The sequence below is a fragment of the Lycium barbarum genome, chromosome 8 (assembly GCF_019175385.1).
Source record: "Lycium barbarum isolate Lr01 chromosome 8, ASM1917538v2, whole genome shotgun sequence".
NCBI lineage: Eukaryota > Viridiplantae > Streptophyta > Magnoliopsida > Solanales > Solanaceae > Lycium > Lycium barbarum.
The window spans coordinates 120753270-120814243 of NC_083344.1; the positions used below are offsets into that span (position 1 = coordinate 120753270).

A 60974-nucleotide genomic window follows, 5' to 3' on the forward strand; every position below is an offset into this window, starting at 1 on the left:
TTACCTAATCAATTTTATGTTTCGTTTAAGGAGTTAATGGTAAAAAACACACAAACTATCACTTTTTTTGCGAGTTTTGATACTCCAACTTTCAGATATTCCTTTTCCTGCCTACCTGAACTATCACCATCTATGTATTAAAACGCACTTTGAAGCTAATTAGGTCCGCTATTAATTGCTTCCTTTTCCTACCTAGACTATTCAAATAGGTCTGTTTTAATACATAGATGTTTTCAGGTAGTAAAAGGGAATAACGGATAGTTGGGGGTGTGAAACTCAAAAAAAAAAGTGACAGTTCATGTGTGTTTTTTATCATTATATCTTCTTTAAATGGATGAACTGAAGAAACCATTTAAGACTGTTGATTTAACAATGCCTTAGCTTTGACCTGAAAAAGTATAAAGTCAAGTTCTTTGAAAGAAGGCGGAGGTTCTGTGTTGGTACAACATGGAAGAAAAATATTCCTAGCTGTATTTGCCTAAAACTGTTGGTGCCCTGCTTCATTTTCGTAGAAAAATAATCATATTATTCCAAGTTACACGAGAGTATGTAAGGATTATATTAATTACCATTTTAAAAAATTACATTAATTACCAACTTTGTTAATTTTAGTGGTACACTTGAATAGTACTCCCTCCGTTTCATTTGGTGTGTTTTAATTTGATCGGGCACGGAGTTTAAGAAAATGAGATAGACTTTTGAAATCTTGTGGCCTTAAACTACAAAAAGTGTTTAATGTACCAAATGCCCTTTGAATTTTGTGGTCTTAAACAGGTCACGTGGGATGTTAGAATTATAGAGTTACTAAATATATAAAGTGACATTGCTTTTTAAACCGACTAAAAAGAAAAGTAAGACATATAAATTGAGCCAAAATCTACAATGGCTCTCTATTCTGCAGAGAGCTAATGAATTCTATCATTTTGACCTCTTCATTTACATCATTTAAATGAGTTTTGCACTTCATCATTTAAATGAGTTTTGCACTTCATTTCAGATGGATGATTTAGTTGACTAGTTGAGGGTAACTTGGCTGCCATAAGTTACATATTAGAAAATGTAATCTTGTACTCCATTCCCTGCTGCTGGTTTTTGCTAAGGAATAGGATACTATTATGTTTTACTAATGCGATGATAGTTGATTGCTCTGTGTGTAGTATCTGTACTATGGAAGAATATTTGTTCTTTCAATTTGTGATTTACACTTTCCAGTGCTTGAGCAGGGGGACGATTTGCATGTTAGCTGCTATTACATTGATAGCAACCTCAATGCCTTTGCCATATCTACTGCCCAGGTCTGCAGACTAAACCTTGTCTAAACATGCACCATTTAACCCTTTTCTGTTACTTTTGCTATAAGTTACTGTAATAATTGATCACCTATATTAAGGGGAAATAGCAAGTAGAAACAGCCTCTCTACCTCCCATGGTAGGGGGTAAGGTCTGCGTACACTCTGCCCTTCCCAGACCCCACTTTTGGGATTACACTGGGTATGTTGTTGTTGTTAACAAGCAGCGTAACAAAACTCTTCAACTAGATCTTCTGTAAGCTAATCGTTCCTTTTCTCCTTTCCCATTCAATTTAAGCCGAGCCTCATGAACCATAAGCCTGAATTGGGCCTAAACCCCAGAGGATATTCAATTTCTGCTTTCTCATTCTGCAAAGTGAATCTTGGCCATTGGCTAGGGCCAATATGCATTTGGGAAGGACCCAGTTCCCAGACTGAATATACTCACTTATTGATGGTTTATCACTTGTGCTTTTTCTAGGCACTAGGCATCTTCTTCAACTTTTGTATTTTTGGTTCTTGATAATTTGGTTCTTATAGGTATACTCAAACACTCCTGCAGACTTTGATTTCAAACTTGAGAGGTTAGTTGTCACACCTAAACATCCGTGTTTGTTATAGTTTAAAATCTTCCCTGCTTGTTATCGTTGAAAATTTTCTCATATTGTATTTGCAGCCTTGCCCAAGGCTTCCGGTCATTATCTGACTTCACAGAGCACCTTGCTTCCTCTGTGGACATAGTTTTTCCTGTTATACACGGTCGTTTTGGTGAAGATGGTGGCATTCAGGTTTTTTTGTACTGCAACACTTGAGAAATTTAACACATACTAATTGCCTTCTGAGTTTGAAAGCTTAGATCGATTTCCTTTTCTTCTGTTTTCACCTGTGTCGTGTTGCATTTTTCAGGAGCTATTGGAACGATCAAATATTCCATTTGTTGGAACAGGGTCCACGCAATGTCAAAAAGCATTTGATAAAGTAAAATGCCTGTTGCACCTACTTTATTTTTGTTTTTCTAATCTGGCATGGATTAATTATATCAATCGAGACCAACTAGAATATATGTATTGGTACTAGACATGCTGTTTGTTTGAAGAATGAAACCTTTAGTCTCGAGAATAACTTTTATTTCATTTAAATTGTTCGATTGTATTTCAACTCTAGTAATCCTTAGTTTGAACCGTAATCCTTTGATCTTCATATTATTCCCTCTAGTTCAAAATAAGTGTCCACTTAGCCTTTTGCAAATCCCTTAAGAAAATGCTAACTCCTAGGAAAAGAAATAGGTATTTTGACTAAACTATCCTTCATTAAATACTACCTAATTAATATTGTTATTTGACTAAATAAATACTCACTTATCTAGCTAGGGGTAAATTTGGAAGAAAATAATTAATTCTCTTGATTATGTAAGCGGACACTGCCCACTGGATTGATACTAGATTGATCATGTCGGCAAGAAATTTCCTAGGATCTTCCAGGACGCAACAGGCTGCTTTCTGTAATGCATTATGCATTCAAACTGCTCTTTGATTAATAGATGATATTGATGTTTCTTCCAAATTTTCAACAGTATGATGCATCCGTCGAGCTTGACAGACAAGGTTTCGTGACTGTACCTAATTTTCTCATACAGGTCTGGCCTGTGTTTATTTGTGTTTCATAAAGTTCTTTAATTCTGCTTTTGACTTTCTCTATTCACATGCTTTCTTCTGCTTGAAGTTCCTTATGCAGGCATGTTACTACTGTTAGAATTTATTTGTTTTTTTTTTCTTTTCTTATTTCCCTCTTCAAACTGTTTCTGCTAAGTTGACTTCCATATCATGTTTCTTAGAAAAAGGCTTGAACTTGCTTATCTGATCTAGCTGAGCTTGAATATTCACAGCTCAACTTGATTCAGCTTGTTTCCAACTCCCCCTGACAATGATTATATAGTCTTATCTTTATTTTATGTTGAGACTGGTCAAATGTTCCTTTAGCTTCTCTAATTTACCCAAAAGAGAGATGAAGTACCTTTTGCTTCTCTATTCATTTGTTCTTGGTTGGTTCACTTCCTACTCAACTGTTCATGTTTGTTGCATCTACTTTCTGTGTTATAGTATTTCTTTTCCTGGATTTTCCCTTGTAGATTCTAGCCAATGTAACCTATCAAGAAAGCTGTTTTCTTAAAATATCATGCTGGACATTCTGTTTTTCTTATACACCCAAGAAGCAGAATTGTATGACTTCACAAAATTAACTGTGGTCTGGTCCTGCTCTTAGGGAAGTGAAATTGATGAATCTGGACTGTCAAAGTGGTTTGAGCAAAATCTACTAGATATTAAGTCGGGAAAAGTTGTGGTAAGCATTAAATGGAGCATTCATTTTGGTTTTCTGCAGCACTTCTGATCTATTATTTACATATAGGACCCATACAAAATTGCAGGTAAAACCAACAAGAGCAGGATCAAGCATTGGAGTTAGTGTTGCATATGGTGTCGCTGATTCTCTGGCAAAAGCTAACAGCATTATTTCTGAGGTAATCGTTCCATCGCCGTGCCATTCTTCTTTAGTTTTACTTTATTATACTATACTTCTTGGAAAGCATTGGTTTTGATAGTCTATTTGATGAAATTGGAAGTTCAATTCCTTTATATACTAGGTAGCAGTTTGTATTCAGTTATATATTCAATCAATGAACCATTTTTCATTACTTGGCAGGGGATTGATGACAAAGTCCTTATTGAGATTTTCCTTGAAGGAGGTAGTGAATTTACAGCAATTGTCCTTGATGTAGGTTCTGGTTTTGATTGCCAGCCTGTTGCATTATTGCCAACAGAGGTATATAGATACTTTATTCTCTTTCAATATGAAGTTTATTAAGAGATTTATAATTCTCAAAGATAACACCGAAAGGAAATTGTGCCTCGGTTTGAACTTGCACGAGTTCAGCGACTGTAGATTTTCGTTGTACTGGGGTGTTAAAATTACAGAGATATCAGATAAATAAATCCATGTGTTAGGAGCTTCTAAAATTGCTGCCAGTTTAAAGTGCTATTGTCTGTTGACATTGATATTTGAAATGCTAGAAATGATGGGCACCAGTTTAATCTTTTATACAAGCATTGCTAGGAAGATACTTTTTAGCTGCTTTCTATATAAGTAGGTTTATCATGCCTTTTCACATAGTTCCCGAGTTCAGGCAGAAGTTGACACAAAATCTTGCATTGGTACCAAATTTCCGTCCAACAATTTTTTTGAGGGTGATAATTGTCATTAACAAAAGCGATATTCTTTGGTTTCTCAAAAAAAAGAAAAAAAAAAGAAAGAGAGAAGAAAGAAAGAAAAAAAAAAAAAAAAGAAAAGTGGTACTCTTTGGTGGTCCATTATTGATTTTATAGAGTTGAATTTTGATACCGCTCTTTTTTTTTTTTTTTTTTGGAGCTTTACAAGTGCACTCTACATGTGCAGAACTAGTACTTATCTATAGTGGTTCATCATGTATTTAGTGCGGAACAATTAGTAGTGTACATTTAGGCATTTTTAGTGCAGAAGTTACTGACATTTTTCCACAGCTTATTTTTGTGGGTCTATGCTAGTACATGGAGAACTTGAACTTCATTAATTTTTTTTTGGAGCATAGAGGATGTAACTTTTTTTTGGCAGTTTCCTAATTACTTGTTAAAGTTTCTCATGTACAAAGGATCCGGTACTGAAAAGTTTAATCATGCAAAATGTGATTATTGGGAATAAATTTGTTGAAACTGCTGTTCTGCTATTAAATCAAGGAACAACCATGCTATCTACTGTCATTATGGTTGATGTTTTACTTCATGTCACACCAATTATAGAGCACTGCTAAATGAGGGTTCTGTAGGTCAGTGAGAAGATCTTTATGTTTGATTATCATTAATGAATAGTTCAAAGAGAGTGTTTTCTGTCTGCCTTTTTGCTTTCAAGATTTCCGATCAAATGGACTCAATAGCTAGAGCAATGAATTTTTTAACTTTCTTTATGCTCTATGTGTTTAATGTCAACCACGTTCAGGTGGAGCTTCAATCACATGGCACTGTTGATGTTAGGGAGAAAGACGCAATATTTAACTACCGACGGAAGTATCTCCCTACTCGACAGGTAATCTAAATTTTATGGTTGGTAGAATGTGCATAAAACTCTAGGAACATGTTTTCTAATTTTTTTCTTTTATCTTTTTCATTTTAAGCATAAGACATCCTCAATCTGATAGATAATAGCATAGCATTGAAGACATAGTTAAGTAATTACGCCTCATGTTCATTCATTTAATGTTCCATCATTAAAGGTTGTTTATACCCTATACAAACCCAACTTAAACTAAGTTTTGACAAATATGGAATGATTGATGATACATAGGTCCTATGCTGTTGTTTAATTTGCTGGCATGCTTTTCTGATTTAAACCTCTCTCATGTCCTAATCTCAAAAGCTTAAAGTGTACTTATTGATTTTTTCTTGCTTATATTAAGCTAAACAGCCAGGCAAATATTGCAGGTTGCTTATCACACTCCACCTAGATTCTCTATGGATGTGATTTCAAAGATTCGTGAAGGAGCGTCATTACTATTTCAGCGACTTGGCTTGCGTGATTTTGCTAGAATTGATGGTTGGGTTTTGCCACCTTCTACAAAAGCTTCCTCTTCTGCAGGAAACAAATTTGGAAGGACTGATTCTGGCACAGTAATATTCACTGATATCAACTTGGTGAGATAGCTGACTGACCCTTCATGTATTTTCTCATCAGTATTTTTGCTTGAACTGTATTGTACATTCTTCTCCCCAGATCAGTGGAATGGAGCAAACAAGTTTCTTATTTCAGCAAGCATCAAAGGTACTCCTGATACTGGTCCTTGGTTTATTGCAGAATAACACTAAGTCCATTTGGCAGGAATTGTGTGTGGTCAAAATCATAGCTCGAACAAAAAGAAAGTAATGTGTAGTTATTAGGTGTCATCTCCTGTCCTTCCTCCCTGATCAGACATGCAAACACTTAAAAGTACCCTAAAAAAAAAGCATGTGATGTAGCATTCCATGCATAAGAGAATGGGTGGATTTATACGGTCAATTTCAGTAACTTGATATTTACCAATATCGCAACTTCTAATGGAGATATTTTACATGTGTATTCTATAAATTAGCTAGTTCCACTCTTCAATCTGATGAATTTCTGCACCTTTCCATGTCAGGTTGGATTTTCACATACAAATATTCTCCGGACCATCATCCAACATGCTTGCTTGCGGTTTCCAGCTCTTCTTTCACATAATATTATATCAAGTCCGTCGAGAAGGAGATCAAAATCTTCATCAGTAACGGAAGCATTTGTTAAACAATGTAAGAAAGTGTACGTCATCTTTGGTGGTGACACCTCTGAACGCCAAGTATCTCTTATGAGCGGAACCAATGTTTGGCTGAATCTAAGAGCATCTGATGATGTAAGTTTTCATGTATACCAGACTAATGAATCTTCTATTCTGAACGTAAATATTGTGACTCAGGCACTGATTCCTTTCTTGTTTTGATTTTGATTTTGGTAATCTATAAAAGACGATTATTGACTTTGGGAATGAAATGGATCTAAATAGTGTGGAACGGATGTAGACGATTCATACAGCCGACCCCAACTGGTTTTGGGATTAAGGCATATTTAATATATACTTTAATCCGGTAACCTTTTCTACTACCCCACCCTCCAAAACTCCCCTCTTTTGAAGGGAAATTTGTGGTTTCCCACTTTTCTCTTTTAGTGACTAAAGGCTCCAACCATTCTGGCGGATTTACAACTAGAGCAACCCTCACTTGTTGCCTCAGGGACTGATTCTTCAATTTGTCTAGTATTATTGATTGCTGAATGGCTCATTTTATGGAGGCAAATGACATTACCAGAAGCCTTGGAAATTATCGTATTTCAAGTGATGAATTATGAGTTGATCATTTCCATTAGTCCTCATTCATGGCTTCCTTTAGTAAATTTAGGTCAGTCCTCTTGCTCCAATGTTGAATGTTCCCATCTTGATTTAATTTGTAGACTTGGGGTAAACTAAATGCTAGAAATTTACATTCAACATCATGCCCGAATGTGATTATGTCTTACAGCACTCAAAACCGTCTTTACATTGGATGGTTTGGTGTTCTGATGATCCCTGCCTTTTTCAAGCAGTGTTCAATCGATTACGTATTAAAATTATTCAATTTTGGTCTCTGAGGTTTTCGACAAAACAGATGTGTCTAAGGCACTTCGTTTCTTTTTATCGAAGTCATTTCTTGTTTTTTGGTCCACAGCTAGTGCGTTATGTAGGCATGGGAAAGTACATATTCTTAGTTATTAGTTCAGGTATATGTGTCAGCAGATAGTGACATAACAATCAGTTTACTTATAAAATTCTGTTAATGTTTCATCTGTCCGTGGTTCTTGTCTATGGCGGAACTTTAATCTGTTCCTTTCAGAGGAAATCCACATGTTAAGTTGGTTGCCATCATTTTATACATGGTAGTATATCAATGATCAGATGTGTCAAGTTAGAAGGAATTGATGGAGAAGATCTCTTGCCTTCAGTAATAGTTCTTACAAGAATACAACTTCCTAGGTTTCTTGTTCGTCAAATGTTGCTTTCTCTCATTTCTCTTGCATTTTAGATTTTGATCTTTCTTCAGACGGTCACAAATTTATCCTTCAATATTATGATGCTGCAATTTTGCTGTCTGCAGCTTGAAGTGACACCATGCTTGCTTGCACCTGCAACGAGTTATTCTGATGTTTCAGACCTTGCTAAGCATGAAGTAGATAAGAGGTCTAAGAAAGTATGGACATTGCCGTAAGTGTATTGCTACTGCAGTAGACTACAAGTAGACTGTGTATCTTATGTTCTACTTTACTCATCCTTTTTACTTTTCTGGTCGCAACTGCAAGCTAAACTTCTTTTAACTAGAAAATCCAACTTAGTTCGTGCTATGGCCATTTAATAGCCCTTCTGTCCTTCTGTACACATTTCAAAGCACTTCTATAATTCTTAAGTGTGTGTTTCTCAAAATAGAGCGCCGTAGCTCTATGCGATATTCGTCGCACACAAGGAAAGAACACCCTGGCATATGAGAAGTATACAATTAGAAAGAAGCTCTACAAAAGTATTGCTTTCTGCAGAAAAATCCACCCCTCTATATAGTTGGGGTACTTTGAGTGTTCTGCAAATTCTATGAAAGCGCTTGATATTATGAATTTGAAAGAAGAAAATTCGTGTCCATCTAAACCTGTTCTATCCTGTCTTTCCAAATTGTCCTCATCACTGCATGAGGAATGATTCTTGGTTTTTCTTCTAGCTTGATGCCATTTCATCAGTTTCTTGGCATTACCCAGCTAAATCCTTCTTATGTTTGCATCACATACTAAAGTTCTGCAACTTGAAACAGGCCATCCACTTCTTCTGCTGCGTATTTACACATGAAACACTAGCTGTATGGAAATGCTTCCTTATTCTTACATTTCTGCCATAATAATTACTCTCCATGCTGCAACCAAACCAAAAAGAGTAAATTATGGTTCCAGTTTGGGATTTTATGGCACCCAGATAGCCCCACCTGAAGTTCCTTCCTCTTTTGAGAAATAAATCATAATGGACTTGACGGAGAATTTCCATGATATTTATCTTCTTTAGATGCTTCTTCCCGCGTACACTGTTGAAGCTTGACAGATTTAGTCCATGAGCTACAAACAAGGGGATAAGCATGATTAGACATGAAAGTATTGCTTCATGTGCAGATTAATGAGTCTTGCTGTAGCATAAACTGGAGGAAATATTTGAGATAGTTTGGATGTAAAGTTGTCATCCTCCTAGTCGGTCATCCTCCTAGTCGTGAATATTATCTTCGTGCATGTCAAACCCCTTTTCTTGGTGTACAGTTATTCCCTTTTGCTGAGACATACAACGGAAGAAGTCCTTGATGCGTGTATAGAGGCAATTGAACCGAATCGGGCAGCTTTGACATCTCACTTGCGGAACCAGGTTATGGATGATCTCACGAGAGGTCTGAAAAAGGACAGTTGGTTCAATGGGTTTGATATATCCGACGAATTAGCGAAGAAATTTTCCCTGGACCAGTGGGTCAAGCTAGCTAAGGAATCTCAGGCGACTGTTTTCATTGCAGGTCAGCAGATGTATGCATGATTATACCTTTTCGGCAACTTTTAAAACCGCCTTAGCATGTGCTATTTCTTTTACATATTTATTTTTGCTTCAGTAATCTGCTACAAAGTAAGTAGATAAAATAAAGTGGCGTATAAATTCAGCTATATATTTATCCTCGTGAAAAAATAGTAGTTTATTTTCCATTCATTAACACTATCAACTTTCGTTAGTTGTTATCATTTAATTTCTGAAAGAATGATGACAATAGTGTTCCTATTGCCATTGACAGTGCATGGAGGCATTGGAGAAGATGGCACACTTCAATCTTTGCTAGAGGCTGAAGGGGTTCCCTATACAGGTCTGTATTGAATGATACATTTGAAAGAAAGGTGTGCAAGCCAACTAATAATCACTAAACTGTAGATGCTTTCTTTCCCTTCTTATAATGAAAGGTCCTGGCGTCATGGCTTCAAAAACATGTATGGACAAAGTTGCAACCTCTCTTGCTCTACAACATGTGAGTTGAATAATCAATGTTCACATTTTAACCGAGAAAGAATCCTTTCTTTCTTCACCCCTTGTATTATTCCCAGTGTGAATGGAATCAAACATCAGTCAATCTATTGTGATTAGAAGAGTTCAGTTAATGTTGCATTTAGCTGCAAAACAAGCATGTCATTGGCCACAGTCAATATAAATTTAAGCACAGCACATCTTATGCATAGGCACATCAATAGTACTCTCCCTTTTATTACTCTGAACAAGTATTTCAATTACGTTTTTCTTGAGCCGAAGGTCTATCAGAAATAGATTCTCTACCCCACAATGGTGGGGATAATGTCTGCATACATCCCACCCTCCCCAGACCCCACTTGTGGGATCACACTGGGTATGTTGCTGTTGCACAAGTATTTCAAGATAGCTATTATTTCTAAAGATGAACATTGCTGTTCTTATAAAAGTTTGTTTTGGTTATGACGTAGTTAAAGCAATTGAACTTACATGAGAGCACTTCAGCCTCAACCATGTATTGATTAGTTTAGAAAGATTCAGAGACTGGTGCTTAGACAACGGCCAAAAAACCTGGACTATGATGATTTTTGTTTAATTCATGGATCATTGACTTGAGTTGCTACTCATTCTCAGTATGTCCTGTATTTTAGTGAAATAATGAGCTTCTATAATTGAGATATGCACAACTGAACTATTGTAAAGTAGTAAATAAATGCCAGTTTACCACTATTAGGTCCCAACTGCAACATACATAAAAAAGTTACCCGCACTTCGTGGGGCAGTTGTAACCAAGACTTTTAAACCAAGGGCCTAGCCACTTTGGCTACGGTTCATGCTTAAGTTATTTCTAATTAATTTGAAACTTCTTTTGCATTGGCTTCATCTGCAAGTTACCAATGTAGTCAACAAACTGATTTTGCACGAACACCTAAGAATGTCCATCCCTTGACAAGCATAGAAACTTTCTCTGACAGCTGACAGATTTTGGAGTCCTTACAATAAATAAAGATGTGAGGACGAAAGAGGATCTGCTGAAAATGTCCATATCTGATCTCTGGCATGATTTGAAGTTAAAACTTCACTCTGACACTTTATGTGTTAAACCAGCTAGAGATGGTTGCTCAACTGGTGTGGCCAGATTGTGGTAGGCTTTTGTTCCTCTTCAATTCTGTTCTACTTAAACAATATTGGATGCAAATCTAAGAAAATGCTTCTTGTTAACTTGACACTCTGCATTATGCAGCTGCGAGGGGGACCTTGCCTTCTACGTAAATGCACTGCAGGACTGCCTACCTCGTATTCCTCCTAACAGCCTGTCAAAGGTATATGTAGACTTCTCTGTTATTGCTGCTCATCTGCAAAGCTTTTCCTCCAAACTCATGGGCAGTATTTTATTTTATCCAAAGCATAGTAATCATAGTCCGTTTGTTCATCAGTGTGTTCAATAGGACCGTGATTGCTTTCATTATTTTGTAGCTGTTAGCCCACATGCCATGTGCTTTTCCCTTTATTCTGCATCATTTGCTATATTAGTTCTTTCCCGATATATCATATCAGCAGCTGTAAGTATCATAAAAAGAGAACATGCTTAAGAGATTGGTATCGAGGTCGGTAAACAAAAAATGTAGTCAGTATAAGCCTGTAGTAGCAACATTAATCATACTTACATGGCTCCACAAAAAATTAATATCTTCACGTATTGTGTAAGGATGTAGACGGTTTGCCATTTCAGACATTTAGAATAACATCGGATTTGTAGCTGAACCACCTTTTAGAGGCACAAACATAAGATAAAGTAATCCAAGCAGTATGCTGCCGTGATTATAAATTCTACGCTTGCCAAGCCGAAGGAAGGCACGAAGTTTAACTCTATCCATCAAGACTATGAAGACAAGAAGATGGGTTTCGTGCCTAGCGGAGTATGTTACATGTTGGAAATAAACCATGTCATCCTGGTGTTGAAGATTCAGAAAAAGAATCAGGTGTATTTGCAGGATCAAAATCACAAGGTTTTTGCTTATTAAAATGGATAAGAATTGCAACTTTTGACCATAAGTATGAGATACTCAAAAAGTTGATTATAGACAACTTGGAGCAGTTACATGCTTGTTGCCCAATGTATAATGAGATTTTAGATTTGACACATATTCATGGCTCTAAATTTTCTACTGTCATCTAGGAGACTCAAAACAGCACAAAAGTTTCTTAATCAAGTTATCAAGAAATTAGTCCTCTCGGCTTTAGCTGCCAATTTTGTTACCATATTTGTGTCTTTTTGTTTTCCAGTTGTTTTGCGAACTTCTCCTACTACCGGTTATTCTACTCTCGTGACAGATCTTTATTGCTTGATTGGCTCTATTTTTTCCATCTTGATGTAATTTATTTCAGTCAATTACCAACCCGTAAACCTTTAGCTTTGAATACCGAATAGTGTGATTCTCAGGATCCCCTAAGACTAAATTGTATCATATGCTTTTCTTGGTATTTTATGCAGGCACATGGAATGATTGAGATGCCAAACCCTCCTCCGGAGCTCTTAATATTCGAACCTTTTGTTGAGACTGATGAGATAGTTGTTGCATCCAAATCCAGAAATGAGAATGCACACAATTTGCTCTGGAAAGGGGACAGTAGATGGGTAGAGGTCACTGTTGGTGTTATAGGAAAACGTGGATCTATGCGTTCATTGACCCCTAGTGTAACCGTGAAAGAATCTGGAGATATATTATCACTGGAGGAGAAATTCCAAGGTATCTCTTCATTGATAAGACATTTTGCAGTGTAGTACATTCTACCGCTTCTAGTGAGTTGGACTTTCTCATTATCCCGTTTATGCTTGTTGCGATATGTAACCACAGTTCTATGCTTGTAGTAAAGATAAAAGAAAAGACAAGCGGGTAAATGGTTTTGTCCCTATCATCTAGTTATATCGTTTACATAGCCATAGGTTCATTGACTAGAGCTTATTGATTTTAGTTGAAACCATTAAATAATAAGCTTTTTGGGGGGATACCGTGGATTCTTTCCTGTCAAATGATGACTAAGACATTACATGGTTCTGCCTGTATAAGTTTTAGGGCACACCTTGTACCTTATCAAATTGATGTGTCTGCAGGTGGAACTGGCATCAATCTGACTCCACCACCACCATCTATTATGAGGTTTGTCATGAAGATTCATCTTGTGGAAACTGTATATTGGGTATTATGACCAGATTTATGTAAATATACATTTCTACGTATAAGTAGTTCTTTACCAAGCCAGGAATTTTTCTTTACAAACTGTACTTTTCTGTGTCTCAAAATTACCTACACATTTCTCGCAATTACTTTTATTTCTTTTCCTTCTCATTTAGTAGTGCGGCCTTGGAAAGGTGTAAAAGGCACATTGAACTTATTGCAAACACTCTACAATTAGAAGGATTTTCACGTATAGATGCATTTGTTCATGCTGACACTGGTGAGGTATGTTATTTCTGAGATTCTTTCAATTGATTGAACAGTAATGGAAGTGAATTTAATACTTTGTGATGTCATTAAGGAATCGTGTCTTTTCCAGCAAGTTGCAGTTTGTTATGCGCCTCTCAAGATAATTGTGACATACGTGTTATTTTAATTCTAAAAAACCATGGTGTGAAGAGTTTGCTATGTGGATAGAAGGCTGTAGTATACTACTCAACATTTCAAAGTAATCATCATGTTTGTAGGTTTCTTTTCTCTGTACCTGTAGAAAGTTAGAAACAATTTGTTTTGCTCCCAATAATTTGATACAAGATTAATATTAGTGGTGAATACCCTGTCCAATTTGCTATTTAAGGTTGAATTGGGGCCAAGCTAACCATTTTAATTGTTGAGTTGATTCAGTTTTGAGTAGATATCAAAACTTAATAAAAGGATTTCTGCGAACTGCAACACTTAACATGCCCTATAATTGGTAGAATCTTTTTTTTTTTTTTTTTGCTGCAAATCAAACTAAAAGTGAAATTAGGAAAGGGGTATGCAGATACAATTTGTAGATGTACTATTAGATCTAACTGGAGGTGTTGTTGCTTTGCGGTTATAGGTGCTGATTATAGAAGTGAATACAGTTCCTGGAATGACTCCTTCCACTGTCTTGATACATCAGGTGATATATATGCTGCTTCTTTAATGACCACATACTTTTGCAAATCTGAACCAATTTTACTCTATTTTTAACTATCAACGAACAGGCCATATAGTATTTTGAAAGAAATGCAAGTTCGCTATGGAAGAGATGGTGAAACCCCTAAATCTGCTGAGAAATAAATATGCTAAAGCTTTAACAATTGTTATTATCGTGTTTGTTGTAATTAGGCACTTTCAGAGCAACCTCCTCTGTATCCACAACAGTTCTTCCGCACATTGCTTGATCTGGCATCAGAGAGATCCATGTGAATACTATTTTGTCACAAAAGTTCAGGTGTGCATGGCTTCATTTCCATCTTTCTATCTGTTTTGCATCGATCCACTTCTTTCCCATGCTCTGGAAGTATGTCAATTCAAAGCTGTTTGCAAAGTGTAGTGGAGAAGAATCTTTCCAGGATTTGGTTGTCTTCCAATTTGTACATGTTGAACTACACCAGATGCAGATTACCCCTCTTGTGCTTCTGATTATCTGATGGTTGTTTTCTGTTTCCACTGTGATCTTAATTTTTTCCGTGTAATATTTGTTTCATCTCAATGCATCTCCCCAGCAAAATGGGACATAATATGTCAAATATGAAACTGAAAAGGGGATCATGTTTGATTCAGGAAGCTTTCTAGCACCTACGAATGATTCTTGTGCCTAGAACAAGCCTTCTACAGTGTGCACCTTCCGTAAAATTGTCATTAATAATGTGTATTTAAATGATGAATTGTTTGAAGCGTTAAAAACAAAGGTTTCAAGGGTTACTATTTTCCTTCCGAAAACATAGTCGAATTCTATCTATATTATGAGTTGTGCATCTTTGAATTTAGATTAGGTGTCAGTTTGGGCATCTTTCCCATATTATCTCCATAATTTCAATTATTCGTTTACATTCCCAAGCAATCTCTTCACTCTCTATTCACTCTACTCTTCTTAAAAGCTTGCAGTTTACTTCCAATACTGTATTTAGCTATTATCAGATACAAGAGGCTCTGTAAGGATCGTTGGACAACGGGCTAATAAAAGAACAGTTTCTTTCCCTGATTTCCTTGAGTTCTTCCATGAATCATAATTTCATTTCAGTGATTTATATTACTCCATCTGTTTCTAGTATCATATTCCGGATCCCCATATATATTAGCATCTTGAATTTGTCGCCCTCCGTGGAACCCTGATGACTATTTTCGACGAATCTGACTTGATATCATAGCAGTTAGTAAGCTATAAGACTTGAGTTCGTATAATTAATGACTTTTAATAACATTATTCAATATTTGAAGTTTGCTTTTGAGTGTTTATGCAGTATATGTTGTTTATTAGCACCTTTTTCGGTACTTTCTTTTGTTTTTCTCGTTGGTCCATGCAGTACTCTGGTTTCACTTTCTCCACTATAAATTATTCGATCCGTGTATTGCTAGCTGCAGCCAGCTGAGCTCATAAGACAGTCTTAAAATAACAGTTTTACAAAATATTGACCTCTCCACCATATGAAATACTATCTTACAACTTTTATGTTGAAAAAAGGGACAAGCAGCAACGTCATTTCTGACTTCAAACACAGATTAAATCGGAAAACATTCACAGATTAACGTCTTTATCAAATTCCAATCTTGTTTTATTAGGGAAATTCTTATGCGAATTTGGACCAACGCAACATATATCATCAAATGAATGCTAGACTCGTAAGTCGTAATATTTGAATTGTTCAAAGAGTCAAAGACAAACAAAAATCTCTCCTGGTCAAAAGACAGACACAAAATGTTGATTTAATTACTCGCCCCTCGTATCCAAGGAGAAAAAAAGGTCAAAAGTCAAAACCAAATCTTGGAACAGTCGCTTATTTGGACATAAGCAAATTAAAATAGCAGCCAATGAAATCGCAAAGCTTTAGTTCCAAGACTTGGTGACCTTGTCCCACAGATTGGACTAAAGTATACTTTTTGGTTTCTACTCGGTGTTAGGACTAAATTCTAATTCATATCGAAAAGTCTCACCTTAAAAATCAACAAAGATGACATCACACCCATAATTCGAACCGGAGAACTCTAATTGAACAAAAGTTATATTTCCATCAAAATCTACCTTTATTATTTTAAAGTAAATCACTAAATTCTACAACAGGGTATTGCTAAATGATCAAATTTTAGCGTCTAAGAATTAAGTGCTACGACATAAAATGTTTATTTGTGCTCTTATTGTAAAATGCCTCCAAAAGTCGCTCTTTATGCTCCTGTTTAGTTTTATTTTAAAGCAGAAATTCATTGTATTCATCAAGTAATTATATTACCTTCCCAACAGTAATTATATATGCAGAAAAAAATTCACATCTTACAATTTCTTCAAGCAAGTTGGAGGAGGAAAAAGGAAGAAATTACATCAACCTGATGAATGTGCTAAGCTCTTGTTAAGTTAGGAATCAAATTTTACCAAACACCCAAAAAAAAAAAAAATTACATTACAAACCAACACAATTTCTTGAGGTAGTAACTCCACCATCCACAACAAGATTATGACCACTTACATATCTTGATTCATCACTTGCTAAATATAGAGCAGCCTCAGCAATATCTTTAGCCCTTAAAGTTGCCCCTTTTAAATCCCCCAAACTTCTCACAAACTCTTCAATTTTCTCCACTTCTTTTTCACTGGACAATCCAAAATTCATTTCCCCTTCTTCATCCTCATCACAATGGTTCCATGCATTAACCAACATTGATGTAGCCACACCAAATGGCGATATACAATTAACCCGAATCCCATAACGCCCCAACTCGCACGCTACATTCTTTGTTAGCCCTATAATAGCGTGCTTGGAAGCCGTGTATGCGTGTGGCCCGAGCCCGCCCATGACCCCGGCCACACTAGACGTTGAAATGATGCACCCATGACCTTGTGGGATCATCACACGAGCCCCGTGCTTCATTCCTAACGCGGCTCCTCGTACATTAACAGACATGACACGATCGAATTCATCAGGGTCGAAATTAGTTATGCTTTTTTTCTGGCTTGATTGACTCCCTAGGACTCCAGCATTGTTGAACAAGATGTCGAGGTGTCCGTATTTGGAAATTGTTGAGTCAATTAAGTTTTTGATATCTTCTTCCGATGTAACATCACAATGAACGTAAGTGACTGATGAGGGAGACAGCATATTTGCTAATGTGTTGCCAAGAATGTCTTCTACGTCTGCTATTACAACTTTGGCTCCGTGTCTTGCGAAGAGTCGCACGGTTGCCTCTCCAATCCCTCTAGCTCCACCTGTTACAATCGCGACCTTTCCTTCTAACCTGTACAAATTACATAAGAAAGGCCACTGTCAGAACTTAATACTTATTCTAAAATTCATATATTAACTAGGCAAAGAACTTAATTTCTGATCTATAGACTAGTCAAACCAGACGAGAAGAACAATTGATTTTGGAACGAGTTTAAATTAGAGAGTTGAATAGTCAAATTAAGGAATAAAGATAATGCATATATATACACATAGGAGGAAAGTATCAAAATTGAGAGTTGAGGTAAATATGCTAACTAATGAGGTGAACGCAATTTTCATTTGGATACAATATGACATATTTACTCTTCTCCTACAACTATGTAATATTTTGTTTATCATTTTATAGTTATGAAACTTTCCCAAAACTTATCATGTAGACATAGTATATGATTGCTCACTAATATGATGAATAACCTCGATTAAATCCGAACATAAATAATAATTTCGGGGTCTTAATTTTTGGGGCGTAAAAGTAATGGTTTTATTTTCTACTCTTTATTAGATTTTTTTTAGACGAATAAGAGAAATGAATCTTTTTTAGAAGTCTTGAATAGAGTTTAATTTAGAATAGAAAAAAGAAATACTGACTTAGATGTGAAGGAAATTTGGCAGAGAAATATGTAATTGATGAACAATGTGCCAATATCATGGATAGTATAGTAGTATAATGGAGTAATTGATTTTCTAATGTTCGCATTTTTATACGGCTGTTTAATTTGAACGTCTCTTTTTACTTTTTTACACTTCACTTAATAAATTTGTCGGCAACTTCGCTGGTTCTTGATTGCAGAGAATGTACGTGGACTTATAATATCTAAAGCATGCTGGAGAAAGGTATAAAATTGTTTACAGCTTTATTCTCCTTAGGAAAAAGTTTTTCTTTTCCTTTTCTTTTTTCTTTTCAACTCAAAGAACTATAACAATTTATATGGAAAACATGGGTTTTGCATAGCTTAGGACTTAGGAGGTGTTTGGACATGAATTGAGTGATATTTGAAAAAATACAGTATTCGAAGCTGAAGTACTGAAAATGACATTTGGAAGATGAGGTCATGTTTGGACACGTATTTTACTTAAAAAATTGAAATTTTTTTTACTTGAAAAACTCTATGTTCAAAATTTAACCAAAAACCACCATTATGTGTAACCAAACATTATCTTGGAAATATTCTTTGAAAAAAAAAAAAATCATGTCCAAAACTAACCAAAAACTACTCCAATGTGTAATTCATATTTTTTGAGGACAATAGTTTGTTTTGGAATCCCCACCCTCTTATGCTTTATTTCAACTTTGCAAAAACTATTTGGGAAAATTAGTTCCAGTATGTTTAATGAACCTTAATAGTTTTGAAACAAAAAAGAAACTAAGAAAAGAAGAAAATATAAGGTTTTTACAGCTTTTCATGCAAATGCATGCATAGATATTGAAAGCAACACCCCCCCCCCCCCCCCCCCAAAAAAAAAAAGAGCTTGATATTACCTTCTAGTAAAGCCTGGAGAATTAATTTCCTTCCCAATTGAATGAACTCTTGAAAATGTTTTTTCAGGCATCACTTGAGCAGGCATTGTTATACAACTGGAAACTAAGAAGGACTAGAAAGAAAAAGAATGTGCAAAGTGTAAGAGAAATAGAGAATAATAATAAGGTTGGTGGATTATGCTTTAGAGAAAATGGGAATTTATAGTGGATTTATCGTGTGTGTGTGTGTGTGTGTGTTGGGCGGGGAGGTGTGGAATTCCATACGTGAGGGCAACTTAATTTCTTGGCAATTTCCCTCAAAAACCTTAACCAATGTATATGTTTGTCCCTCACTACTAAAATTAACACAGCTGTACGCTTTTCACTTTCCACCTTGTCCATGTGGTCATATTTTTCTGGGAAAATTTCAAAAATATACAACCCACCATACAATATTACGCCACATAACAAAATATATAATATTATATCGGGGAAAAATATTATACGTAATGTATTAACTTTATATAAAAAGTATATATATATATATATATATATATATATTAGTAAAAGATGTTTATACAGAAATATAAATTAAATCGGATAACAAACTCAAAACATAGGCGCGTAAATATTTTCTCCAAATAGACATAGAGCTTAATCTTTTCCTTCTTATTTGTAAAAACTACTTTCCTTCTTATTTGTAAAACTACGCACCAATTTCAAGGACACCATTTCATTTCACGTAGAAATTTATACTCCTATATATACCTTTTTGAAAAGTTTAAGTTGACCTATTGAAGTTGCTATCTAGTTAAGTTAATCTATAACATTATGTAACTTTTGGTCCGTAGTAAATTTGACACGATAAACATAATAAACTAATAAACAAAGTCAGTACTTATATACTGTTAAACTTTTAACTGATGTATGGTTTGAAAAAATTTACGAGTGTATATTTCAAATTCTTTTTTGTTTTGCTCCAAAGTTGTACTCCTATCAGGCACAATAAATGGCTCATTCATATTGTAAACATCGCCGATGACTCTTTTTTGTTTTGTAAGTTGATTTACGAGTGCATATTTTAAATTCATATTGTAAGTTGAATTTGCTACCCGGTGACTCTTTTTTATTTTATTTTATTTTTTATTTTTTTATTTTTTTTGGGCTACTCAATTGAAAGACGATAATTATAATAAATGCATCTCTATTTTAGTGTTCAATTAAATAAATACCCTATAGCTGTCTTGGAGATCTCTAAACTACGTGACTTCATCTATACAGCTAGGTGGTTGGTATAAGATAATATGCTTTGTTTACACACCTAAATATATAAGAAACTATTTAACATATAACCTACTAAATCTTTAACTATTTTAAAAACCGATCTACTTATCCCTCTTCAATCTGGTACCAGATTACTTTAGTTTCATGATATATATGCGCATACATAGGGAAAATTATTTATTTTGTGTATACGGTAAAAACCGTTCTCAAGAGTTGGGTGAGTTAGGTAGCGATACATAGCAAGGATGGTCAGTCAGCGGTGACTCAACCATGATGACACCAGATACAAATCTGTAGCCGGATAAGAAGCAATTCAAGATGTGACTGTTATAGAAACGTTACAGAAGACTCCAAGATTCCTCCAGCCTTTATTAGCTTTTTTTAGGCTTTATTGCCTTTTAATTATCTTTTATTGCAACATTAATATTGGTAATTAAGGAGGCATAATTTGTGGATCATGCACCCCGTAGCTCTAGTATAAGTAGAGGTTCAGAAATCATACAGTAATACATCATATTTACTTTGTTCTCTATATTCTTTTGTTCCGGATTCGAAGTGTTCTTAAAGGCAGAGTGTTCAACTAGAGTCATCCTCACTGAGAGATGCCTCCGGGTTCCAAAGGCCCATGCTTATTATATTACATTTTCTTGCTTTTATATTTACTTGATTTCATTACTAATTGCTATTATTTTCTACTTATAACAAATCAATTCACGTATCCTTTAAACCACTAACAAATTCAACTGTACCTTTTTTGGAGTAAACAGTTTGGCGCCCATCGTGGGGCTAAGGATAATTGCGATATTGTTTTGTTGCTCTAATCACCTTACTAATCACTCCTAAATTCTTGAAATCAGGTAATTTGGAATTATGGAAAACATTGGAGATCAAACCAACACTGCTAACAAAGAGTTGTTGAACAATACAACTGCTTCAGTGGTTGATCCGGCTACAGGAGAAATTCGAGCAAGAAATGAATCTATGATTTCACCTCGAGCATCTAAGCATATCGGCATGATTTGACCTCAAATTATGATGATGATGACACTGAAGGCGAAATAAGGGTCGTCGAGTCAGATTTGACGAGAATCTTGGACTGGTTGCAAAAACAACAGAAGGCAATTGCGGATCTACAAAAGAAAAGTGGAACCGATGCAGGCTTGGCTAATGGTAACACAACAATCAGGATCGAGGATCAAGCAGAAGGTAGCGGAAGTGGTTCCGGTAATAATGAAGCATCGGAAATCATGAAGTATCTTCAAGCTTTATCCAGTTTGTTGGAAAAAAAAATGAAAAGGAATTAACCAGCCGACTGGATCGCAATGAGAAAGAATTGAAGGCAATCTATACTTGGATAGACCAGATCCCAGAGGGCTCTATCGGTGTTAAAGGGACCAGGCTAAAAAAGATACGTCCAGATGTTGTTCCCACCAAGTGCTACGTCCAGATGTTGTTCCCACCAAGTGCAGCGTCCAAATTGATCCCCAAGAGGTTCAAAAGGTCGGATATACCCAAATATGATGGAACCACGGATCCCCAGGAGCATATGACATCGTACACTTGCGCTGTGAAAGGAAACGACATGCAACCAGATGAAATTGAATCTGTTCTACTTAAAAAGTTCGTTGAAATATTGTCCAAATAGTTACCCTGTGCACACCCGAAGGGTAGCGGCTGCGGGTTCCCATGTCATCAAAATATTGTCCATATAGGCAATGACTTGGTATCATTTACTTCTTGAACATTCTATTAACTCTTTTAAAATGCTGGCAGATGTAATTATCAAGGCACGCGCCGGAGCAAAAATGGTGTCAGCAAGAAAAACTGATATCTTCAAAATAGCTCAGGAAAACATAGAGTTGTTGCAGGGATTTATGCTAAGATTCCAAAAGGAATGCATGATGTTGCTGTCACACCCTAATTCCACTAGGGTGTGATGGGCACCCGGCCCCACATCCGGAGCCGAGCGAACCCACAGACCTTCGGGACACACAAAATCTTGTTAGACTTTTAAAATCAAATAAAGATAAAATACATAATAACTTCTCAAAATATTCTTTTCGATATTTTCCAAATCAAACAGAATCTGTGATCGTATAGAATTTAATGCATAAGACAGGATGGCATATCGGCTGACGAAGCCGCTTACACAACTGACATACTATACCCACGACTCTGTCTGCAAAGTCTCTAACATCAATCCAGAAGAAACACTCATACAAACTCTGACTCGGTGGCACCCCAGGAACAAATGGAGCTTGCCAACTTTGCCGGAACATCCTCTATAATAACTCCACATCATCTGGGTGTACCTGCGCGGCATGAAACGCAGCCCCCGAAGAAAAGGGGGTCAGTACGGAATATATACTGAGTATGTAAAGCATGAAGTATAATAAACAGAATCATAACCGGAACAGGAAGTACAGAAAATGAGTGCAATAATCAGAATATCAGAAATGCTTACTCATATAACATAAATAATGCATGTCAAAACATATGCCATATCCGGCCCCATTATGGGACTCGGTGAACAGAACGTGGTCGCCACCCCGTCACTGGCGCCACAACACATCATACTCCAGAGTAGGGAATAGCTCCGTAACATATCATATCATATCAGAATGTGCACATATCAGATGGCCATATCATATCATATCGTACCATATCAGAATATATGTACATGGCACAGCATACTCCACAACCCATGTACAGATATACCTGCCCCCTCACATCGAGGCACGGTGAACAATGCAGTGGAATACGCGTGATAACATATCTTGGCCCGGGCTCAGTGAAGGAAGCATTGAGGCATCCACGAGTAGAGTAGTGGGAAACTATATGCATCATAAAACATTTGAAAAGACTCGACAAAGTAATCCGAACGATAGGCCATTTAGAAAAGAAATTAAACAGTAGTCATAATACGTACCTTTCAGATGATACAACGGATTATGTCAAAACAAAAATTCTGAGTTCGTTTGTACATGTCAAAATATATCATAGGTCTCCATAGAATAGTTAAAACAATTTTCGATGATAATCGGAATAATAGTCAAAAGTTTCCTTTGAATGTCGCTCGAAAATAAGTCTAATAGAACCATATGGAAAGGGTTAGGGAAAAGTGGGCCCACCTCGGGTCAAGCAGAGGTGGCGTACATAAGTTACGAACCTTAGGCTTTATGGATTCATTTGCAACAAGTTTCGGGGCATTGCGAATTTATTTGTGGAAGTTATGGACGTTTTATGACGCAAGACTCTTTTAGAAGTAAAAGTGTTCAAACATATTTTTTTTTCCAACAAAACATGGGTTCATAATTCAATTACATTGAATGTTTAAGGGCCGAATCTAAGCTCGGATTTCTAGGAATGGAGTTTCCCCCGAGGCTCGTGTCATAACCTACTATGACTAAGACATGCCAAAGAAAGAAAAGGTAGGGCTTTACATACCTTATTTGCTTTTTACGTTTGTCCAAACTCAAATCCCGTTTCCTACGAAATCTACAATTGGTCACAATTACCAAATATTAATTATAAGCCTTTAGGAATTCAATCTTAAATCCATACTTGTCTACAGAAATTTGGGCAGCATCTCCCCTATAAATTCAACATCCCCGAGAATTCAACTCGGCCAAAAATACAACAAAAAACCCGAGAATTTAACTCGGCCACAATATCAACAACAACACCCACCATTATTCATAATATTTCCAGCTCCAAAATATTCCATAGAATAGCCCACACATTATTTTCCAAATTTTCCAACCAACCAATTCGCGATATAACTATTTCATAATTTTTATTTCTGTAACGAAGTCGAAATTAATACTAACAACATCAATAGCAACATCCTCCACATTCTACAAGTTAAATACATTTATTTTCATCAGAAATTCTCTTCAAATCTCATTCCATAATTCACAATACCAACGGACGAATTTATATCGCTATTTTTCCCGTTCTAATCCGTTAAAATTTTAAATAAACTTGTTAGCAATGAAAAGGAGCCTTATCCATACCTTAAGAATTCAGCCACCACGTTATCACCCCCCTCCTTTGTTGATTTTTAACTCAAATTGAAGACAACGCAGCGTACAACACTTTTCCCTTCATGGGCTTCGGGATTCGGGGCTCGGATTTTGGTCAAAATTGATTTTTCTTCTCCAAGGCTTTTTTTTTTCTCTCTATCTCCAGAATTTTTTGGTTGTTCCAGTTCTGAAAATGAGGAGGGAAGTGCTGAAATATCACTTATATAACATGGGTCATGGGCCTAACCCGGTTGGGCCCGAGTTGGGCTTAGCCCACTGACTTTCCGGACTTAAAACATTCATATCTCCTTGTCCAGACGTCACCTTGGAGCCCACGACCTATGGTTGGAAAGATAATTCAATTATCTACAACCTCTATTTCTTGATATGTTTCCAAATTCCAAAATTATAATACCGTTTTTGCCCCTCGAAGTCAGGTCACCCGAAAACGTTTTCTTAAAAATATTCGTTTGGAGGGCTTCTACTTTGATTTGGCCCAAGGGTCCTTCGTGAGTTGTGTTTAACTTCACATATATGATTCATATAACTTTTCAGATGTTCCAAAAAAAATCTCGATGTGTGGGCCCACCTCAGCTTACAAATAATCCGACGTTCAAAATACGGGATACAACACTATCAACGTGAGTTTAAATTATGTAGCAACAACATGATTGTCAATTCAATTTTTTTTTGAGGAACCTATCTTCCGAAACAACTTCACCACGTTGTAGAGGACTCTTAAATTAGTAGGAATACCACAAGAAAATAATTTTTGGGACAAGATTTCAAGGGGCAAAAATTTCATGGACATGGCCGAATGGCCTTCTTTTTTTTTGCTCTTCTTTCTTTTGTTTTTCTCCTTCTAAGTTTTCTTGAATGTTCTAAGTGTTGGATGACTACTAAATGGTCCCTTTTATTAATTCATCACATGGATGAATTCACTTGGGCTTGGGTCCTTTTCATGGACCATGGCCGGCCACCCCAACTAATTGGGCCTCTCCTGTTCTTTTTTTTTTTTTTTTTTTTTTTTTTGGTTTTTCCAAGCCCAATTACCTATGGTTCATTTTTGTAATTCATGAAACTAATTTCCGAAATTCCAATTTTTGCCCTTAGCCATTTCCAATATTTCCACATCCCAAAATTTTCATAACCCACTTATGTATCAAACAAGTTCAAAATATAGTCTTGTCCTTAACTTGTTGCAATTATCTCAAAGCGTTCAAATGTGCAAAAATACGGGTTATAACAGTTGCCCACAGTGCTGGATGAATGGGCAGCTGAGGCTTTCACTAAGGGTTTGAACCCAAAACTCGAGTGCTTCCTTAAAATTAAAGGAAAGCTTGTTGGAGTTTCCCGTGACAACTTGGATGGATGTTCACAATAGGTATGAGTCAAAGATTCGCTTAGAAGATGAATAGGTAGATATATTGGCATCTTCTATGATCCAGAATCAAGATCAATTGAAATTTGACCGGAGGCATTCTTAACACCGGTTTGAACCATACCCGTCAAGACCACAGACTGACAGGAGACAGGAGCGTTTTTTAAGCGAGTCGCCAGAAAACAACTCAGATGAAGAACAATAATGTCTATGAACACTGGGGACTGTTACATCAAAGTAGAGGGAACCATAACAATAAGTACCAAAGCATTTGAAGATGGCTCCGGAACGGAGTTAAAGGAAGGCACTATGCCCGAATCCTTATACTTCATGCTCAAGAAAAGATGCCAGAGATAGCCTGAACTGGCTCCAGAATAAAGATTGGAACTGCCAGATTAGTCCCGGGGAAAAAAATATAATTAAGATCCGGCTAGACCCAATAGATGTCACCACGGCAGCAATTCTCTTGCAATGTATTTTTGTTCATATCCTGTAAATTGTCGTATATGCAAAGTTGTAAACACTTGTGTACGTTCAAGGAATGGAATGAAGCAAAACTTGCACCTTCTAAACATTCTTGTATATGTTCGAATGAACAAAATTATTCTTAAAATTGCTCACAATTAGAAGCAAATAAGGATTACGAATCCGAACAATTATGCCCAGATGAACAGGCCGAGACGTCGTCTTCATAAGCACCATAAACATAGGAGGGCCCTCTCTTATAAAGCCGTCCAACTAAAAGGCCGGATGCTTTGCTTCTCGGTCATGAAGTTAACCAGGGTAAGATATTCCCGGACTTCACAATAGCCAGAAATTGAATTTTCCTAGTCATAAACATCCCCGGTCTATGAGGCTGTGAGGTTATAAAAATTTCGAGTACAACTAAAAACCCAAAGAGTTAGAACTCAAAGAAAAGTTTCGAGTACAACTAAAAACCCAAGAGTCAAAAATCAAAGAAAAGTTTATGGTACAACTATAAACCCTAGAGTCAAAATTTAACGAACTAAAAGTTTTTGGGAAAACTAAAAACCCAAAGAGTCAAAATTTAAAAACTAAAAGTTTTTGAAAAAACTAAAAACCCAAGAGTCAAAATTCAACAATTAAAAGTTTCGGGTGAACACTAAAAACCTGAGATCAAGCTTTCTATAGTAGTGGTGCTTTTTCAGCACCAACCAACTGTTGACGGTAGAGAAACTAATGGTGGAGTTGTCATCTAAATCCTTAAGTCCTGCACTCTTTTCCCCTTCGCCCAGTTTTTGTTCCAATTGGGTTTTTTCGGTAAGGTTTTTAATGAGGCAATCGTGAGGGTGATTACATGACTTTCCGGAAAGAAAGGAAAAATCTTCCACTTCTCGGTTACATCTCAGTGAGTAACCGAAAAACGGGGGGACTAACTGTATACGGTAAAAACTGGTCTCAAGAGTTGGGAAAGTTAGGAAGAGACACATAACAAGGATGGCTGGTCAGCGGTGACTCAACCATGATGACACCAGATACAAACCTGTGGCCAGATAAGAAACAATTCAAAATGTGACCGTTATAGAAACGTTACAGAAGACTCCAAGATTCCTCTAGCCTTTATTAGCTTTTATTAGGCTTTATTACCTTTTAATTACCTTTTATTGCAACATTAACGTTGGTAATTAAGGGAGCATAATTATGGATCATGCACCCCATAGCTCTAGTATAAGTAGAGGTTCTCATTTTATTATAAGACATCAGAAATCATATAGTAATACAACAAACTTACTTTGTTCTCTATATTCTTTTGTTCCGGTTTCGAAGTGTTCTTAAAGGCAGAGTGTTCAACCGGAGTCATCCTCGCTGAGAGATTCATCTGGGTTCCAAAGGCCCAGGTTAATTTATTATATTCTTGTTTTATATTAACTTGATCTCATTACTAGCTAGTAGCTATTATTTTTACTTACTTATAACAAATTAATTCACGTATCTTTTAAACCACCAACAAATTTAACTGTACATTTTTTGGGGTAAAACATTTCGAGCAAAACGGAAAGCTGCTCTTGGATCAGTTTTGCCATTTTTTTCTTTCTTGATGTTAAAAAACAGATTAGTCTTTCTTCAAGTTCTTATATGTTTTGGTCTAGTGATCATTTGAGTCTAGAAGGAACTTTTTTTTTTTTTACCTAAGTATTCTTAATTATTCTTTGTCAGACTTTATACGTATCAGATGGAATTAGTTCAAGGTCCACATACCGTCAATTAGCTACGAACTACTACTATATATTTTGTTAATTAATGATAAGTTGGTAAAAGAAGTATTTTTCTTAACTTTTGTGTCAGCATGGAATTTTCCTAGTCCAAATTTACTTAAAATGTGCTGGCCTGATATAAGTGCCTAATATTAAATAGGATAAATACTTATTCACATCAGGTGTTTACATCAAACCAATGTAATTTACTATGATTAAGCGTAAGTGATAGTTGTACATATTCAAACACATGATATACATCCACTGGTCTGGTGTAAACACCCGGTATTAATATGAATAAGTTTTTACCATTAAATAGCAAGTAATCAAACTACTAGTTAACTCTTTTGAATTTTTTGGTGATTGAAAAACAGTTTTCGCAACGGAAAAAATGAAAGACATTTTCCAAAACAAGTTTGTGTTTTTATTTTGTTCAATTTTTTGTAGCGAATTAAAGGCCACCTTAGTTTGCTAAATTATAAAAGATTTATACAGGTCAGTGAATCCAGGAGGAAAATTATAGTTATCCTAGATGGACAGCAATTAATATTAGTCAAATTTTGCAAGATCCATCCAGCTAGACCTATAAGAAAACCTAGAGGAAAGTGAATCCAGGAAGCTAGGAATTGAATTAAATATTTGATTGGTTATGCGCTGTTGATCTGATCCTTACACAACTCTACACTGCTACTCCCTCTATCCCAATTTATATGATGCAATTTTATTGGACGTAAAATTTAAGAATTAAAGGAAGATATTTTAATTTTATGATCTAAAACAAGCTAAAGATATTTGTGTGATTATAGATCGTCTTCTTAAGCATAAACGGTAAAGTTTAAAGTTAAATTATTGCTAAATAAGAAAGTATATCATTCTTTTTAGACTGACTAAAAAGAAAAATGTGTCATTAAATTGGAAGAGAGAAAGTATAATATATGTGCATATATAAAGTAACATAACAAAACCATAAATTAAATGTCAATGACGATTATCGTTTGCTGTGCCAGCAAAATGTACAAGCTGGATTCTGCATATCTGTATGAATTTCTAGGGATTTTGGTAAGATCCTGTCCTAATGAGAAACAATGTAAGATATCTCACATCTCTGTTCATAGTAGGATATGGTCAAATCCTCCAGTACGAATTAATTATCCAATTAAAATTAAGAAAGCAAATAATATTGCAGAATGGCTTGTCAGAAGTTCATGCTATCATGTGCCTTTGAAATTTCAACTAGGAACATGATGTCCATTTATTTCTTCTTAATTTAAAACTACAATTCGGCTCCTAATTAATTATAAGTCCTATCATCAACTTCTATTTTTGAGACGGATATAATATTTAAAAAGGACCGGGAGAGTACAACGATATATGAGTCAATAGTAATCCGAATAAAAGAAGTTCCTAAGTTGTGGGTTCCTAATGGAGGAATTACGAAAATTACAATATGATTAAACAGAGGGTTAAGTACTTATTAATCCTTGTTGGGAGGGCCATTATTTAGCTTTACTTAAATTCCTTTGGTATATAAACAAGACATAAGATATTGTGTATATATATCCTGAATGTACTGATTAAAGGATCTCATGGAGATGGATACCAATAATTCTTCTCAGTTCAAAATTGATATAATACTAATCATTTCTTAGTGAAATATGAAGTTGTATCAGTCAAAGCCATTAGCTGTATTACATTTTGTCGTTCACCTAATTGTCCGTTTACCTAGGTTATGATCGATTACATTTATTACTACTAGTCCTCCATTTGCATTATTCTAGCTGTAAATTCAAATTTCTTGAGATTTAACCTGTCTCCCAGATAAAAGTATCCATAGGGATCCAATCTAGTAAATCTCGCTAGAACCCTGTATATGGAGTGAAAAAAGGTTCATTAAATAAATTTAAATTATAGATTTCGAGCCTAGTGAATGAAAGTTGACATTTTTCTTGGTTCTTTTTAATTATACATAGAGAGCTTGTCTATTTGTTGTTAGACAACGATTTTCCTTAGCTCACGGCTCATGTCACTTGCTGATCACTTACGATTTTCCTCGATTGGTTTGAAGTTTTTTTTTTTTTTTTATTAAAAATATAATAATGTTGAGAGTTCATGAACGCTAAACAATATATTACACTCAGTCAGCAAAGCCCCCTAATACGAACGAGAATGAACGAACTCAGTGTAGCGCAATCGAGTCAAAAATAAGAAATTGGATCAGAGCAATAGTGAGATTCAAAGTGGGAGAATTGAAGGGGAAGGGGAAACGGAGGAGAGAATTATAAGGTGGAGAATTGAATCTTCAACAACAAAGTGAAAAAAATTAAATAGTCAACTAACTAAGCTACTAAGGTTCTTCGTCTCTAGAATTACTTATATATGAATCACACGACATTACTTATGGAGTAATTACTTATGTTTTCATTTGTGAGTAAATAAAGTGGCGCGTAACCACATACGTATACAATAAATAACATTTTACTTCGTGAAAGTACGTATTCTTTGACTATTGTATGAAGTTATGGAGATGTACTGCATGATACATGTGATGTTATACAATACAAAGTGTCGTGCTTGCTGGCCATCACTGTAGATTTTTCCGCCTCTTTATTTTGTTTAAAATTAATGTGGGAATATGTTAACTAGGAAATAGCAGAATCTTACCTTTTTCCTTTTTAGACAGAGAAGACCTGAACAACTAAGTGAAATTAATTCTTAATAAAAATCCGATCTTATAGCTTTTAGAATTAATTCGGCAAAATATTTCGTTTCACTAATAATAATGTAGATGGTATTTAGTGAAGATTTTGCATATTATGAGAAATTATTCCTTTTTGCTTTCTGAGATATGATTTCATATTTAACAGAAAAAGGAGAAAGAGGAGAAAAAAAGTTATTAGAAGGCTTTAGATTTTAAATTAGCATTATTTGTCAATGTATGGTTGTGTAGGGTGGACTTTGACTATATATTATATATAATGACTCTGATCACTATGACTGTAAAGTATATATATGCTCCTCTAAGTTCAGTAATAGAAGTTTATTATACTAAAAAGGGGAATTGAGGAATTCATTCTTTTTATTTTTTATTCTCTTTCTTCTGCTTCTTTTTTTTTTTTTTTTTTAAATATTTTTATATAGAATAGTTGATGGCTGTTTTTTAAATCATCCATAATGTTTGAGTTTGGATCAAAATCATACATATTCTTTCACATGGAGCACTAATAGTACATTATGTTTGCATAAGTGGTGCACTTTTAGTCAAACTCTCAAATAAATTTAACGGAAAAGAACAAAAATGCCCCTGAACTTTTAGAAAAGGTATAAAAATACCCTTTATTCATCTATTTTGCTAAAACTACCCCTCAATTCAACTTTTTGGCTCATTTATTCCCCTTGACTAATGGACAACACTAATTTAAAAAAAAAAAAAAATTGCACATGACATTTTATTACTGAAAAATTGATTTATTCTTTTAAAAAGAAATCTGAAACCTTGGAATTTTTTTAAATTTGAATTTTTTTTAAATTTGGAATTTTTTTTATCGAGTAAAACCTTGACTAACGGACAACACTAATTTTTTTTCTTTTCAAAATGTGAAAATTGGATTTTTATAAAATCTGAAAAAATTAAATTTTTTATGGAAAAACTGTGTTTAAAAAAAAAAATAGAAAACTATCTTCTTCTTTTTTAAATCTAGAAGAAAATTATGGAGTATTAATTTTGCACATTTTACTTAAAAAAACAATCAGTTTTTCAGATTTAAAAATTGAATTTTCTAAAAAAAAAAAACGGGGTTTCCACCCGTTAAAAAAAGTTTTCCAAACTTAAAAAAATTCCACATGTTTTAATGAAAATCCAATTCTGTTTATATATATATATATATATATATATATATATATATATATATATATATAAAAGGCTTACTACATTTGTTTTTTAAAGAAACGGATGTTGAAAAAATATTTTTCCTTATTCTACAAATAACGAGTTTTCAGATTTCTTTTTAAAAGAATAAATCAATTTTTCAGTAATAAAATGTCATGTGCAATTTAATTTTAAAAAAAAAAATAGTGTTGTCCGTTAGTCGAGGGGAATAAATGAGCTAAAAAGTTGAATTGAGGGGTAGTTTTAGCAAAATAGATGAATAAAGGGTATTTTTATATCTTTTCTAAAAGTTCAGGGGCATTTTTGTTCTTTTCCGTTAAATTTATTTGGGAGTTTGACTAAAAGTGCACTAGTTATGCAAACATAATGTACTATTAGTGCTCCATGTGAAAGAATATGTATGATTTTGATCCAAACCCAAACATTATGGATGATTTTGGTCCTTTTCTCGACTGTAAAGTATATATATGCTCCTCTAAGTTCAGTAATAGAAGTTTATTATACTAAAAAGGGGAATTGAGGAATTCATTCTTTTTATTTTTTATTCTCTTTCTTCTGCTTCTTTTTTTTTTTTTTTTTTTAAATATTTTTATATAGAATAGTTGATGGCTGTTTTTCAACTTTATCCTAATTAGTGTGATACATTTTCCTCTTTAGTTTGTCATAAAAAGAATGATATATTTTTATATAAAAATAATTTGACTTTAAATTTCTCATTTTATTAATTACCTTTAATAACATGATTTCTAGCCATATATATATATATATGTATGACTTGTTTTAGACCACAAGTTTTAGAAGATTTTTTTTTCTTGAACTTCGTGGCCAGTCAAAATGCATACATTACATAAATTGAAATAGGAATAGTATTAAAATAGAAGAATTAAATTAAATTGACGGTTTATATTTCAAAGGCAATGAAATAAAGATATAAAGGGTCAATATCGACCGGACAATATTGAAGTGATTGATTTTTAAACCAGGTCGAGTGTATAAAGTAATAAAGATAAAGAGATAATACATGTATTGTGTACAAGAATTATGAGTGCTATATAGCTTTTGCAGTGTCGAGCATCTATGGATTGAATGTTTTAATCATCTTTTTATTTTTTAGTTTTATAGATATTCCCCTTTTGTCAAGGAGTATAATAGTAATATTGTCATTTATTTGGAAAGCCATTAGGTTTCTATATTCTTTCATTAGTCCTTGCATGGTGATTGCCATTTCGATTTAATGATGCACCAGAGAATATGTCAAAAGGAATAAGAAAAAAAGATTTCATTGGAACTATGTGTTAAACTAGCTGTTGAATTTTGAAAAACTAAAACTAATTACACACAAAACATGCTTGAGATAATCTCTCAGATGGTCACTCAACTATGGCTAGTTCACTCAGAAAGTCACTCAATTTTATTTTCTAACCAGAAATCACTCAACTATTGATATTTCACCTACAAAGTCAAATTAAATTTTCTAGCACTTGATTCTCATTTTCAATTTACTCAAAACAATGCTAAAATGGATCCTACATCTAAGGGCCCGTTATGCACACAAATGGGCTAATACCCATCAAGAAATTTCATTGGACTTGGGCTCATTACATGAAGAATGTAGGGACTTTTACATGACTAGCCACATGGGAAATTATCCGTCTCTGCTGCTTTATAAAATTCGTCTTAGAAAATTACATATGATAGTTTTGTACGTTGTATACCTTTGGAACAACAATTCATATAATTAGAGTCTGTAGAAAAATTATTTGAGTCTCGGAATAATACTATTCAAACAAATTGTGACAGAAGAAGTATAATAGAATAAAGAAAAATAGTAGTCGTAAAAAATAATAGAGGCGCAATTGAGGGCAGTGAGGTTGTAACTGAATGGTCAAACTGTTTTATCCAAAAGAAGAAAAAATTAATAAGAAGAAAAAAGGAAAAAAGAAGAAAAGAAAAGGACTACATTGATGATTATATTCTCCTCTGCTTGTTTCTTTATTTCTCACAAATCTTGAATGTTATCTCATGAGATTAACATTCTTGATTTGTCATCCTCCTCCTTATTGTCTTGTCTTCTATCTTTGACTCTGTCACATATTCATAAAAAAAAAAAAATTAATCTAATTTCCATTGCCAATATTCAAAGAAGCCTCCATCTTCAAATTTAACAAGTGATTCATTGTCCCTTTGGTTGAATCTTATAATTGGATATATGGAATGGCTTTAATTTCACGAGGCAAGATTTATTTTTGAGGAGATTAAATCGCAGGCGCGTATAATATTAGAGATATGGGTGCATGTTGTACCTGTCAAAGGGTGCGCCATTATGATCAAGGAAATCATCGTCATCATAATATTGTACACAATATTAATGGGGACGATAAAAGTAATATTCATGGCGAAGATGATCATGGTGTTATAGGAAAGGGAGATTTTGGTGCTAATATTAGGTTACATGGATATTCTAAGTTTGTATCTATGTATAGTCAACAAGGTAAAAAGGGGATCAATCAAGATGCCATGACCGTTTGGGAGGTATTATTCATTCCTTTTTCATCGCTCTTTGTAAATTTTTTATGGCATATTGTGATTCTGTTGGTAATCGGTTACGCTGTAAATTTACCTTAAGCAAATTTCACATTGAAATGAAAGGATAAGAGTACTAATAGGTCATGTAAGGGCGATTGAGTTCATTGAGCAGACAATACCTTGACAGTTGGGCCTGACACCTTTACATAATTGATTTAGATTAATGTTTCACATTCTTTTCCATTTTTTGGATTGATATATCAACCATAGCACATTGTAATATTTGATTTGCATTTCCATTCATACTTTGTGACGTTCAATAACCATGAAAATACAATTTTTTTGTTTACATTTGTCCTCGTGATGTTCAAATCATCCTTTCTGATTGATAGTGAATTGTTGCCTGGAAATGGATCATGAATAGGACTAATACTTTTTATGTCATACATAATATAATGTGTGCAGAATTTTGGTGGTGATAAAGGTGCGTTTTTTTGTGGCGTCTTCGATGGGCACGGTCCATCGGGTCACAAGGTGGCGCGCTATGTGCGCGACTTGTTACCGTCCAAAATTTCTTCGTCGTTGAAAGAGTGTAATGAAATTAGAAACAGTGAAAATGATGAAGAATCTCATCAGAACTCAATGTTTGATGCATGGAAAGCTGCATATCTCAAGTCCTATAAAGAAATGGATGCACAACTTGAAAGGGAACCTTCAATTGAGAGTTATTCCAGTGGTACAACAGCTGTTACTTTATTTAAGCAGGTAATTATATTGGGAGGAAAACAAGTGCTCCCTTTCATTTAATGGGCTATCCGACGGTCATTTCAATTTTTACTTTATTTCATCATAGTCATTAAAATATTTTTTGGAATAAAAAATTCCCAACTTTATCTAAATATCATAAAAAATCGTTAAAAAATTTGCTGTAATTCTAAAAGGCCACTTAATTTTGCTTAAGTATCATAGAAAGACACTTAAACAAATTTTTTTTTAATTAAAAAAGACTCAACTATGACGAAATACCATAGAACATGTCTCATATGTTTCCTCAGAATGATTTTACTGTGATATATAAGCAGAGTTAGTGACTTTTTTGTTACAAAAAATAATTTAATGACTTTCGTGATACTTAAGTAAAATTGAGTGATTTTTTCGTTACGATAAATAGTTCGGTGACATTGGTGCAATAAGGTGAATGTTAAGTGACCACTCATGAAATGAATCCTTCATTTATATACATAGCGGTATTTGATTGGATATTGAATTTAAGAAAGAAAGAAAAACTTTGGCACATGCTAAAAGTACATTTTGAACTTATTGTTAAAAACGTTACATATCATTTCTATAGCTATAGGGACATATTATCACGGGTAATATAAGAAATTTAAAATTAAAGAATTTATAAATATAAGATCGGTCATCTTTAACAGATTGAAAAGGACAGACAAACACAAATGAAAAAAATAAAAGAGAGGGAGTAAAGCACGTGACTCACAACAACTTTCTTGTTTAGATAAATGATTGAGTTGTGATTTTCTGTTTTTTCTAACTGTGGAATTTTCAGGGAGAACATCTGTTCGTTGGAAATTTAGGGGATTCGCGAGCTATTATTTGCACTAGGGATGAGAAAAATCAGCTTATATCCCAACAACTCACAGTGGACTTGAAGCCTCACCTTCCAAGTAGGTGCTCTCAAGAAAATGTTTTTACCTTTTCAATAATTTAGTATTCGGAACTCATTAGTCCGAGGGTCCGACCAATTCAAATTCGTGCCCACAGGCCCATTCAATGATAAGAGCCTCTCATACCAATATGTTAAGTGTGGAGGGATCTCATTTATTCCATCAAATCTTTTGATGATCTCTCAAAGAAAATATTTATTGAACTCAATTACAAACAATAAACTTCATATTTAACATATTTAATGTATTATTTTGTTTCATCAGGTGAGTATGAACGAATTAAAAGTTGTCAAGGAAGAGTAATGGCAATGGAGCAAGAACCAAATGTGTATAGAGTGTGGATGCCAGATGAAGATTGCCCTGGTTTGGCCATGGCTAGGGCTTTTGGAGATTTTTGCTTGAAAGACTATGGCCTCATCTCTGTCCCTGAGGTGTATTATAGAAAGCTTACTGAAAGTGACGAATTTGTTGTTTTGGCAACTGATGGGGTAAGCTAACTTAATTCTACATTCTTGCATGTATGGCGTTTTATGCGCATCTTATACTGATAGTGTAAAAAATTCTTAAACCATTAGATTAAGTAGACTTAAGACAATTGGTAACTTTATATGTCAAGTATGATATGATAACTTCAAAAATAAAATAATACTTAATATGTTATAACCAATTAAGATTAATATTTCTTATTGTCAGTATGTATAACTTAAACTCTTTTTGTTTTTAGGTGTGGGATGTTTTAAGCAACGATGAAGTGATTCGGATAGTCGCTACAACAAGAAAGCGATCGATGGCAGCAAGAACACTAGTAGAGTGTGCAGTTCGGGCCTGGAAATACAAATACCCGCGTGCAAAGATAGATGATTGTGGCGTAGTTTGCTTGTTCTTCAAACGCCAAAAACCTCTATTAACCAAATCAATGTCCGAGGTTACTCAATTGAGTTTCAACTATGCAGAGCTAGCAAATGATCAAAATTACCCTGATAACACCAAAACAGATGATGGCCTCGATACATTGCTTAATTATCAAGTCAAAGAAGGAGAAGATCAAGAAATTGCTCCGGGAGTCCAGGATGGTTCGGATAATAATAATAAGAAGAAGAATTCATCGACAGAGAATCTACATCATCGGGGCCAAAGAAGAAGATCCGCGATGAAATTTGTGTATCCTGAAGATCAGCAAATATTGTGAGACTTTAGGTCACTGGAAATTGAAATCAAGTGCAATTTGTATACATATAAGTAGCCTGAAAAGAAGAGGTCCAGAGGCAAAAGAGAATGGTGCAGGGTAAATTGATGACAAAATCAGGGTGGATATTTGGACACTTAAAACAAGTTTCCAAATGTCCATGACATAAATGTTGATGTACATAACTTAAAAACTCTTAATGAAACTGCAAAATTGGAAATAGTGGCTTCTTGAGTCATTTGTATCATACGACGAGACAACCTCTAAACGTCATACGTATTATAGAGTGTTAAAATTTCATGAAGCTAATGTCTCGATAAGCATAAGACATTCGTCCTATGCACGTTCTTTAACAACTCAGCTTTTATATCCGCCCCTGTACACCTCGGAAAAACGCTACATGCTAGCTTAAAGTCCTGGATTGCCATCGTAGTTATATGCCCCTAAGTCTTTTTTTCCCTTTGTAACATTCTTTGAAGTGTTTGCCACTATTTACATAGTAATATGTTGTTTCTATTAGTAAGAATGTAATAACTTAGAATATTGCTATGTACATATATCATAAAATTCAGTTTGTTAAATCTAAAGTTTTGTAATGCTTTTAATCAATTCTATAGAAGTTAAATGTATTTTCTTTATATTTTCATGTTTTTACCGATTTTAAAATTCTACAACCTTCTTTTAAATATTAAAAATGAGAAATTCGTAAGATTTATGCGCCAGATCAACACACCACTTGGTTATAGGTAAAACACATTGCTTGTTAATTATTAGTAACTTTTAAAGAAATGGCCTAAAAGGCGATCCAGTTTTGCATTAAAGGTACGAAGTTCAACTGATGTTGGTACTACTAAACATCAGTGTCATGCAGGGGCAAAGCTTGACGGCTGGATGCGAAGTTTATACAAGAACTTGGTATTCCCCCATCACAATTTATGTGATGTGTTTGATCGGACTCGAAGTTTAAGAAATTTATAAAAACTTTTGATAAACAGATCAAATAAATGCAAAGTACAAAGAATATTCTTTAAATGAGTGATGGTAAAAGTTCCATGTTTTTTTTTCCATTTAAACGAGCGGTGATGAAGGTCTCAACTAATTGTATCACTAAAGTAAATGGATAAAATTGCGTTATTGTCTCTAAGGTGTGTTTAGTATGGAGGAAAATATTTTTCAATTTTCCATTTTCGGTTGGTCAAAATTTTTGGAAAATATTTTTCTTTAGGATAATAGGTTCCATGCAAATGAGTAAATTTTTTATACCTAGTGGAAGTAAGGAAAACATGTTCACATTCTAGAGCCCGTTTGGATTGGCTTATAAGTTGATTATAAGTTGTTTTCAGCTTTTTTGAGTGTTTAGCTGGCTAGTTTAAAGTCATTTTGTGCTTAAAATAAGCAAAAAAAAAAAAAAATTGGGCTCGTTTGGCTTAGTTTAAAAAAAGCAGCTTATAAGCTGGAAACAACTTATAAGCCAATAAAAATAAGTTGGGCTACCCCAACTTTTTTTTTTTTGGCTTATAAACTGTTTTTTTTAAGTCCATCCAAACAGGCTCCTACATTGATTATGTCCTCCCCACCCACCAACACACCTGATTTTCACCCTATTTGGTACTCCCTCCGGTTAAAAAAGAGTATCCATCTAGCCTTTATTTTTTGATTAAAAAAGAGTGTCCACTTACCAAATCGAGAAAGAATTAATCTTATTTTTTTAGATTTGTCCTTATTAAGTGTTCAATGACCAAATTTCAATACCTATTTAATTAGGAATAATTTAGTCAAATTACATATTTTTTTAATAATTTTTGAAGGGATGTGCAATTGGCTAAGTGAACATTTATTTTGAACCGAAGGACCTATGTAACCACCGTCCCCGTCACCCCACACCCCTACCCCCACTATGTCTAGATTATATATATTTTTTTCCACAACTTTTTTCATAAAAACCGTTCTCCTTGATATGAACAGATCCTAAGAGTAAAATGGGGAAAAATTATTTTCCTGAAAAATAGTTTTTCCAAGAGACCATTTTTCATAAAAGAACATTTTCTTTGATACCGAACATATCCTAAAAGTAAAATTAAAAAGAAGTTATCATTCTTCGTGAAACAATCCAAAAACTACAAATTTTAATATTACTCTCTCAGCTACCTGACGAACGTGTCAGAGTCAGAGCATGATGGTCAAAACATTCAAAATTTGCTGTAAAATCAGACATTGAGTCCTTAATTATTATTTTTTTAAATTAAACTTAACATGTTTAAAAAATGTAATTTAGCAAGTACAATTTTTGTATGTTAAAGAGTTTTATAATGTATTTTGAACAAATACTGGAAGAGTATAGAAGTTACCACAAACTTTAGCGCTTTTTTCTTTTTGTTTCTCTACCAAACTTATAAGGCTGGCTTTGTGGGTGCCTCACTGACAGTTCATTCCATAGCTGCCAGGTTCTATTGCTTTCTTTTCTTTTACATTTACATGTCTCCGTCTCTTTACATTAACCGTACTTTTACTCACATTTTGTATGATCATCGAGTGGGTTGGGTTTCTAAGTCCTTCATTTTTTTTTCGGTGAAATTGTTTGCTGTGAACGAACAGGAAAATATTGTGAAGAGTTTTTGCTTGAGGCCTTTCTCTCCTGTGCACTCTTCCTAGAAGGTGGTACTGGGAGTTGGGTGCTCTTTAGTTTGTATTTGTTTTGTTTGTTACGGTAAGTTTTTCACAGTTTATCAAAAAAAAAAAAAAAATTATAATAATAATAATGATGGTGGTGTAGAGGCTTATTTGTATGCAGCTCAACTATTATTTCTAGTACCTGTCACCTCTCATTAGCATAGAGGTATTGGTAACTCGGATCACTAAGCTTAGGCAAATAGAAAAAATCACCAACACGCTTCGTCCCATTTTTTGTGTGGTGTTACTATTTGGGGAGTTAAACATTTTTTTCTTTGATTATAATTTTCTATTTTTTTTTAATATATTGAATGATTTTGTAGTACTTCTGGTTAGTTTTCAGATATGTTAAATTTTATTTTAAAATATTTGAAGAATCCATACCTAAATAAGTGTTTTGGCCCTCTATGCTGAACCCCTTCACATAAATTGGCATAGAGGGAGTAATATTTTTTGACCTGTCCCATAGTCCACTTTCCACTTCCTAACAAAGGCTTAGTACGATGACAAAATCACCTAGTGTTTTTGTCTATGTTGGTATTTAAACCCTGGTCTCCCGTAATTTTTGTCCCAGCTCATTGACTTGGTGGTAAATGTGGAAACACACAGGGGTGAGATATAGGTTGTAGTCATTCTCTATCCCAATGAAATTTACCTTCCACTTATGAACACCAAAATAAGCTAAATGACTAGACAAGTGAAGAAATATGTTTATATTTTTGTTACTGATTTTGTTTTTTCTTTTTTCAAATGGTTTGCTATTTCTTGTTGTACTATTTCGAAATTTATGTGACATTTTGTATAACTATTTTATTACAAATTTTAAGCAATTTTTAAATTCCTCTGTCATCTGCCGCTTTTTGTTTTTAAATACAAAAGTATAACACAATATTTCCTGTAAAAACATTCTGTGCAGCATGCAAAATGCAATTAGATAATTGGCATCAAGCAATTTTCTATGTTTGCTAGGATTCATTTGAGTTCAATGGACTTGGGAAAACTGAGTTATTTGTCATCTAAGCACCAAAGTATATTAACCAAAACCGGCCTTTTTTTGCTCTTTACTTTCAAATGAGAGGGACAATTGTGCCTTGAGTATTTTGACTTGAGTCTTAGCCAGCCATTCACTTTGCTCACAAATAGTAATATGTTTGTTCATATCCAGTCTTTTGGCTGTTAATGTGTTGTACTTTGTTGGTTAGCTTGGTTGTAATAGAATTTCATTTTTCACTTATAGTCATGATGATTAAGTTATTTAATTTTTCCAGGATGGGGGCAGGGAGAAGAACACAAACCTTTGTACCTGATTCTGCATCATCATTCCAGACAAAACACAGCGGAGGATTTAGATATTTGACGAAAAAACAACTCGGTGGTGTCATATTTGGTTGCAAGGATAATACCATGAAGGAGTGTATACTTAAACAACTATTTGGTTAGTTATTTGGGCACTAATGTCTTTCCCTTCGGGAAATAATTTTTTTTAGGACAAGTTGGGAATAAAGGCATACATATGGAGTTTTAGATGTCCTTTTGGCCATCGCATGCAAGCTGGATTTTGTTATATTGACTTTTTCACTTCCTTTTTTTTTTTTTTTGTGCTTTTGTTGAATTGCTTATTTCTTCAAGCTCTTTGCTTTTCCTTTTTTAAGGTTTGCCTGCTCCACATTATTCATATGTGAAGAACATAGATCCAGGTCTGCCACTGTTTTTGTTCAACTACAGCAATAGGGAGCTTCATGGCATCTTTGAAGCAGCAAGCTCTGGAGAAATGCATATCAATCCGTATGCTTGGACGTCAGACGGTTCTGGAAGAACACTATTTCCTGCACAGGTTTTATGTCATGCTTTCTTCATGGGGTTTATTTGCTTTTTATGCGCACAGAAGTATAGCTATTACAATGACAACCGGTTTTCCTGTCTTTAAATGAAGGTTCAGATTCGTGTCCGCATGCAATGCCGACCACTACCAGAAAATCTGTTTAAACCTATAATTCTGGATAACTATTACAAAGAGAACCATTTCTTATTTGAGCTAGATCATGTTCAAGCTGGTAAATTGATCTCCAAGCTTTCATCTCGCGCATTTGTTCCAACCAGCTGCATGCCACAGAATGCAGCAAAATGGAAAACTATAATACAAGGTTTACCAGCAATTGGCAATAGAGAAGAAAATGGCTGTGCCGAGCCAGAAGACTGGAAAGAAAAGTTCACCAACTCACTTGATTTGAATGGCGATTTTGGTGAGGGAGACATTTTTCTTTGTTCTAGTGTCGGTAACCAGAAGCTGGAGGCGCCATTAGATAATCAAGCAGAATTAGATGATAAGGATCTTATCTACACGGAATTTAGAGAATTGGCCACTCGACACGATGAATGCTCAGGGGCCTCTATAAATGGGCATGAAGAGGAAAGCACTATTGCACTGATGACTGCCACTATTAATGATGTAAAGATTGGGGAAGAAACTTTACAGGAAGCACAGATACCGAGAGAGGAAAAGAATGAAGAAAGCTCATCTAACTTGGCTGTCTATCCTGCTATTATAGCTCAGGTTCTTTATCTTCTTGTAGTGTTTTCTGACTTTTTCGCCTTTGATGGAATTTTCGTTCACTTCAACTAGATATTTTGATTACAGCTGCTTCAAGGAATAGAAGAACTGAAAGCTTCTAGGGAAGAGCAAACTCATAAGATGTGCAGCTTGGAGCAGAAGCTGGTATGTAATCTCCTAGCTATAGTGCTATATCTGTTTTGTTCCTTCTTTGTTGGTCTTTATTGGTGATTGGTGACGCAGAAGACATGCACTATGTTAAACATCTTGGAACAATGGGTGAATACAGAGAAAGCATAGTTTTTCATCTTCTTTTTTCCCCTTTGATGTTTTTGGGGTGGGCTGGCATTAGGGTGGAGGTTGCATAAACAGACAACACATTTTGATACAACACAGGAATCCGTAGGCAACCCAAGGACTTATGTTTCCACTTTTGACTGTCAAAAGTCATCAGTCTGTCATCTTTCAAACAAAATAAAAGAGTTTTAAAAGGATCTTGTCGTATGTTTCCTCTTTCGAAGTATATGAAACAATCAGAATAAGCAATAACTTCCAATGGTCTTCAGGATTCAATGTGATGTATCTAAGAAACGCTAACTTGATGTTACTTACTTCATTTAGAAAAAAGGAAAAGCTAACCTGATTTCTGTAAGAGGTCGTTAGAAGATTATTATCATTTATCAGGAAAACAATTCACTAGTAACTAGTATGAGAATGGTAGTTGATGACCCTTAGCTGAAGACTGATGCATTTGCAATACTTACGAAAAAGGATAACTGTGAAACAAGGAAGAGAATTCACTTGCTTTGTTTCAAATGAAATAATGTTAATTGACGAAACAGTGAGGAAGTCAAGCAAAAGCTAGAACTATAAAAAGTCTTTCTAGAGAATAAGGTGTAGTTTGGTTGGTGAACAAGTTATACCAGGATTATAATACAGGGATTAAATAATGACGGGATTACAGATAAACCTTTATTGGTAGATGTTTGGTTCTTAGGACAAAAATTGGGATATGTGGGGTATAATATGAAATGTGTTTGGTTTTACACTAGATAAGTTGGGATAAACTTTTATTTTCTATTTTAACCTTGGACTTTTTAAAGGACTTTGGGTGAAAAGTCTTGAAAAGGGTATCTTTGTCATTTTCGTGTTTTATCCTGGGATGATTATCCACACTGACAATGGTATAAAAAAGTACCAGAATTGTGGTATAGCTAATCGAAAATTCAATCAAACCCGGGATAAAATAATCCCAAATTTTATTATTATTAAGAATAAGTAGAAGTTAGAATGTATGTACTTCAAGTTTATCCCTGTAAGAAAAACGAGGTCAGGTAAACTTAGATGGGATTGTTTTGCTTAAATGCAAACAATTTAGATATAGACTCAGTCTTCTAGGAGAATGGTATGATAAATAAAGATATAGCACATAAAACTAAAATAGGATCGTGGAACTAGTGGAAGGATAGAGTGGCGGATTGATTATCGTCCGAACAGTGAACCAACTGGCGGTTGGGGATTTCTCGGTTATCAAAAGAGAAAATGGAGTGTTATGATAAGAAGATGCCAAACACAGTGAAAAATAAGTTCTGTAGAATGGCTCTAAGACCAGAAATGTTATATGGAGTGGATACTGGGGCTTTAAGGCCCAGTATATCAGTAAAAAAGCTAGTGGAATAGTCATGCAAGCGAGTCTGAACACCATTGGTCATAAAAAAGGAAATATCAACTAGATGTTCTTAAAATGGCAAATGCCAGGATGGCTGTTATTTGCATGTTTACTGTATCTACGCGTTCTAACAATGAAATTCTGCATTCGTGTCCTCTTCGTACATGAGCACTTACCAGTTACCACTTGTTTAGATAAGGTGCAGTTTAGAAATGCACTCCTGAATCCTGACTATTATCTGCCTTACATTTCAGGCCGATGCAGAAGAAGAGATTAAGCAGTTAAAATATAGATATATGATGCCTGAGTCCTCAAATCCATCATTTCAATTGGCTGATGAAACAGTATTTGAGTCAGTTGATCAAGTAGAGCTGGATCCTGAGTCAATCTTCCTTGTCGGAGGATATGATGGGGTATCGTGGTTATCTACCTTGGAGTCATACTCACTTTCAAATGATGTGCAAAAGTCTCTTAAGCCAATGAGTTCAGTTCGATCATATGCCTCAGTTGCAAAACTGTGTGGAGAGCTTTATGTATTTGGTGGTGGAACTGGAAGCTTGTGGTACGACACAGGTACATCTTATAGTTTTAGCCCCTGGAACTCATTGCTCCTTTGTTTGCCACTCTCTCTAGTGTCTTAAGTTGCTAATGCTGATGCTATGCTGCTTTTGTAAAGTTGAATCATATAGTCCAGCAGATAACGAGTGGACCCGACGTCCTTCCTTGAATAAGAAAAAGGGGACTTTAGCTGGTGCTACTTTGAAGGACAAAATTTTTGCAATTGGTGGTGGAAATGGGGTTGACTGCTTTTCAGAGGTCGAGATGTATGATCCTGAAGTAGGCCGTTGGATTACAACAAGGTCCATGTGGCAGAAGGTTAATTTCAATGCTCCTTGTATTTGCATGTACCAGTAATTATTTGTTTCAGCAACAACATACTACAATATGAAAAGTTTGAAACTTGTGTGCTTAGATGGCCGAATTCTAAGTAATTGCGGTGAGAAAGCTTATTTCAGGTCAAAGTCAAATTTCCAACTAACATGCTGATGCGTATTGCTCAAGAATTTATTTTCACTTTTAAAAATTGTGGCAAGTCAATATGGGATCATCTTGTACATGAGCTTCATTTTCTTATTGAAATCATTGTGTGTTACCTCTTTGGTCAAGCCATGTTAGCCTCTTATTATAGTTAATAGTGAGGAAACCTACGGTGGAAAGGAAGCATAGGTAAAATATTGCAAACTGAAGTTACATAGATTGATTAGCAATGATTTTACTCCAATAGCCAAGTGAATTCTTGTCAGTGCTTGGTAGCTCAGACAGTATGTTGTTTCCTTTGCCTTGTCCTTGTCTAAACATCAGAACCTTCATTTATCTTGCTTTTGCATTATTGTTCTTAAGTAGTACCTCATATATGTTTCCATTTACTTGCTTCTACTGTTATTTCTGTCTTACAGAAACACAACTTTATCTTCCATGCGTGTGTATTTGCAGCGATTTTCTCTTGCTGCAGCCGAACTCAATGGTGCATTATATGCTGTTGGTGGATATGATGGAAGCAATTACCTGGCGTAAGTTTGAATTTCCTTTTTCTTGGTGCCTTCTTTGAACTGTATGTTTGACTGATACTGGACATTGTCCCTCATGTCTCCAATCACTTCTATAATTATTAATATATTCCCCAAATAGGAGACTTGCTTGATTTTCCATTCTGTTGCTCTCATAATGCTGACTATTCGAATTTTAGCCAAAGAAATTCTGCAAAAACCCATGTGTAAGGGCATTTTTTTTTTTGTATCTGTTCTCTTATCTCGTCTCTAATTTAATTTTACCGTAGGACCGCTGAAAGATTTGATCCTAGAGAGCATTCCTGGACAAAAATTAAGAGTATGAGTACGAGCAGAGGATGCCATGCATTGGCTGCATTGGATGGGAAATTGTACGTTGTTATCATTTTCGTGCTTTTTGAATACGTAGCTACTATTGTAATTGCCTCCAAAAGGAGCGGGAGGTGCATCCTCCTGAAGTCACCCTTTTTTTTCCGGTTTGAGGGGCAGGGACCTGGTGCTATGCATTATTTGTGGTCTCTCCCGTTTGGGATGAATATCCTCTTGTTATTTACTTTTAGCTTCACAACTGCTATGCAGATACGCAGTTGGTGGGTATGATGGGTCTACAATGGTTCCGAGCACTGAGATATATGATCCCCGTGTTGCAACATGGATGGTTGGGGAGCCAATGAAGCACTCGAGAGGGTATTCAGCGGCTGTTGTTCTACAGGAGTCCATTTATGTCATTGGAGGGGTTCAATCTGGTGAGGAAATTACAGACGTGGTACGAATCATTATTTGACCCTGAACTATGGAAAGGTTCAAATTTCCTTTTTTTTTTTTTTAAAAAAAAAATTAATCCCTAATTGCGCATCACGTGGCATCACCGGGTGCTAAGCTTCCACCATTTGAAAATAAGAGCAAATTTAGCCTATTTTAGTAAGGGCGAGGACTTATTTGACCCCAACTATTATCGGAGAGCAAATCTATTCCATGTCGCATAGTTCAGGGGCAAATTTAACCCTTTGCCCTTATTTTAATTGTTTTTCATGATGCTTAGTTTCCATTACGTACACATGTTGCTCCTACTAGCTAACTCTCCAACCACGATTTCAGATTGAATGTTATAAGGAGGGTCAAGGTTGGCAGACACCCAACTTGAAGGGAATAGGGAAAAGGTGTTTCTGCTCAGCTATAGTTTTATCGGAAGACTGCTTTCGGAGTACAGAAGCTGCATCTTCTTAGGCATCCTTTGTTGGATGAGTAAGTTTATATTTGCGATTTGCAATTGTGAGTAGTGTTACTTATGTTTTTTGAAGCCTAAAATCACGTTCTGGACATTGGCATCTTCTGGATTAGTACCAAAAATGGCAAACCCTGTAGAACAATGATAGTGCAGTTAAGTAATGGTGTTGCTGAGCCATCTTTTGTAATGGTGCTGCTAAGCCATCTTTTGCATATAAACTTCACTCTTTGAGAAACCTTTGTAAATCTCTACAACATTATGCTCTTGCCAAGGAAAACCATTTAGTGATATTCAATAACTTGTCTTTTCTTACACATTTTTTGGCTAAAATCATCACAAAGAAGCCTCAAGATTATTTGGAAAAATTAAAACCAAAAGTCTAAAAGCAAGGGAAAGGGTGGATTGCTATTCATTAATAACAGTATATCACGCTTTGCAAACAAAAGGAGAATGAGCATGACAGTGATATTGTTTTGAGAAAATCAGAGTTTGGAGAATTTGGTAGCCATTGTGGTATCATAGACCTTGAGAAAGAATCGCGTTCTGGGAATGGAGAATTGGTTCTGGCAAATGGTGCCTAGAGTAGCAATAAGTCTCCTCTTGACATCCGAGTTGATGCCACCCATGGATACAATCTCAGCATATGCAGCTGGTTCCATGTTCCCTCCAAATGATATGTCCACTGATCCTTTCAGTACAACCATCACGAACTGCGAAAGCACACAGATAAAATTTAAAACAAAAAATATATTACTCTGAGTTTCTTGTTTTCTTTTTTATTTTGTTGGTTAAAAGTCTTAATGTCCGGGAACGCCTTGAAAGGATTAAGAAGATAGAATGTCAATTTGATGTTGCTTCAGAATATAACTCTTGATGAAATTAAGAAAGAAAACGAATATAACTCTAAGTTTCTTATTTTCTTTTCGATTTTGTTTGTTGAGAGTCTAAATATTTGGGAACACCTTGAAAGCATAAAGAAAATAGAATGACAATTTGATGTTGCTTCAGAATATTTAAGTACAAATAATTGATTCGGAATAGTAAATCAAATGAATTGTGGTAGAATCTCTGTGTACAATATCCCGGAGAGTTTAGCTTTTCTCATTTCTTGCATTATGTGTGTGTGTGTGTATGCATTGTACTGGGAGAATTCTTTTCTAAGGCTTTATGTCAGTCAGTGGAAGGTTAGCATGCATGTGGTAGTCAAGGAAACAAGATCAATAGATTCTTGGACGGAATATGATACACTTGATATCAATCCTCTATCTTATTTGTGTAAGGCACGAAGTAGCCTAAGTCCAAGAAGTAGACCTAGAGGTTGCAATAAAAAAAGAACCCTTGCGATCGTGGAAAATCCTTTACTTTGTTTAATATTCTATGTCTAAAGTATGGTGCACATTCCTTAATCATATCAGGCACTTGATTAACATGTCGTTACATATCCGTTGACTGACGAGGATCATACAGTTGGAGATAATAAGAGAGGACCAAAATATTATTTTTTTGTTTAAGTAATATTAATAAAATTACACACCATTTATAGTTGCTGGGATCCCACACAACCCACACCCTCTGTGGGCATTCATTGTGGTAAATAGGTCAAAGTTTGGATCCAAAAGTTGCAGTCTTTTCTAACAAGAAATTAACTCTAGACTTTAGATGCTTCACCAAACTCAGGTATGTTTTGGATAAGAAAAGTGTGAACCATTTTCAACAACGCTCTCCTATCATCTTTACAACTTGATATTAAAAAATTCAGTTGTCGATAAAGACCAAAATTTAATATTTCTATAAGGAACATAAACATATATGTTGAAGATCATTAAAATTTCAACCAATAATAGATTTTGCACCCGTAACTTCAAAAATACATATGTTACTTTAGCTTACGCAAAAATCTCAGTAATTGAATCATCAAGTTAAAAATGTTAATTCTTTTATCAGTCTACAGACAACTCCTTAGCAACCATAATAATAATTCATATGAATAAGAGAAAATATATATGGAGATATACGTACGTTCTCAGGTTTTCCGATGATGGAAGCAACAGCTTTGGTGGCTTCAGAGAAGAAAGCAGAAGTGTCTACTCCATCCAAATTCACGTTTGTTGAAATATTAAAGCAAGGCATGATTTAGTTTTTTCTGTATGAAGAAGTAGTAGTAGAGAAAAGAGTGTTTCCTTTCCAAACAGGCTGTGAAGATTTTCTATTTATAGATAGTAATTTCGAGAATCCGAAATTACAATAATCATGTGTTGCAACTTGCTAATTTTCTCATCACTCTTTGTACTCTGTGTGGTACCCATCATGGGGCACGGGCCTGTCTCTTTTTATCTTTGGTTTTGATTTTTGAAACTTGAAAATATTTTGAAGATAGATTTTCAAAATCTGATTAAATTTTGACAGCCAAATAAATTTTGAAGATAAATTTTCAAAACACGATCCAAAATCTATGGGCAAAAGCTAGCAAGTGTCTTACTTTCTTTTTTGATTTGTCCCAAAAAGAATCTTTTTTCTATATTTAATAAGTTGACAATTCAAACATCCTACTTGACGAGATTATGACCACAGGATTCAAAGGAAAATTCAATACATTATACACATTTTAAATATAAAATCATAAAATTTAAAAAATCTCTTTTTAATTTTTAAACGTTGTGCCTAGTAAATGAAACATTAAATTGAGACAGAGGAAGTAATTTTCTTGGAGAGGCATGCCATTTAAATAGGATCAGGTACATGTGTCGAATTCTAAATTACGAATCCGGGTGCACTTGTTACATTTCCTATTCATTTAGACGAATGACACATGTTTCCTTAAAATTTAACGGTTTATATTGAAGGGAAAAGGGGCAGTTATATCACTCAATTTTGCGACTTAAAAAGAATATATCCTCGTTAAAAAAATTGCTCATACATACACTTGTTGTTATGCAAATGGTGAATATTTTTCCTTTTAATTCGGTAAATAGACCTCTATTAATAAAAAGGCAAATATGCACCACTTGTTAACGATGAGGATATATATGAACCACTTTCTGAAATAAATTTTTTTTTTTATATTTTTCTATTCAATGTAATTAAATAGTTTAATTATAGTGTAAATTGAGCATAGTTTATGCGCTATTTTTAGTTTAAGAGTTCAAATTATTAGTGATGTTCAATTTAGTAAGAATTTTTTTATTTTATTGTTGATTTACTTGGTTGGGTCTAAAATTTCTGTTTCATATCAGCACACTCGAATTTTAGTTTTAATTTAGACTAATAATTCTTGTAACTCAATTGCATTTGAATTCAATTCTCAACTTAAGCGGTTGATTAATATATATTTTTTTATCGATAAGTTTACTGTTGTATGAAGTTAATTTTGTAACAGAACAGGTTAAAGTTAAATTATCATTTTCTCTAACCTTTTTTCTTTCTTTCTCTCTCTTCATTTTCGCTAACTTAAAATCTAATAACACCTTTATTGTAGTTTGTTTAATCACTATGATAGAGTCAATTCCAATTAATTTTCTTTTAATCGTATTTTAGTATAGTTACTCTCGAGTTTTATATTTCATTACATTCTTTAGACAGCGATTGATTATAGTAATATTTTTCGTTACCTTGATATCTAATAACACCTTTCATTATAGCTGGTTCAATCGCTAACCTAGAGCCAATTTAAAATTAATTTTCTTTTAGATTGTATCTTCTTAATCGTGTTTTATTTATCAGTAAATGGAAACACCCTAGTGCCGTTGCCTAGTATGCCAAACAAATAAAACACGACACAAATACAAAAGAGTCAATTCGTGCACTCGGATTTGGCTAAATTATCTATATTTATATTATATTAAAAGCATGAAGGGCCTTAGAAATGTTGATTGAACTTTCTGCCCTTCACTAAAAGACTCTACAATAGACAAAATTGTCATTTAATATTTGTCTAATATTTAAAACTTTAAAATCTACTACATTTTGTGTATTAAATATTTCCTTGTTGAAATTATGTAACATATCAAAACTGAAGAAAAAATAGAAATTTTCGTGCAAAAATAACTCACATTAAATTTAGGAGTCTTTATTTATAGTACGAAATTTTCGTTGAGAAAGATACCATATTTGATTTAGGAGTCTTTAGTTAAAATGTTAGTACCTTATATAGTTGTACGTGTATTAATATAACTAATTAGTTAACTTGATCGCGCTTCGAGCGGTTAGACATATATATTTTTTAATTTAGTCACTATAGAAACGATAAACTTATAAGATCAACTTTTTTTTAGAACAAAAAAAAAAACAGATATATAATGTGAAACATGCAAATAAAAAGAAATTATAAACAAATGTATAATAAAGTTACGCATAAAAATATATAATAGAAAAGCAAATCTAAATAAAAAACATTGCGCATCTTTTTGTAGGTTTATACAAACAGAGTTCTTGCCAAATTGTCAAGAAGTTAACATAGTAACATAAGTCCTCCAATGTTTTTTTTATTTTATTTTTTATTTTTTTATAGTTTCCACCGTGGTACTCACATTGAATTTTCGATCGCCTCGCACAAGCGATTCATTCCAACACAACCCTTAATGGTAACATAAGTCCTCTCATATTTCCTCAATTTTTTTTTTTTATCATAATCGTAGATTTTTTATATAACATTAATTCACTTACCTCTTATTCTTAATTAAATGTTGTTCACAACTAATATTAATACCATTATAAAAGGTTATTTGATAAGCTAATTGAAAAATGACAGGGAAAAAACAATAAAAGAGGAAAAAGGTAAGTATATATTTATTGGTCTATATAATTTAAAACTAGATACTGGATCCCGTGCCAGCACGGACCCAATATATAATTTTATCCCTATGCAATAAAAAAAAATTCTACATATTTTACAATTTTTCATGAAAATCACGTGTGAAAAGCTAAAAGTTTTGGAAGCACGGATTCAATAATTTATGTTATAGTATATTTTTTTTGTTTCAGAGTATTTGAAACGCTTTGAAAAGTTATATTTTTGTATGGTAATAAATCATTTCATTAAACGTAAAATTAATAGTGGATAAATATTATTAACATTAGTATAAGAACAAACAACAATCAGAGTCTTTGAGTTCCCTATTTCATCTATAAAATGTTTTGTAAATAAAATATGAGTATTAATGGAGTACGTAATTAAAATTTGAAGGAATTCAGATGAAAAATTGAATGACTTAAATAAAAATAAATTGATCTGCCACTAAAATGAACAAGCTAATAGAAGTAATATATATTAACAGAGTAATTAATAAGCATATTAATAGTAGTAATACACAGTAAAGAGAAATGGAATTTGTCTATCCAAAATAATGAGGTGGGTCCACTGGTGTTGAAGAAAATGTAAGGAGCCAAAGAGCCGTGGAAATAAGAAAAGCAGATGGGCCAAACAGCACAGGAAGTTGAAGTGCGGTGCAGCATTTTCATTGGACAAAAAGGTTGAAAACAAAATATGGTTGGTTTTTATGTCCAAAAATGATAAAAGTACACCTAATAAAGCGCCAAATACAATATTCTGAAGGCACGAAAATCATATAATTCCGAAATTGCCCTTGGAATAATGTCGACGATCCTGCTTTCAAACTGGTGCTTCTATAATAGTAGAAATATATTAAGGTAAAATAACAAATTGTTCATAATAGGGGAATTTCAAATAGTAATTATTGTGATGAGTCACATTAGAGTTGACTAGAAAAGAAGGCTCATTATCAGTTGTTAAGGGGATACAATTACCGTGATTGTTTAAGATTACAGAAACATAAATTTTGGATGGAAAAAGGAAAATTCTTAATTTTCTCATAAATCAAAACTTAAATGGAAAATAAATATGATTGGAATGGAAAATAAAAAATAAAAAAAAAGGAAAATATAATGAATCCATGCTCCGCAAAGACTACGAAGATAAACATCCCAACTCTCCTTCCAAATTTACCCAACCCTAAATTCTTAATTTTTCTATCCCATTCATTATGCCTTGTAAAATTATATATAATAAAAGATATTTAAACCAATCCTTTTTCAGAGTATTCTTTCTTCCACTTTCTTTTTCTCATCGCACGGACAATTTGAGCAGCATCAACCGAAAACACTACTGTCTTCAGAAGGCACTGAAGTGATACTATTTTCCATCAGACTCTCGTCTGCGTAGTCGAAAGTGTTAGAAATTCATATGAACCCTGTTGAATACTAAAGTTAAGCACGTCTGTAAGATCTAAAACCTTCAAATATTTTGAGAAATTGAGAGATGGAAGTGAAAATCTCTTATATTGTAATGAGCAAAATCATGCACACGAATTTGAATCTTGCAATTGCAATTTGTGTGTTGAAATATGGATTTATATGAGTCCCGAAAAGTTTCTTGATATTTATGGGGTAATTACATTTTGACGCTACAAGACGAAGAAGTGGCACAGTATTTAGGGAATTCTTTTTAAAAGTGAAGAGAGGAAATCTCCATTATATTTCAGGTAACCATTTATAATTCTTCTTTATTGCATTAAAAGCTCAAGCCTGAACGTGCATGACTTTTGGGTGGATGTATAACTAAGAGATCGTGGGCCATGATTTTTGGGAAGTAATGGATTTAATGCAATGTACAGTAATTACAATAATTATAATGGAAGTAATGGCAAATAATACTATTAAATAGTGAGTGAGTCTTTATTATATATTGAGAATGAACCTTTAATATTTTATTTTATTTAGTAAAATAGAGAATGAAGAGAAAAATGTCAAAAAATTGAGAAAAAAGATAAATACTAATACAGGTCATAGAGATGTGTCACGTCACCTTGTGTATGCCTAACTTTATATTATATATAGAGTACAACTTACCGTACTCTTCATTGGATTCTCTTTGTGTACGTAGTCTTCTGCTATCCTGAGACTCAATTTAATTGGGTCCGTCTCTTTAATTTCTATTTGTGTCTTTTTTTACTTATTTTTTTCTTAATCATTATATAATATTTATTTTTTGTAGTGATTGTGGATGCATCTATGGTCATATGTATTGTATTTGTCCAGTTTCGTTATTGCATAATCTTTTTTATACTAGCTAATAGGTGAGATGAAATTGTTAAGTTACTCTTATTCAAAGAGATCCATATGATAATTATTTTGGTATTACGTGTGACAGGTTTGATGCTTTTTAGATTAGTTAATCAAGACAAATTTTCGTGAATCCCCATCAAGCCGTCAAGGTATGTGACTTTAACCTACTTCCAAAATCTATTTTGCATTTTCATATTCTAATTTTTCTGTAAAGAGACGTATTCGTCCAGCTTCATTATTATAGAATCTTTTTCATACTAATAAGTGAGATGAAATTGTTAAGTTTCAGTTATTCAAAGAGATCGAGATTTCGTATCACTCAGGGCTACCATTATGGTGATATTATAAAAAACCTAGATTGTTGCGCCGAATTATTGTAATTTTATAATAGAGAAAATAGTCTTACTTATTCTTAGAATATTTTATCGTTTTGTTTTGTTTTTTTTTTTTTTGCAAAAATGTCATGTTTTATAGTTCAAATAATGAAAGAACTTATGTAATGCATTTAATATTTTCTTCTTCTTCTAGGTAGCTGAAGGAATCAACAGGCAATATCAATCCTTAGCGCTTGAACTTTTAATCGGCGTGGATACTGTAGTAGGTAAAATTCATCTCAATTCAGCATGATCAAGAAGTGTAAACCTAAAAATAGTAAGCTGTAAAATTTCCTCATGCTTTTTTTCATGCGAAGGTGTGTGCCCCTTTTCTCTAAAGTTTCAATTTTCTTGTAATTCAGTCAACGTAAGTTTCTTAATTGTAATCAAGTTGCTAGGAATTAGGTATTCGAATTTATTGAGGATTTTTAGTTCATGATTTTTGTTATACTTTACTGTGGTTGTTAATGGATTTGTATGTAAAAAGATATACTTACATATTATATAAAGGGATTTTGGTCCCTCTTTCTACTATAAAAGAGTTAATACATCATCAACTACAAAGAAAAAGAAAGTTAGGAAAGTTTATAGAGATCAACGTGCTGGGTTTTTACATTACTTTACTTTACTACTATTAAGAAGCACCGGTTGGTGCTTCTTTTTCGTCGTCCGTTGTGCCCCCCTCCCCCCAATTTTTTTATGGGCCCCATATTAAACAGGGCCATAAAAATGAAGCACCGGTTGGTGGTTCTTTTTCGTCGTCCGTTGTGGCCCCCCCTCCTCCAATTTTTTTTTATGGGCCCCATATTAAACAGGGCCATAAAAATAAAAATAAAAATAAAAAATTATGGGTCTCATATATATTAAACAACAACTAATATTAAAAAAAATTGTGAGCCCCATATTAAACACCATCCAGTATTAAAAAAAAAAGTGGAACCCACCACATCCAAACTCACGGGAAAAAAAAGTGGACCCCATATTAACAAAATTAAGCAATATTGGAAAAAAAAAGTGAATCCCATATTTAAAAAATAAACAATGTTAAAAAAAATGTGGGCCCCATATTAAACACCATGCGTATTCGTAGCAAACACTAATATAATAAAGTTTTAAATACGGAGCACAAACTACAATGTTGTATTAATCGTGTTTTGAACATAGTATCCCATATTGACAAAATCAAGCAATATATATATAAAAAAAAAAAGTGCAGAATTTGTATTCTTAGCAAACACTAATATAATAAAGTTTTAGATACGGAGCACAAATTACAATGCCATATCAATCGTGTTTTGAACATAGTATATAAAAAAAAAAAAAAACTGGGCCCCATATTAAACAGGCCCATAAAAAAAATTGTAAAAAAAAAATTGTGGGCCCCAAATATATTAAACAACAACTAATATTAAAAAAAATGTGGGCCCCATATTAAACACCATCCAGTATTAAAAAAAAATGGAACTCACCACATCCAAACTCACGGGAAAAAAAAAGTTAACCCCATATTACCAAAATCAAGTAATATTTTAAAAAAAAAGTGAATCCCATATTAAAAAAACAAACAATGTTAAAAAAAAAATTATGGGCCCCATATTAAACACCGTGCGTATTCGTAGCAAACACTAATATAATAAAGTTTTAAATACGGAGCACAAACTACAATGTTATATTAATCGTGTTTTGAACATAGTATCCCATATTGACAAAATCAAACAATATATATAAAAAAAATGAATCCCAAATTGTGGGCCCCATATTAAACACCATCCAGTATTAAAAAAAAAAAAAAAAAGTGGAACCCACCACATCCAAACTCACGGGAAAAAAAAAGTGAATCCCATATTAACAAAATCAAGCAATATTGAACAACAAAGTGAATCCCATATTTAAAAAACAAACAATGTTAAAAAAAAAGGTGGGCCCCATATTAAACACCATGCGTATTCGTAGCAAACACTAATATAATAAAGTTTTAAATACGGAGCACAAACTATAATGTTATATTAATCGAGTTTTGAACATAGTATCTCATATTGACAAAATCAAGCAATATATAAAAAAAAATAATGAATCCCATATTAAAAAAATAAACAATGTAAAAAAAAAATGCAGACTTTGTATTCTTAGCAAACACTAATATAATAAAGTTTTAGATACAGAGCACAAATTACAATGTTATATCAATCGTGTTTTGAACATAATATATATATATATAAAAAAAACAAATTGGGCCACATATTAAACAGGCCCATTAAAAAAATTGTGGGCCCCATATATATTAAACAACTAATATTAAAAAAAATGTGGGCCCCATATTAAACACCATCCAGTATTAAAAAAAATGGAACCCATCACATCCAAACTCACGGGAAAAAAAAAGTGAACCCCATATTAACAAAATCAAGCAATATTAAAAAATAAATGTGGGCCCCATATTAAACACCTTGTGTATTCGTAGCAGACACTAATATAATAAAATTTTAAATACGGAGCACAAACTACAATGTTATTATAATCGTGTTTTGAACATAGTATCCTATATTGACAAAATCAAGCAATATATAAAAAAAAAAATGAATCTCAAATTGTGGGCCCCATATTAAACACCATCCAGTATTAAAAAAAAAAAGTGGAACCCACCACATCCAAACTCACGGGGAAAAAAAAGTGGACCCCATATTAACAAAATCAAGCAATATTGAAAAAAAAAAAGGGAATCCCATATTTAAAAAACAAACAATGTTAAAAAAAATGTGGGCCCCATATTAAACACCATGCGTATACGTAGCAAACACTAATATAATAAAATATTAAATACGGAGCACAAACTACAATGTTATATTAATCATGTTTTGAACATAGTATCCCATATTGACAAAATCAAGTTGTTATGTTCACTAAAATAAATATACTTAAAATATTTATATTTTAAAATAAGATAGAATTTAATGCAAAAGACAACATGACAAGTAAAATGAGCTAAACCGAGAATATTTACCAAAAATTAAAAATAGTATTTCTTCGTTTAAATAGAAAATCAATTTCTACTTTGTTTCGTTTTAAACATGTAAAATTAATTTAATAATTTGAATTAGAATTATCCAAATCAAAATTTGATAAAAAATAATAAGTATTTTACACCTTTAAATTAATCGAATTAAAATTGAAAGTATGCTTAAATATTGCTATTGTTTTATCTCAAAGAGAGGAAAATAGTTTCCTTTTAAACAAGTCTTCTCTTTTAAAAAATATTAATAAATTTGCCGATTTTGTATTCATAGCAAACATTAATATAATAAAATTTTAGATACGGAGCACAAACTACAATGTTATATTAATCATATTTTAAACATAATATATACTCTCTCTATATATATAAATATATATAATCACTATTCAAAAACAAGTACATACAAATAGATGCACTATAATCTAAAGTGTTGGGCCCGTGCGCAGCACGGGCATAAGTCGTCTAGTAAGGTGATATGTGCTAAGCTTATACAGAATTTTCTTTTTCTCTTTTGCTAAAGTTTATCATACATAATATTCATATGGATATAGTAGTTGTTAATTTTAGATATAAAACTTTTGAAAATTTGACATGGATACCACTATCCACCATTAATCGATCAACAAAAATAATTTAAAATTATTGATTTACTATTATTAGGCGTGGAACTAATAATCCATGCCAAGTTTGACGGTTGAGGTTTAGGTATTCTGTCTAAATTTAAAATTAATTATAGACTATTTTTGTAGCATCAGATAGACTAAATTTCTTTCTTCATTCTTTTTTTTTTTTTTTTTTTTTTGGTTTTATCGCTAAAAATTTGAATTATCACTTCGAATTAATAACGAACAAACTTTCTTTTTAATTCGATATTCTACTGACTGAATCATGACAACACTCTGATAGTGTGAAGTCCAAGTCGAGATCTAATATATAATAAATACTTCATTCGTGACAAAACATTGATTATGGAGTTCAAGTCAAGTTCTAAAACAACAATTACTGAGACCTATTATACATTTATATATCGTTTTAAAACACGCATGAAACGTTTTCTTACAGATCCTTTCTTCTTGGCAAATGCTAAAAAACAATTTGACCAATTTGGTTTCAAACTATTTGACCTTTTCTCAATCGTGGTTTGGATGAAGAGTTGAGGGACTTACCTAATTGAATGTCGAATAGGTCTTTTGAATTAACTAACTTAGCAAAATAATTCAATTCAATTCAATTCTTTTCCAGATTCATCATATAACTAATATTTATTCAAGTTGACAAAAAATTTAAGGTGGTGAAATTTATTTTGATAAGAATAGCATTGGTGGGGAAAGAAATATCAAAATAGAGTAAAATCAGTTATGGTATAGTATTTAACATTTTAACTTATTAAATTTTCTCTTGGAACTATATAGGGCTAGCCTTCATTCCCAAATTTTTAAAAGACCAAAAGACTTAATTTCTCCATTTGTATTATTTGAAGAATCATTGAAGAATTGTGATAAAGTATTTTCGTAATTTGTTTATGTATTAGGTACCATAAATAGTAGTAATAAACATTTTCATGAGATATTCTTACATAAGTCCTCGGAAATCACAATCTAAGAATTTTTGTGGGGCATAATCTCATTTTTTATTGAGCTAACTAAATGGAAACATAATTCATCATTATTACACAAATTTATTATTTTTTTATTTTATAGCTCAAACACAAATATATTTTAACCAAAAAAATATATTTATATGATTTTTCTTAAAAGTTGTACTCATTGATGTGATTCACGTGATACAACACGTGCAACGCACGTACACTAAACTATTATATAACATAATTAGTTGTGCTCGGTTCGACTAAGAATAGTAAAGATAGGTCTAGCTCGGCTTGAGATCAACTCAACTCAAAATAATAAAGAGACATGTTTCACTCAAGTCGAGCTTGGCTGAACGCTTAGGTCTATTATAACTATATGACATGACAACAAGGCTAAATTAGAGTCCGGAACCAAAATGGCCCAAAAAAAAAATATTTTGAACCAAAATAATCCAACAAAAAAAACAGTTACATAAATGTCTTTAGCGCAGTAATTTACTGCGCTAAAGCACTTAACGGGAACGTCTCCGTTAAGTGCTATAGCGCAGTAATTTACTGTGCTATAGTGCCTCCTCTTTTTTTTTCGGCCTTTTTGGTTAACCCTTCTTCCATTACACTTTTTAACGTATTTTGACCATAGATTAATCATGCTTCGGGACCCCGAAACTTCAATATTTTATATAGAACCCTACTTATTTTTGTGCGATTAATAAGGTAGGATCAACACATCAAGGATAAGAAAACCTTCGGATGGCCATTTTAGTGGTTGAAAAGTGTTTGAACGTCATTTTCGTCTGAAGGCTTGGTGTCATTAGCTTTAAGTTCTTTACGAATATTTAAACTTGTTCATTAATAATTAATTTTTTTTAGTCAAAATGGCAGCATTCATAAAAAATAAAAATAAATAAAAAATTGCATCATTCATTCATAACCTTGAGTGGATGAAAATACTTAACATATTAATTAATGAGAAAACCAAACTTTTTAAAATACAAATTTAACTAGGTAAGACTAAAATCACAAAAAACATTCTTAATCATCATCAGAGTACAAGTCCTCAATGTCGTCCTCAGAAAAATATTGGCGGTTTCTTAAGACACATCTTTTTTCAGTAGCAGATAGTTCTCTACCGGTTGATGATGCTTGTTCTTCGGCCAACTGTAGCATGTAAAATCTACATTGTCTTGCCAGCATTCTGTTGTTTTCTTTTCTAATCCTTTGCACGGCAAGCTCGCAAGTTTCTGGACCTACCTGAGGCATGGTTAAGGAGTACCTTGTTGGGATTGGAGCGTTGAGATTTTCCAAGTCACGAACAAAACGTTCTGATTCGGCAAGCCGATGTGACCATTCTCGGCGTAAACCGCAATAATATTCCCGCGGATCTAAATATTTCACACTGTAGAAATCATCATTACGCTCTATACGAAGGTGGGGGTTTAGCTCATCTAGTTTGAAATCACTGGTATCGCTCGAAAAACTGCTATGATTTGAACTCTCATCATCACTGCTATTTGGTTCTTTTGGAAGGAGTAAAGACCAAGGTGAGTTTCTACCACTCGACATTGAATATGATGTAGTCTAATAACAAAAGAAAGGGCTACTTATATAGTTGCAAATCCCCAAGTACCCTGGGGGAGGGTCTTTATGACCCTACCTACTTACCTCATTGTAAGAAAAATATTAATCTTCATCGGACATTTCACAGTCTGAATCCCACTTGGATCTAAATCTTGTGCTACCATGTATACCATATTCTACCCTATAGTAACGTATTTGCATCTGATTATTCTCTTCACGAAAACGATTAAGAGTCAAATTAAACTCTTGTGGAGTTCCGCGAGAAATTGACATAGCACGTTTTTTTGGGCGTTTAATCCCTACTGACGCTAACTTGTGCTCCAGTGCTTCAGCTTCCCTAACACGCCAATCCCACTCCTCTCACATTTTATTATTGTATTTTCGATTGAATCTGTCGTTAGGGTTATTTGAGTAATGAAAATCATCATCACCTAGTTCCTAGGACCCCAAACCTCATGGTATTAGGCGAAGGGCAAAAATTAAAGACCAACAATTTGAGGGTCAAAAATTAAAGACCAACGCCTTTGAAGGGCAATCCGCACAAAAAAGTGTCTTAAGAGGTGCGCAAATGACTAAGTGGACACTCTTTTTTATCTGGAAAGAGTAACAATGTAACATAATTAGTTGTGCTCGGCTCGATTC

At 33.9% G+C, this 60974-nt stretch overlaps 5 protein-coding genes across 10 annotated transcripts in view; 3 read left to right on the forward strand and 2 right to left on the reverse strand.

Moving 5' to 3' along the window:
* The window catches only part of LOC132606983 (uncharacterized), a 15662-nt gene extending 788 nt beyond the window's left edge, over positions 1 to 14874 (forward strand). The window contains exons 2-24 of one of the 3 annotated variants that reach the window (XM_060320762.1): positions 1224 to 1295; positions 1830 to 1873; positions 1966 to 2077; positions 2196 to 2267; positions 2863 to 2925; positions 3552 to 3629; positions 3715 to 3807; positions 3990 to 4109; positions 5316 to 5402; positions 5798 to 6007; positions 6087 to 6134; positions 6490 to 6738; positions 8012 to 8118; positions 9201 to 9445; positions 9716 to 9784; positions 9879 to 9943; positions 10914 to 11083; positions 11183 to 11261; positions 12434 to 12689; positions 13055 to 13100; positions 13298 to 13403; positions 14002 to 14064; positions 14274 to 14874. In XM_060320762.1, the coding sequence (XP_060176745.1) occupies positions 1224 to 1295; positions 1830 to 1873; positions 1966 to 2077; positions 2196 to 2267; positions 2863 to 2925; positions 3552 to 3629; positions 3715 to 3807; positions 3990 to 4109; positions 5316 to 5402; positions 5798 to 6007; positions 6087 to 6134; positions 6490 to 6738; positions 8012 to 8118; positions 9201 to 9445; positions 9716 to 9784; positions 9879 to 9943; positions 10914 to 11083; positions 11183 to 11261; positions 12434 to 12689; positions 13055 to 13100; positions 13298 to 13403; positions 14002 to 14064; positions 14274 to 14354 (2535 nt within the window). In that variant the 3' untranslated portion in view covers positions 14355 to 14874. Of the gene's footprint in view, positions 1 to 1223; positions 1296 to 1829; positions 1874 to 1965; positions 2078 to 2195; positions 2268 to 2862; positions 2926 to 3551; positions 3630 to 3714; positions 3808 to 3989; positions 4110 to 5315; positions 5403 to 5797; positions 6008 to 6086; positions 6135 to 6489; positions 6739 to 8011; positions 8119 to 9200; positions 9446 to 9715; positions 9785 to 9878; positions 9944 to 10913; positions 11084 to 11182; positions 11262 to 12433; positions 12690 to 13054; positions 13101 to 13294; positions 13404 to 14001; positions 14065 to 14273 lie in introns of all 3 variants that reach the window. The other 2 variants (XM_060320761.1, XR_009570122.1) reach the window with 2 other exon arrangements.
* A 1357-nt stretch (positions 14875 to 16231) lies between these two features.
* LOC132605371 (short-chain dehydrogenase reductase 2a) lies at positions 16232 to 19036 on the reverse strand. The gene is made up of 2 exons (XM_060318539.1): positions 18846 to 19036; positions 16232 to 17375 (listed from the first exon to the last, which is right to left on the reverse strand). The coding sequence occupies exons 1-2, from the start codon at positions 18929 to 18931 to the stop codon at positions 16544 to 16546; spliced, it is 918 nt and encodes a 305-aa protein (XP_060174522.1). The 5' UTR covers positions 18932 to 19036; the 3' UTR covers positions 16232 to 16543.
* Positions 19037 to 33292: 14256 nt separating this feature from the next.
* Positions 33293 to 37625, forward strand: LOC132605373 (probable protein phosphatase 2C 65). Its single transcript, XM_060318540.1, has 5 exons — positions 33293 to 34148; positions 34608 to 34907; positions 35710 to 35827; positions 36092 to 36315; positions 36552 to 37625. Exons 1-5 carry the CDS (start codon positions 33903 to 33905, stop codon positions 37014 to 37016), a joined length of 1353 nt encoding a protein of 450 aa, XP_060174523.1. The 5' UTR covers positions 33293 to 33902; the 3' UTR covers positions 37017 to 37625.
* A 1529-nt stretch (positions 37626 to 39154) lies between these two features.
* Positions 39155 to 46793, forward strand: LOC132606984 (uncharacterized). Of its 4 annotated transcripts, none has more exons than XM_060320766.1 (11): positions 39155 to 39457; positions 40952 to 41118; positions 41336 to 41517; positions 41617 to 42237; positions 42322 to 42399; positions 44158 to 44476; positions 44580 to 44779; positions 45398 to 45474; positions 45741 to 45842; positions 46051 to 46217; positions 46570 to 46793. In XM_060320766.1, exons 2-11 carry the CDS (start codon positions 40953 to 40955, stop codon positions 46572 to 46574), a joined length of 1917 nt encoding a protein of 638 aa, XP_060176749.1. In that variant the 5' UTR covers positions 39155 to 39457; position 40952; the 3' UTR covers positions 46575 to 46793. The 4 variants fall into 4 exon arrangements, with proteins under 4 accessions (XP_060176749.1, XP_060176746.1, XP_060176747.1 ...); XM_060320763.1 differs by having other exon boundaries at positions 39162 to 39457; positions 46051 to 46237; XM_060320764.1 differs by lacking the exon at positions 39155 to 39457 and adding an exon at positions 39493 to 39720 and having other exon boundaries at positions 46051 to 46237.
* Positions 46794 to 46963: 170 nt separating this feature from the next.
* Positions 46964 to 48957, reverse strand: LOC132606986 (uncharacterized). The gene is made up of 2 exons (XM_060320767.1): positions 48719 to 48957; positions 46964 to 47409 (listed from the first exon to the last, which is right to left on the reverse strand). Exons 1-2 carry the CDS (start codon positions 48827 to 48829, stop codon positions 47182 to 47184), a joined length of 339 nt encoding a protein of 112 aa, XP_060176750.1. The 5' UTR covers positions 48830 to 48957; the 3' UTR covers positions 46964 to 47181.
* Between the last annotated feature and the right edge of the window lie 12017 nt (positions 48958 to 60974).

Excerpts from the sequence above, each read along its gene's own strand:
- LOC132605373 (XM_060318540.1), top strand. The coding sequence starts at position 33,903 with ATGGGTGCATGTTGTACCTGTCAAAGGGTGCGCCATTATGATCAAGGA. Across the intron at positions 34,149-34,607 it reads ATGCCATGACCGTTTGGGAG|AATTTTGGTGGTGATAAAGG; the intron begins GTATTATTCATT and ends TAATGTGTGCAG. Across the intron at positions 34,908-35,709 it reads CTGTTACTTTATTTAAGCAG|GGAGAACATCTGTTCGTTGG; the intron begins GTAATTATATTG and ends TGGAATTTTCAG.
- LOC132605371 (XM_060318539.1), bottom strand. The coding sequence starts at position 18,931 with ATGCCTGCTCAAGTGATGCCTGAAAAAACATTTTCAAGAGTTCATTCA. Across the intron at positions 17,376-18,845 it reads TCTCCAGGCTTTACTAGAAG|GTTAGAAGGAAAGGTCGCGA; the intron begins GTAATATCAAGC and ends TAATTTGTACAG.
- LOC132606986 (XM_060320767.1), bottom strand. The coding sequence starts at position 48,829 with ATGCCTTGCTTTAATATTTCAACAAACGTGAATTTGGATGGAGTAGAC. Across the intron at positions 47,410-48,718 it reads TCATCGGAAAACCTGAGAAC|TTCGTGATGGTTGTACTGAA; the intron begins GTACGTATATCT and ends GTGCTTTCGCAG.
- LOC132606984 (XM_060320763.1), top strand. The coding sequence starts at position 40,953 with ATGGGGGCAGGGAGAAGAACACAAACCTTTGTACCTGATTCTGCATCA. Across the intron at positions 41,518-41,616 it reads GAACACTATTTCCTGCACAG|GTTCAGATTCGTGTCCGCAT; the intron begins GTTTTATGTCAT and ends CTTTAAATGAAG. Across the intron at positions 45,475-45,740 it reads GATGGAAGCAATTACCTGGC|GACCGCTGAAAGATTTGATC; the intron begins GTAAGTTTGAAT and ends ATTTTACCGTAG.